Genomic DNA, 72,089 nt, shown 5'->3' on the forward strand with positions numbered 1-72,089 from the left:
GTCAACGAAGTATGCTAGTTTTTCTGTTGAGAGAAAATCATCTTTCTAATCATGTGAATAGATTTTTATTTGTTGATTCAGCCAAGACCATTTCCCTAGGGATAATAATTAGATGCATGTTTTACAACAATCCCATTTTCCAATGCAAATTCATAAATTCTTAATGATGAAAAATATGTTGCATTATCAAAGACAAGTGATGTAGGAACACCAATCCTGGTTATGACGTTCCAAATTAAAAAGTGAATGACTTCCTTGCCATTTACTTGTCTAAGAGGAACTTCCTCTTCTCACCGGGTAAAGTAATATGTAGCTCTGAGGATATATAAGTGTTGCTTCGATGAGTGTGGGAAAATCTCTCCAATAACATCAAGGCCCCACTGTTGGAATGGTTCTTCAACTGCTACTAGGAGCAGTGGGGCGACTGACCTCTGATCAAGACCAATACATTTTTGACAAGCTTAGCACTTGTGGACATAAGCATCACATAGTTGAAAAGAGTGGGCCAATAATAATTGGCCCTCGTAACTTTGTGTGTTGTAGTGGCCACCTTTCGGTCCATCATGTAAATCTTTGAGGACATTTTCCATATCTTGGGGCTCAAGGTACCTTAACATGACTCTGTTACAATGCTTCCAAAAAAACACTCCATGGACCAATTGATATGATAGAGCCTTTAAACAAATTTTCATTTTTTGTTTGTTCAGTAAGTGCGAGGGCAAGATGCCATTCTCCAAAAACTATGGTAGATCTGCGTACCAATGCGTTATGGACGTGAAATGTGGAACGTGATCAATATTGTACATTTCTATTTCCTACTTCCATCTTGAAAGATCTTTTTCAGAAGCATCCCTTGCTTCGACTGCTAGTTTGTATAGGGATTGACCCTTTACAGTATGAACTGGCTTGAACTCCAAATTGTATTCTTGAAGACATGTCACCTAATTGGCCCTTTTCTCATCTAACTCTTGTTGTACAAGAAGTGTTCTTACTGTTGGGTGAGGTATGAATATAGTTATATGTGCTTTAAGTAAATATTGCCTAAAATGATTCAAACATAGTTATCGATCAAACAAGAAAATTACTAACTACTTGATTTTTTGAGGTAGCAAAAAAATCACCCAATTTTAAAGAGTGGTTATTTAGAATACACATTTTTTTTGCAGCATATTTTTGACACTTTAAGTATCAAGGATGAACATTTTTTTAAATGTTAGTGATTTTCATCTTGGTAAAAAAAAAATAAAAAAAAATTAAAAACATGACAAAAAAAATAAAATATAAAAAATATAAAAATATAAAAAAACAAATTAACTGGTAAAAACTAAAAATTTAAACAAAAAATAAAATAAAAATTATCAAAAAATAAATTAAAAAAAATGAAAAAACACATAATTTAAGAAAAAGAATTTTAAAAGTTAACAAAAACATCAAAAACAATTTCTTTTTAAAGTTTAAAAAAAAAACAGAAATTAAAAATTAAAAAAACCACACAATTAAAAAAAAATTATATATATATATATATATATATATATATATATATATATATATATATATATATATATCATAAATTATAAATAATAAAAAAAGCTCTTTTGCCGAGCGACCTAGGTCAATTCTCGGAATCAAAGTAGGCCACCCATGGCACAATTTTTATGCCCTGGGCGGCCAAGGTCCATTATGGGAATCGAATTGCTGCTCAACCTTGGCCACCCATGATCATAGAGCCTCTGGCTTGGATGAGGTGGGGCTTTGCAGCACCACCCTGCTTAGCCCCGAGGCCTTGCGGCTCTTGGCAGCCATGGTCGGCACAACGCCGCCCCGCCCAGGTCCGAGGCCCCATGACCCTAGGTGGCAGGTCAATTCCCATAATCAACCTAGGCTTCTTGGGGAAAAAAAGTTATGTCATGGGCGGCCTACGTCAATTCCAGTAATCGACCTAGGCCGCTAAGGGAAAAAATATTTTAAACTTATTTTTTTATTTATAATTTTCTTATTTTTGTTATTTGTTATTTTTTTCCCAATTGTGTGGCTTTTAAATGTTTTTTTTTGTAACTTAAAAAAAAATTGTTGTTTCAATTTTATTTTTATTTAGTTAATTAAAAAAAAAAAAAACTTAAATTCTGTGTGTTTTTTTTTCACAAATTAATTTTTTTGTTTACATTTTTTGTTTTTGTTTGTTTGTTTTTTTTCGTTTTTATATATAATTTTTATATTTGATTTTTTTTGGGGTCATGTTTTATATATTTTTTTATGTTCTATTACTTGTCATTATTCTTTAAAAAGAAATTGTGTTTTGTTTTTGTTTGTTTTTTTCAATGTTTGAGTTTTTGTTTTCTTTTGTATTTTTCATTTTTATTTATTTATTATTTAAAAAAAATAGCAGGAACCGTGTCGATGCTTGACTAGCAACCTGATCTCATTATGTGTAATTTGTTAGCTGATTTTAAAGTTTTAGATATAATGAATCAAGATTTCCCTCACAATGTGTCAATTTACATGGTTGGTCTTTAAATTTTCATTACAATGGGTCGAGTTCACCTACACTGCGTGTGAATTTCATGGCTGATTTTTAATTTTTTGTTGCAATGTATGATGTTGTCTTGATTTTAAAATTTTTGTTGCAATGTGTGAAGTTGTCTCAGGATAAGATTTTAAAATCACTATAGATTTAGCATTTGAAAAAGAAATTACTCTTGATATCATGACTCTTTCATTCAATGTTCATTTTTCAAGTTTTTTTAATCATAAAATTTTTCCATAATGTCATGCTTGAAATATTTTGAAAACATAAGGTTTTTTGTAGTCATAATCTTTGATTTTAATTCCATGGTTGAGAAATTGTCAATATTTTAATGTTTTTCTAAGTCATGATATTTTATCTTTAATACTATGGTTGAAAACAATTATAAGTATTTTTTCTTTAGCACCATGACTGAAAATTGTTGGAATTTTATCTTTTTTCAAAAATGTGATATTTTATAATTTAATGTCATGCCTAAAAATCATTGGAATTTATGGTTTTTCAAAGACACGATATTTTATCTTTAATGTCATGCTTAAAAATAATTGGAACTTTAAAGTTTTTTAGAGTCATGGTATTTTATCTTTAACGTCATTATTTAAAAATGTTGAAATTTTTCCATGAAAAAAAGAAAGACGTTATTCCAGAATCAACACTTTTTATTTTTAGGGTGTCTTTAGCACAAAGAATTTGGTTTTTACTGTCATTTTTAAAACATGTTGAAAATTTACCAAAAATAAAAATAAAAATTATTATTCCAACATAAACACTTTTTGTTTTCAGCCTATTTTTTCAATTTTTTTGGGTTTTTTTGCTAGAGTTCTCATTTTGAGGTAATAGTTCTCATTTGATTAGTAACCTTGTTTTCGCTTCCTTGTATACTACATATCTTGTTTGTCAATGGCAAGGTAATTTAATTTTGGGCCTTTTAGCCTAGTGCTCATAAACGAAATAGGCTGCTCATTTCCTTCATTGCCCCTCTGAGTCAACACACCAATAATTGATAAATCTGAAGCAAATTTATAGAGCAGGAAATATTTTCCATAATCTGGACTGAATAGTGCAGGTGCATCGATGATAACCTGTTTGATCTGAGTGAAAGCCCCTTTCTCCCATTTTTCCCACCTGTATACTACATATTTCTTGATCATCTCCTGTATAAGCTTTACTATCTGAGCATAGTCAAAGACATTTTTTCTGAGGAAATTGATTTCCCTAAGAAAGACTGCATGGATTACTTGTTCACCAGAAATGGGATTTATGTGATAGCCTTGACCCTCTTGGGATCAATCTTGATTCCACTCTTTTCTATGATATGCCCTAGTAGAATCCCTTCGGACACACCAAAAATGCTCTTCTTCGGATTCAGGGAAATCCCACACCACTTGAATATTTGTTTTAGATGACATACATGATCCAGCCTTTTCTTTGAAAACACTGTAACATCATCTAAATAAACAACAATTCTTTGGCTTATAAGGCCACGAAAGGTGATGTCCATCTCTCTATGAAAAGTTGCATCGACATTGATTAATTCAAATAACGTTCCCCATTTATTCCATAATGTAGCCTTCAATCTATCTGGTTCCACTGCTAGCACTTGATTATAGCCTGAGAATCCATATAGTAGCGAAAAAATTTCAGACCCATATATTATCTGGAGTATCTGCTCCATGGATGGCACTATATAGTTATCTTTCTCAGAAGCTTGTTTAAGATTTCGAAAATCAACACATAAACATATTTCAACAGACTTATTTCTTATTGGGATCAAGTTGGAAATCCATGTGGAATGTCTAACTTTGAAAATGAATCAGGAATCCAACAACTTTCTGAATTCCTTCTAAAAGAGGGGTTTCAGTGTTGGATGGAATTCCATAGTTTCCACTGGAACAGTTTCACCCCTTCTTTTATAGGAATTACATGTTGGATTATAGGAGTGACATAAGTCTTCAAATCATCGTATGTCCATGTGAACACATCTCGATACCACTTGAATAGTTTAAAACACGCTTGTCATTCCTGCAGGGAACAAGAGGTATTCAAGTTCACATACTTCAGATCTTGTGGGGTTCCAAGGTTGACTTTTTCAGATGCAAGCTTTGAACTCTGAGTCTTTTTGTTATTAGGTCCTCTGAATTGGTTCAGCAAATCATATAATTTCTCCAAGGAAAACCACGCCTTTTGGCATAGTGTTTCCTTTCAATGCTTTGGTTGCTTCTTACAAAGCCTGCTCATGCTTATCCTCCTCCATGGCAGCATCTTTGAATACATCGAAATTTTCCATAAAGTGTAGTCTCTATTGGTTGTCATCGAAAATGCATAAATTAGTAACATTGTCAGGTATAGATTGTTTATATAAAATTTCAATAGAGAAACCATTTTTCAATGGCAACATGTTAGCAACAACATTTTCTAGTGTATCTATTGTTGTATTTCTAACTCTAGGAACAAAAATAATATTCAAATCTTTAAAATAATTTATCAAACACCATACCTCTTGTTCGTAGTTTTTGAGATGAGGTGAAACAAAATTTATAGTTTCTCATACCTGGCGAGTGACTACCTTTGAGTCATCAATTATCTTTAGGAACTCTACCTTCACGTCTATATATTTCTTCAATCCACGTACACGTGCTTCATATTATATGGTATTATCAATGCACTCGAACTCCAGACAAAATGAAAGTATGTGTTTCTTGTTATGTGGGTCTATAAGTACACAACCGGATCCAAAACCATCCTACATCTTAGAACCATCACAATAAAGGGTCCAAAAATTGTTAACTACTAAGTCGTTTCCTGTATTATTATTCCTACTAATACTTTGAATATTATGCTCATCTATATTACACAGTTCATTTGCACTAGCTGGAAAAGGAAGGAGTTCAAGCTATGTGTCTAGTCGGATAGGTGATGGTTATGCAAGGTAGCACCCAAGGTCAGTTTCTAAAAAGAAATTACTAAAAATTAGATTTGCAAAAGCAACAGACTCATTTTTCCCTTCAAAAGGTGTAACAATGTTTTTCAAGAAAGGATATTATTCCACTTGGATTTGGTTGTTCTTGCCCCTATATGAAAGCCATAAATGCGGCCAATCAGTGGAAAAATACCTATATAGTTTGCTTGACCAGTCTCTACTTAGCAATACACCGTAGGCTTCTGGTATGTCCACAATCACTATGTTTATGCATTGTCGAACTCAGTGATTGAATGATAAGTGAAAACGAACATTTTTTAGTTCATCAATAGCTTGAACAAGAGATTTTTCTAGCTAAATAATATGTGCATCAGTGTTATCCCATTTGGCATTGATTTTATTGGCAACAGATAATGTCATTATGTTTACAGATGCACCAGAATCAACTAAAAAATTGTGAACATTGTAATTGAAAATTTCAAACGTTAATAGAAACAAAGGGAAAAGATTATTAGCTTCTTATGTTAAAGCATTAACAATTGATTCCATGGGACTAGAATAATTACCAGAGACCTTGGGGGAATAAGAATCATTATCACTTGATGAGGACTGCGAAAGTGCTTCAACAAGAAGTTCTTGCTAGCTTGCTATCCTTGTAAGCTCAAAGATCAAAATATTTGTGTGAGATTTCTTCATATCTTCCACTATGTTATAGTCTAGTGTAACAAGTGTTCTTGAAGTGTCTAGAGGAGTGACTTTTTTTGACACATCCAGAGTGGTAATCTTGCTTTTACTATTGACAAAAGTGTTCTTTGTTGTGGCAGCATCTCCAGACTTGTTCTGAGCTTGGCTGGCAAGTGGTGTTTTTTTCTTAACAAATTTTCCTTCAACTTTTTCCTCGTTAGTTCTTGTTCAAGAACATGCCCTTAAATTATTAACTTATATCGGTTGTTTTGTTTCTGAGCCGAGGCCTCAGTTAGTGGTGGTTCTTCAACATTTTTCTTCTCAATATTGAAAACACAACTGAAATTATTTACAACGTGTCTGAAACTCGCACTTTCTTCAGTCGTAGTAGATTCTTCATTTTCTTCCATTTTCTCAGTTTACTCATATGAAGGTATTAAGTCAATGAAGTGCACAACCAGAGTGTTCATTCTACGATTCCACTATGGTCATGTCTTTTTCGAGTGGTATTCTTGACGAAAGAGCAATATTAGTCCATGCCCATGCTTTCAATATTTAACATGACATTCAAGCTATGTGCAAACTTAGTTGGCTAACTGCTACTATTTTCATTATTGCTAGCCCTTCTCAGGAAGATAAATTTTGGGGGCTTGTTGCTCACAGTGGTCTCGCTTGTCCTTTATTTTCATTCATCCAACTCATTGGATAGAGTCTTGATAGTTTGGTTTAAGCTTTCAAGATAAATAGATTTTTTATCCTTGGCCTCATTTGAAGATGCCTAAGACCTTCTTCCTGTCTCCCTGGGGTCTTTAGATGATTCATCATCAATGATGACTCCAATTGCACGCAAGTCCTTCTCAACAACAACAACTTCAAAAAAAAAAATCCGAAGTTTCTTTTGTCACTCTCTTTACAAATTGTGAAATACTTGTGGGCAAAGAAGAAGTGTAGTAATTGATTGTGATGGAGGCATGAGGTACTGTATATGGGGGAAATTGGTTCAATATCCGATTGAAACTTTCATTAAAGTCATTGACCTTTTCTTTCCTCCCCATATTCATATTCCCTAACTCCTTTAATAACATGGCTAGGGTTTTGTCATCAACGAACTTTTCCAGGAAAAACTTTTTAAACCCCCTCCAATTCTGAATTGAATTTGTAGGAATACTATGATACCAAGTAGCTTCTGTATCATCTAAGGTACAAGGAAAGTTCCTACATGCCACATCATTGTAATGTACCTCAAGCATCTACAAGTGTAGATAGAAGTTATCCAGATGTTCTTCCACTTTGATCGGCTTGTTAGGGTCAATTTTCATTTAAAAAAAATCGGGTGTCTTGGAATTGATGGGCCTCCAAATTAGACATAAATTAAAGCCCATTTGACCATACTTCAATGCATTAAACCTCTCTTTTTGCATTAGATAATGTATTTTTTATTTTTTATTTTATGGATAGTTGCATATGTGTGCCTAATATTATTTATTTTTGTAGAATATTGTGAGAATATTGGGCAGATTATGGAGATTTGGAGGAGGAGCTAATTTAGGGACCTACTCCCTACTACAGGAGGATCAATATTAGATAATAAATCAACAAGATATTATGAAATTATTGCATATATTATGGAGCTCCAATAATTAAGAAAATGTAGGAATGTGTTCCTGCCATTTAATATAGATTCCTAGTGTTGGGAACCAAATCCACTATTTCAGGGATTTTGGAGGGGAAATATTCCTCCTTTCATGCGGAATGCTTCCTAATAATTTTTTATAAGTACCAAGTCGAATTTGCCTCTAGGGGTTGGTTTCTCTTAGTCTTCTTGTGGAGAGAACTCGTATTTTTGCAGCTCCATTGTCATTTCTTGTAGGGATGTGATTATATCGCTGGAAATAATGAAGATTGGTGCCATGTTAAGCTTTTAAATATTGGTTTCCTTCATAGTAAACTAATTTTCCTTGGGCTTGGCCATCCAAGGAGCCTTAGAGCCCTTTTGTATCATTTACTTTTCTTCCACTCACTTCTTATTCACATGAATATCTTGTTCTTGTTTTTTTTCTATTTCTGCATTTAGTATTGATGATTTATTGGTGTAGGATTGGGTTAAACGGTTGAAGTTATTTTGTAGGATCAAAGACATCATTTCATCCTTGGAACAATTTTGGAAGGTCATAGTAATCATTGAGCTACTTGGATTAGTTTGCTTATTCCAAAATCTAAATTTTAGGAAGTCCCTTTGTGGCAAATAGTAGTAAATTTATGCTATTTTTTAGATTCAATCGAGTTGATTCCAGTTGAATTAGATCAAAAAAAAATTCTACTTAATAATAAAATTTACCCCATTGAATTTTCACTTGATTAGATTAGGCGTTTGATATATTTACTAGCTCACTAGTTCTCGAATTTCTAGATTTTAGAATAGTAACTTTCTGCGACTTTTTAGCATGGGTTAACAAGGGTATTTTTGAGTGATTCCACTTGGAATGGAGACCTAAGACATCTTATTCGATAAAAAAAAATTTCCTATCCAATTTGGGTTTGATTTTCTTGGTCATTCGGTGAATTATAACTTCTTGTAGCAACTTGTAGTTTCTTGTAGCACTCTTCCAGCATGTATACACTTGCCCAAATTTGCTCAAAACGATTGTTCCTTAGGTTTGAATCATGACCCCTAGTCTCTAAATCAATGGTTGAGGAGGAATAAACACCACTTAGTACTTTACTTTTTACCCATAAAAAGCATCTCAGTGATTTGGGTTAATGGACAAATTTATGAATTGGATAATACAATAAGGGTTTTCTTGATTGCCACATCCAAGGAACTTTGTCAATGGATCTAAAAATATTTGAAATTTAATGATTGATATTTAGTTCATGATAATTACTTTATGAAATTACAATAAAATTTTTTTCCTTGTATTTTATTTCCTACTGTTAGTTCCAGTTTTCGCAGCCTGTCACCACGGATCAACATGAGCTCTTACTATGTCTGGTTTTGTTATATCTTTTGCACATGATGTTCAGCACAAAACATGTCATAAGTGTTTCTATCAGAAGGATCTCGGAAAAATCTTTCCAATGGCATATCACACTCCCGTAACCAGTTCCTGGATTAGAAGAAATGAATGAGTGATTCTTGGTTATGCATGTTTTGAAGTCAGTTGCTGCACACAATGACAAGTTTAGTACAAAATCAGTTTCTGAAATAATGGTAAGTAATTTTTTAAAAGCGAAAGAGATTTTTTTTCATCACATACCAAGTAACAAAAACCTCCTTCAGTTTATGCACAGGTGCTACTATGTGGGAGATATATAGTGATATTTGGAGCTTATATTAAAACAAAGCAAAATTTTCATATTTTTTACTGTTTTAGTCATTTTAGTGCGGGACCATTTTACAGCAGATGGAACGTAATTTTGCAAAACCCAAGGAGGTTTTTGTTAAGAACGAGCTATATAATAAAAATCTCTTTCAGTTTATTCACAGGTGTCATTGATTGGGATGTGTGACTAGATCTTTACAGCTCATTTTCATAGAATTAAATTTTTAATGATTTTCTGTTTTAGAGATGATTTTGTGGAACAGATTGCGAGCTACTGGAAATTCATTTCTCAAATTTGAGAGAGGTTTTTCTTTATAAATAACTTATCTACAAAAACCTCTTTCAGTTTTGCAACAGGTGTTATGGTTTGTGAGATACGAGTTCATCTTCAACACCTATTTGCAGAAATTCGGCCCAAGTTTAATGTAACTAATTCTATTTTGAAGAAAATGGTTGAACTCAATCCCTTAGTACAAGGATGAGAAAATGTATATATTCTATGAATTTCATAGTGTAGGGGTTGGATTTTGATAAATAGTGGGACTCTTGGGAAGATCTTGGCACACTATTGTACATATTTTTCATATTTTGGCTAAGGAAAGATCAGAGGTTTTGCAGCACTTGTTGGGATTCTTGTGGCTTTCAGTTCTTGATGGTGTTATCTCTCAGTTTATTGTAAGTTTATTCATGTTTAATGTATGCCATTCCCTTCTTATGCTTCTGAAACTAAATGAATGAGTAAATGAGGTTGAATTCATTGTTTACAGTGCTCTTCCTTTAAATTTGTTTAGTTTTACATGTTTTCGCCAGTTTGGAGAGGATCCATGTTCTCCTTTGCCCTCTTCAGCTCCTTGTCATTCTGATCCATCCATACACCTGATCAAAGGCATCAAGACTATTGCCTACCTCGCCCCAACTCGAATTCTGCAAAGATCTGACCTCAATCCCCGGACCCAAAATTGTTCTTTCCCATTTCTCCAACAAAAACCCAAAAAATCTAAATCAAATTTTCCTATCAATTTACTAGCCTAAAATCAGTTCCCATTCTAGAGTCATCTCGCACCCTATTGCTCATTTTATCGAGATTGACTGGAGAGAGCCCTCTCCTGTCCTCGTAGGGCTAGCTACGAGGCTGAGCTTGGTTTGATGTTGCCTTGAGTTTTGCCTTCCTTAGCCTGAGGCAGATTTGAGTGCTAACATAGTGGCGACCATACTGGGGAAGAAAATGGTTTTCTTGTTAGTGTTATTTTTTTTACAAGCTACAGACGGAGTCTGAAGTCATGCCAGGTAGCCTTCGAAACGCTTTTGCTTTGCATTAGCAGAAGTAGATAAATGCTGCTTCAGTCAATCTCCGGTCTAGCTTGTAATCATGACATCTAACTTGTTAATTGCCCCAGTACATGTATCAAGTTGCAGATCTGATGCTGATAGTGGACAGCAGTCAGACACATATGAAGGCTGAAACATTCACCGGGCGGCTCCAACTCGATCCAGACATTCCAGTGCTCGCTGATCCATTTATGCAATGGTAGGGTATGTGGCAAACCCTACACTCTGTGAAGCTGTAAAAGAAGTAAGAAATCAGTTAGTAAATTTTGAAATTAATGAAGATTTTTTCAGTGCCTTGCTTCAATGTTTGAAATCTCCGAAGTTTCCTCTTGAAGCTAGAACTGGTGTCTGTGAGTTAATTGTTGAAAAACTTGAGAAGGAGATTCAGTATTTGAATGAGCAGATCCAGTCATATGATTTCTAAGACCCTAAAAAGTTCTTGGAAACTCTTCCTCCTTCAAAACAAGAAACAATAGAGCTGCCCGTAGATGTTTTCATTGACAGTTTGCAGTTGGAGGTCTATGTTGAGGAATTAGGGTAGCAAACAGAGTCTGGTTTCTTTGATCCTATTGCAACATACATGGAAATATTTTTCAGTTTGAATGATAGATCAAATTGTCTTTTACACAACCAGACTTGTTATGTGCATGTAGGGCTGCAAGCAATTGCATCTGTGATCTGGTTAAAGCACTCTCAAGCAGCATTCTTCTCAGATTTACTTGATTGGTTGATATGGAATTACAACATTACTTGATTTATCAATTTTGCAACAAAGTAGGTTAGATTTGTACATAAATAAGCTGCCCGAGGCAACATTTTAGTTTGTGGTATTTGTTTATGTACATGTTGCAGCATGTATATGTTTTTGGATTGGTACGAGTTGTTTTGGGTTTACAATTGTTTGACCATCCATGCCCAATGGAAGAGGCACTGTCTACTTTCCAGAGATCTGTAGTTCTTGGCACCTCCAAGGAGCTACCATCCCCATTGGAGCCGATGTTAGTTCCAGTCTTCGCAGCCTGTCACCAGGGATCAACATGAGCTCTTACTATGTCTGGTTTTGTTATATGTTTTGCACATGATGTTCAGCACAAAACATGTCACAAGTATTTCTATCAGAAGGATCTCGGAAAAATATTTCCAACGGCATATCACACTCCCATAACCGGTTCCTGGATTAGAAGAAATGAATGAGTGATTCCTGGTTATGCATGTTTTGAAGTCAGTTGCTACACACAATGACAAGTTTAGTACAAAATCAGTTTCTGAAATAATGGTAAGGAATTTTTTAAAAGTGAAAGAGGTTTTTTTCATCACATACCACATAAAAAAAACCTCCTTCAGTTTATGCACAGGTGCTACTATGTGGGAGATATATAGTGATATTTGGAGCTTATATTAAAACAAAGCAAAATTTTCATATTTTTTATTGTTTTAGTCATTTTAGTGCGGGACCATTTTACAGCAGATGGAAAGTATTTTTGCAAACCCCAAGCATGTTTTTGTTAAGAATGAGCCATATAACAAAAACCTCTTTCAGTTTATTCACAGGTGTCATGGATTGGGATGTGTGACTAGATCTTTACAACTCATTTTCACAGAATTAAATTTTGAATGATTTTATGTTTTAGAGATGATTTTGTGGAACAGATTGCGAGCTACTGGAAACGAATTTCTAAAATTGGAGAAAGTTTTTTCTCCAAAACTACCTTTTCTACAAAAACCTCTTTCAGTTTTGCAACAGGTGTTATGGTTTAGGAGATACAAGTTCATCTTCAACACCTATTTTCAGAAATTCGACCCAAGTTTAATGTAACTAATTCTATTTTGAAGAAAATGGTTGAACTCAATCCCTTAGTACAAGGATGAGAAAATGTATATATTCTATGAATTTCATAATGTAGGGGTTGGATTTTGGTAAATAGTGGGACTCTTGGGAAGATCTTGGCACACTATTGTACATATTTTTCTTATTTTGGCTAAGGAAAGATCAGAGGTTTTGTAGCACCTGTTGGGATTCTTGTGGCTTTCAGTTCTTGATGGTGTTATCTCTCAGTTTATTGTAAGTTTATTCATGTTTAATGTATGCCATTCCCTTCTTATGCTTCTGAAACTAAATGAATGAGTAAATGAGGTTGAATTCATTGTTTACAGTGCTCTTCCTTTAAATTTGTTTAGTTTTACATGTTTTCGCCAGTTTGGAGAGGATCCATGTTCTCCTTTGCCCTCTTCAGCTCCTTGTCATTCTGATCCATCCATACACCTGATCAAAGGCATCAAGACTATTGCCTACCTCGCCCCAACTCGAATTCTGCAAAGATCTGACCTCAATCCCCAGACCCAAAATTGTTCTTTCCCATTTCTCCAACAAAAACCCAAAAAATCTAAATCAAATTTTCCTATCAATTTACTAGCCTAAAATCAGTTCCCATTCTAGAGTCATCTCGCACCCTATTGCTCATTTTATCGAGATTGACTGGAGAGAGCCCTCTCCTGTCCTCATAGGGCTAGGCTGCTAGCTACGAGGCTGAGCTTGGTTTGATGTTTCCTTGAGTTTTGCCTTCCTCAACCTGAGGCAGATTTGAGCGCTAACACCTACAATAGGTTAAGGTTTCCATTTCAAGCATTTTTGGTACCTCTTAAGTTTGTATGAACCACAAGTTGATAATTAAAGTTGGTAGCCTTGGGAGTTGCAACTTTCTTATTGCAATACTGAGGCTCGTCACTTTTTGGTGGCATTTTCGGGGAGTTGTCAAAGTATGCATTGTTTTCTTCCCTAGTTGATTCATTTCTTTTTACTTTTTGCAAAAACAAAAAAAAATTATTAGGCATTTTTCATTTCAAGAACAAAAAATTGCATTGCATTAGCATTTTTATGCAAAAAAAAATTCCCTAACACTAACCCCCCCCCATTTGATCACATGGTGCAGTAAGAGCCACATCGCCATTCATTTTTGCGAGTAGAAGAAAAAGAGGTGAAAGATAAGGTAGAAGAAATGGATGGAGATGATGTCAATGAAGAAGATCCTCTTGGATTTACCATTCAAGACACTGATGTTAGTGTGAATACGGAGAAAATACCTCCATCATTTCTTCCAAATTTTCATGGTATAAGGCCAGAGGGTCTGTAAACCTTTCTCTTTGAATTTGAAATTGTTTTTAGATCTTATGGTTACTTATTAAACACTCAAAAATTGAGACTGCTTCCGGTAACATTGAAGGATAAAGATCTTAAATGGTTCATGAGTTTAGGGACTAATTCAATAAGATCATGGAATGATATGCAAAAGGTATTTTTATAAGAATATAAAGATCATGATCTTAAATAAGAAATATTTAGAATGAATAAAAAAAAAGATGAGAGCCTTGCAGATTTAATAGAGAGGTTCATGTACAATGTTAAGAGGGGAAAATTACATCATTTAGGATCTGACACACTAAAAACCCTCTTACTTAGAACAATTAGGGATGAGTGGATTGATATTATTGATCTCATGAGTAGAGGTGTTTTATACCATTATCAATTGAAGAAATTTATGAAACATGCAAAGTCATATCAAGAGGAAGGGAAAGAGTAAGTCAATCAACATCAAGATCGGTAAGTCAAGCTAAACTTGGAAATTTGCTTGATAACTTTAAAACAAAAATTATTAGCAATGTAAGTGAACAAGTAGAAATGTTAAGAATACAAAATGAACAAAATGAAGATGTTGATATTTGTGTTATCCATGCAGAATCACATGTTGTTAAATATTTCCCATAATTACCAAGGTTGAAGGAAGTTTAGCAAGAGGACAATGGAGCCAGTCACTCACTAAAGAAACTATGATATGTATCTCCAAGAGGACCATGGTAGCCTAGTCAACCTGGTATGATGCAAGACCCTATTTCACAATTTCAAGGTTATGCACATCCACCTCAAAGTAATTGGCACACACCCTTTCCTTGGTAACCTTGGACATCTCAACCCAAAACCAATCTTAGCAACAAGGCTGGCAAGGAAATTATGGGAGCCACCCAAAATATCCTCAATATCCTCCATACCCAACTCCATGTTATCCCTACCATCCACCTCCACCATAGCAACAACCCCAACCACATCCATCTCAAATGTCCACTCCCACTCAACTACTTGTATCACCATTTCCAAACCCACACAGGGAAGTAGCTCAACCCACTTATAATGCTGAAGTACAACACTTCCAAATATCTCCTCTTGATCTCAATGGTATTCATCTTAGCTAAGGAAGAGTATTGAAAAAATGAGATTCACTTGATGCCATTGAAGGAAAACATTCAGAAAATGAATATTCAAATAAGACCAAAGAATCATGGGCTGCACTTGATGAATAGAAGACATCAGAATCAAATATTGAGAAATTTCCCTCATGTTTATCATCAGATCCTCTATGTGTTCAAGAGAATAATCACCAAAAAGAAGAAGATCCGAATTTCATGGAAGAAGAAGACATCCAAGATGATCCAAATCAACAAGTGGACCAGAGGCATCAAAAATATATTGAAATATGGTTCTAGACAATTAGTAAGTTACAGCCACACATTCTTGTTCAACAATTCCTAATATCATCTCAATCATAGCATTTGGTCTTTGAAATTCAGGTACATGTGAAAGCGCATATTTCAAGCCTACACATCATTTTATCTGTCATCTTGATGTGCACATGGCACCATTGGAAGTATTCTTATACTTGAAACAAACTTTGTTTTTCAAGTAGAGTGGGATAGGAAAAGAAATTAAAAAACGAAAAATAGGAGGAAAAAATAAAATCTCGAGTGAAAACCTCCTTTGAGGCGCCTAAGATTGGCTCATTGATTGAAAACTTCCATGAGGCTGGGTTGGAAAATAGAGAAAAATAGAAAAAGAAATATCCTTGGTTAAAGCCTCCTTTGAGGTGGCTAGGCAGACCTACTAGTTGAAAACCTCATTGAGGCGGCTAGTAGGCCTAGTAGAAAAAAAAGGAAAAAATAAAAAATCTTTGCTCAATGTATCTCTCTCTCATGAATGTAGGTACTCTCCAAGCTTTGCAATAAAAAAAAACAAGTTACCAAAAGAAAAGTTGATCAAAAGCCTAGTCAAAGGAACTCAAACTTGGACTTTTTCCCCCTTGCTCAGATGCTCCAGAAGGACCAAGACCATGCCAATCCATCACCCTAATCTATTTCCACCATCCACTCATCATTCCCAATATTTTACCACTCATTTTCCTTGTTTTCCTAACATTCTACAGGAAGACGTTGTTTTTCTATAGGAAACAAAAATACATAAAGTAGAAAATTATTTTTGTCATATCTTGAAAACTATGCCATTGATTTGCCAAGATCTTTTAGGGAGAGATGCATATGGATGATAGTAACATGCTGAGGCAATTTCAGCAAATTCCAGTGCACATTTTTCACAAAATTTACCTCCATCACCTACCACCATTTTAAAATTTTCTTGATATTCGTGCATCCATTTGCAAATTTGTTTCATGTGGAGATGCATATGGATGTTGATAACATGCTTAAGAAATTTCAGTAAATTCTAGTGCATAGTTTTCTAGAAATCAATCTCTATCACCTACAACCATTTTTTTTCTCAAAATTAGTGCATCCATTGGCCAAGATTTTTTTATGGGGAAGTTCATAAGGATGATGGAAACATGTTTAGACAATTTCAGGTCAATCCATTATACCATTTGGGAGATATGGGAAAAACATGTATGTTATAGGAAACTGCTACAAGATGTCCTGAGGTGCTATAGGAAGTTGGATGAGGGGTTTTGGAGGAAAAGAATGGTGAGATGAAGTGTTGAAAGGGTGTATGACAATTGTAAAAAGTGTGGGGAAGGTGAACATCACCCATGGCCAAGCCCAATACTCCAAGAAGGCCGGATTTGACTAAGATAGCTTGCTCACGGAAACTAAAAGACAAAGGTTTATATTATGGGATGACATCCATCAACTCCACCAATAACATATTGGGCACTGGAAAGAAACTTGCTCACAACAACCTTATCAATCAAAGAATCATCAATCTATGAAGACTTTTTCAAAGTCGAAAAAGGGAAATTATCACTTCTAGAGGACCATGGATCGATCATCAACTTAGTAGCAACATGCATGCCTCTCCAACAACCATCAGGTAGGTACAGGTATGAAATATTTTTTACTTCTTCTCCGGAGCATATTATAGTTAGAATTTTTTTTTCAATGCATGGGAGGTGAGGTTTTATAAGCTAAGGATGTCATCAGTCTCAACCACCCTCAACTAGTTAATTGCAACTAACTCCCTCACTCATGCAATGTGGAAAAGACAAATTAGGAAGGTTGATGATTATGAGGAATGGGAACAATAGTTAAAAGATGAAATTTGTGCAAAGACCAAGTCACAAAATCACTCCAAGCCTTCCATACAATTTATATCCACTATCTATCCATCATTCATCCATCCCATTCATAATAAAAAAGTAATATTTTTCAAGAACAAACCCTACTCTCTCTCTCACCTTGAAAATTTCTTGAAAAAACACACAGAGCACATCCTCTCCATTTTCACAAACCTACACTACTCCCTATGAGCCCTAGAATCATCCTCCAAACCCTCTACATCATTTCTCATCACTCCCATACATTTATAAGATGTTGAAGGAGAAGGAAGGACCACTACAGTGAGAAAACCTCCTCCTATAGCAGTCTATGCAACCATTACAACAAGCCATAATCCTATTTTCTTCCCTTTTCCATCAAGTAAAGGGGGTTATACTAGCTCATGAGGCACTCTACCACTCCAAGCAGGACCCTTGACGAGCAACAATAGCACCTTCGGTAGCAAGAGAGGACATGCACACATATCAACAACAAAAGTCAAATACCATTAAAGGAAGAGAAGAAATATACAAGAACAAGAAAAACAAAAAATCCCGAGGAGCACTAGGAGAAATGGGTGTAGGATTTAATGGAATGGAAGAAAATTTTGACACCTGTGAGAAGGCCAACCACTAGAGAAACCATAACTAAGCAGCTCAAGGCACAAACTTCTTTGCTATAGGAGAAAAGGGAGTTGCTACAGGAAAAAAAGAGCTGCTACAGGAAAAACTGGGCTGCTAGAGGAGACAATCAACTTGCTACAAGATTGTCCCAAAAGAAAAATTGGGCCCTATATTGAGGATTATTGGCCACAAAACCCTATAACTTTGAAGGTGTATTCAAATAAGGGGTAAGTACTTGATCTATCACCTCTTGAAAACAAAAATTCTTTGAATCTTTACAAAACTCCTCCACTAAACATCCTGTAGCAGAAGCATAAAAAAATTAAATTGTGGAGTTTTCGTGTAAGGATGAGCATTATGATGGGAGAATAAACATTTTTTGAGATTTGCATACCATTCTTCCCCTCACTCATCAACAAGAAACACTCATCCTCTTGCCATAAGCTGAAATGATGAGTGTTATGAAATTGACAATTGGCAGCAGCGTTCCCTTACACAAACCTTGAGAAGACATGGACAAATGTTGTTTACAAGGATAGAGAAGATTTTTTGGGCTTAAAGAGACAGCCAGGGATGGATCTGCAGAAGAAGAATAGGGTGGAAAAGAAAATGAAAATGTTGAAACATAATATTAAGTGCCCAAGAAAAAATCAGAATAAAAGGATAAAAGGAGAATAAGAAGAAAATTGAAGAGATAACCTCCCTCCAATCCAAAAGAAAGAAGCCCCAAGCCTCTTAGAAGAAGCCAAGGACCAAGGGAGCCATGAGTGAACTAATAAAATAAGAGCGCTGATGCAGGAAGGAAGAAAATTTCTATACGAAAGTGTTGAACAACTATAGAACAAATTAGGGAGGCCACTAGGGCCATGAATGAGGCACAATGAGGTCACTAAGTTGCTCAGAGGATGAGCAACACTTTCAGCAGGGGGTATGATGGGCCTAAAAATTAGACATAAATTAAGGCCCATCTGACCATCATTCAACACATTAAACCTCTCTTTTTTCATTAGATAACGTATTTTAAATTTAATATGTTCATTAGGAATGTTTATGGATAATTGCGTATTTGTGCCTAATATTATTTATTTTTGTAGAATATTGTGAGAATATTGGGCAGATTATGGAGATTTGGAGGAGGAGATAATTTAGGGACCTACTCCATGTTAGGTTCCTATACCAGTAGGAGTCATAATTTTGAATGACTAAGGTTAAGCCTTGTAATATTGTACATACCTTTGCTTTCTACAAATGTTTTCCATATTAAAAAAATTAAAAAATGTAAAGAGGGTATGTCCTAAAAGAAAAATCAAAGGACAAAAAGAATAAGATAAGGTAAAAAAAAATGAAAATATATGAACCCCAAAAACTAAGAGAGACCATGAAAGTGTGCAAGTCTAAATGCCACTACTATTTAATTTTATGCATAATAATGATTGTGTGCAGCTTGTTATTCATACCACAATCCATGGTAAACAAACTGTTTAATATTGGTTATTCCATGCTTTGACTTTTATGTTTATAATTAGAGAATAAAATCTGACCAAATAGTTTAATCTTGGCTGATCATAGTTAGGTAGAGAAATAAAAGGAGCTCATAAGCTTAATATGAGCCCTTGGATGATATAAGGTTAGAAATAGAGAGTTTGTTTTATAAAATAAAAGAGAATATAAGGGTTTGCTAGCCTAAATGCACCCAAAGAAATGAAGAAAACATGTTAGGGTAAGAAATGGGTAAGTAGAAGAAAGGTTGTTGGACTACAAAGTTGATTGGATCAAAACACATGCATCATGCTTAGACACATATTTCAATATGTATGATCGACTATGGAAGCAAAATAAAAGGGTTACAATTTAATGTGATTAACTCCCCCTCATTCGTTTTCCCCTTTACTTACTAATTTCATATCCACAAGTATGTTCTAGCTCTTCAAATCCTTCAAGTCAAAAAGGCTCAGAGCATTTCTCTGACTTTTGGTGGGACCGGACCCTCGGCTTAATAACTTATGGACATCAAGTGCTAGAATCCCCTTCATAAAATCCATTCCCCCTTCATTACCCCAATAAAACCCCTTTTCCTAAGGTTAAACACCATTTGCCTAGGAAAAGTGAAAACCCCCATGTAAATCCTATTTCTCCCAAACCCACAAAAAACACTTTATCCTAAGTATAAAGCATATGTGCAAATGTTACACTTTACCTTTTTACTTAGGGAAATATCCGCTCCGCCCATTATATTTCATATTAATTATTAACTTTATTATATAATTCCCGATAAAAACATTTTCCCGTATATTAGTTAAATCCCTATGTAAATACCCCCAACCCTTAGTTTTAATGAAAACTATATGTTTACCCCTTATCTCGACAAACAAACAAATCCCCTCATTAACCTTAAATAATCCCGATCTGTTGTGATTAAGGTCTTAGGCCCCCTAAAAAACTCCGTACATTTCATCCGTGCTATTTCACCAACCGACCACCGTCCGATCATTTGTGCCTGAATCTGACAATGCACAACCATATCGGGCTCACCCGACACCCGACCTTTACCCAAAGAGTTAAACCTCCATTAAGCCCCGCCCGATTGTTTTAAACCTATGATTAATTCTTAAATAAACCCATACCACCGAAGTTTAAAGCCTTCCCCCCCTCCAAGCCCAAGCTTTTATCACCCACGTGCTTCCCTCGCCCGATTGCCATCTGATCAACATCCCCCTCATCCAATAGTCCACAGCCATATCGGGCATGCTCGATTGCCAATCATTACCCACCCGATAAAGTGGTTTTCCCCGACCCCCCGAAGGCTACATGTCAAGCGTTAGAGTATATCAGGTGACCCCCCCTAAATACTACCTTTGCCTCATAAGATGTGCGAAGACCTCCAATACCGCCTCCTCGCTAACACAATAAACCACCCACTATTCATAAATATAAATTTCCACGCCAAATTCAAAAAGTTGCCCATTAAACCTCATAAGCATGAAAACCCTCGTTTTCAAGCTTTTCACCCTGTTTCACAGTTAAAACCATTAAACCCGCCGGCGCCACCCTAAACCTATGCAACACAATTCGACCTTCAATTACCTTCAAAACACTGCCACAACTCCTTCCCCAAAAATCCCTGTGCATAAGAGCCATAAGTTGCCTTTCCTGCCGACCTGTGTTTTCTTAATAATTGTTGAATTGTGCAAGTAATGGGAAGAATACCAGAGCTTGGAAAAATAGTTCTAATACTATTTGCATAACTTGTTTACTCCAAGACTCGACAGGAAACCTATTCAAAAACCTGTATTGAGAAGAAAAAGGCAATTATATAAGGAACAGAGAAGAAAACATTCACACAAAGCATTAACTGTCAAAACAGAGGAACCAGATAGAGTATGCAATTAGAAGACAAACAGATAAAACATACAGAAACTTGACTAATATCCACTACCAGATGTTGATACACATAAAAGATAAATAATTTACTGTTGAAACACACAGTAAAAGTTTAAAATGTACAGTATAAGGTAAAAACACAGCAAAGGATAAAGACAGGTCATCAAAGTCAAAGAGTATCAGTAACAGAGAGTATCAGATGAAAGCTTGAAGTAAATGAAGCCTCCAGTGTGAAAGTCCAAACGGAAAAGAGCATAAAGAACTAAAATCAAACCATAAAGGCCAGCAATACCAAAATAAATGGGACAACATGAAAGCAGTTCAATAGCTATCTCTATCTTCCTGCAAGAAGATATTTGTATTTCCTAGATTAAATCTCAAGTTAGTTTGAGATATTTTGTAATAAAACTTTAGTATAAATACTTCACAATTCGAAGTATGTAGTGTGGATTCTTAGACATTTCTATAGACTTCTTGATCAAAAGATTGTAAAGCCATTGGAGCATTGACTGAGCTAGCAAGCTGGATTGATGAATAAAGACCAGATATTTCAAAGGATTCATGTGTTGAGCGAAGTGCAAACAAGTATTTTCTCACGTTGTTGTTATCTTTCTTAAAGTTTTTCCATAATGTATATCTGAATCTGAATGCCATAACTGGAGTATTATCTCAGAATTTGTTTAATTACACTTTGTTTTAACAGTTAGGCAAATACATGTTTTCTACTGATATCTAAGTTAAGGAATTCTTAATTTCTCCTTAGTTTAGGTTGTCTCTTTATAATCTATAGCAAAGGATTCTTAATTGCCCTTTGTTTCCGATTACCCTCTATTCCTCGTTTAAATCCTGGTCTGAGAATTCTTAATTTCTCTCTCACCCTGGTTCAAACCATTTCACCCTTCTGGCCCTAAGACCTGCACTCTACTCTGCTATCTTGCCCTTTGAATATTACCTTTATTGAGTTGATCTAGTTTTGTTGCCCTTCTGATTGACTCCATAGCACAATGGTCTAGAGACATCATACTATCCATCTATTTAAAGAATCCCACCACCCAATCTTCAATATAAATCAAAAACCCCCTGAACTTTAAGAACTAGTATAAAAATCCCAGCAAAGAAAGCTAAATCATATAGAGAAAGCCCTCTCTAAGCTTAGGTTGGCTAGAGCCTATGCCCAAAAGTTGGTTTTTGGTTAGCTCGATCATTTTCTTTCTTCTAATAACTTATAGGGAAAATTCTGAGTGATAACATAGTGGTGACTCCGTTGGAGAAGCAACAACTCCTCAGTCCTAATAAATCTTTAGGAAAATTCTAATTCTATATTTTGAGCCTCTTAAAGTCATTTGTTAGAAGTTATTTTGAAAAAAATCACAAAAACAATTAAAATTTTTGAAATTTTGGCTTATAGGAAGACTCATTTTACTAGGGCCAATCCAGATGCAAACCCTTCCCTAGTAGTTGATAATCCCAACATGATTTCAAGAAAATCTAAAAAAGAACAAAGTTAGTTAGTCAAATACCATTAGTTAAAGCTAATTCATGTCCTAAAGCGTGGTTATTTTTAGAAGAATTTCCCTTTGATGCGCTATTTGATCTTTCATTATTTAGAACAAAGTCTAAAAGTGCAATTGATGAAACTATTCTAGATCCTTATTTTATTGCAGACCTTGAAGTTCAACAGGCCAACAAATCAATTGATGAGTACATTTTGAAATCTCCACAATCATCCATTAAAACTACCACTACCCCTGAGTTTTCTAAACAATTGTCCACTACTTTGAATTCACCATTATTCCCTTCAACTCCAACAGAATACCTTTTGAACTCCATTCACCATGTATACCTTCACTCCCTCACCAACCTATCATTACTCATTCATCACCTACTAGTCCTGGTTCTTCATCCACTACTACATTATTTCCAAGTATCTCAACCCCACATCTTAGCCCCTCCCAACCTATAGCAATGGCAAACAGATATGCTCCTCTTGTTTTACCTGCTCAACTTCATGTTATACCTACAAATTATCAAAGTAAGATTTTATTGTTTGATGCTACTGGTCAGTACACTGCCCAGTAGCATGTAAACAAGATGTCTGACTTTTTTGAACTACATGAAATAGATGAAGCCAATGTCCAGATGAGACTCTTTGCCCAAACTTTGACTGGTGATGTCAAGAAGTGGTTTAAAGCCTTTCCTTCCAACCACATAGCAAACCTAGCAAACTTCCAAAGGTTGTTTATTGATAGGTGGGAAAAGAAAAATAATCCCTTACAAATCCTTTCAGAATATGAGAATATTAGAAGAGGACCTAATGAAGCTGTTTAAGCTTACTGCACTAGATTCAATAACATATATAATGCAATCCTAGTTAACCTTATACCCCCACCTGACTTAGTGTTAATAAAGTTCCCTGATGGTTTTGACACAGATATGACATACCAACTTAGGGAAAGAAACCCCCAAACATTAGAAGAAATGAAAAGTGTAGATGTTAGTGTAGAAGCTAATTTGTTAGCTAAAAGGGCTAGAGTTAGAAATGAAAGGAGAGGAACTGCAAAGGATGAAAATTCACCAACTGACATTAAAATAGATAACTTAGCAAAAAGTATGGAAAGAATAATGGATAGAATAGGAAACATGGAAACGAATCCCCAATGGGATAAACAACAAGAACCTCCAATTAGAAACCCAAATTTCAGGAACAACCAAAACATTGGGAAAAATGGGCCAGATCAGAACATAAGGCCTCCTTTTTAAGAAAATTATGCATAGACATTCCATCCAGAAGATCCAGAGCAAGATACACAAATTAACCTAATGGGAATAAATGATGAGGACATTGTTTTTCTAACCCAAGATGAGCAGGAATTGTATATGCTGCAGCAATTACAGGTACAGTCTGGGGAATCATTTGATTATAAACAAGGATATGACTCTACCATATTCGAAGTTCATAAATAGTATAATCTAAGAAGCAAAAATAATGCTGATGTCCCTGACCAAACTAAGAAAAAAACACAAAATCAACCCAAGAAAATAAAAGAAGCCCCTATTTCAAAGATCCTCCAAATTCTCCCTAGGTAGAACCCAAATCCTTCTAGCCCCACAATTGTAGATATAACCTCTAATCAACCTTCTGCTGATCAACCATCCACTTCAATTCCACCTAAGGAACCAGTGGACAAAGCTCAAAACATCAGATTTGAAAATCCACATAAGGAGATCCCCAATAAAGAAAAAGAAGACAAGCCTACTCAAATCCCTGCTGCGAAAACTCAAAACCTTCAAATAGAAAAAGTCTCTTTGCCATTCAATTTGGGAACAGAGATATCAAAGCTAAAGATTTCAGTTCCTTTAATAGAACTAATCAAGAATGAACCTTATAAATCACAGATAAACCAGACCTTAAACATTGCAGAAAATGAGGATTCAGTTAACTTGTTTGATGACCAACCAGAACTCATATTTGGTCCAAATGTTAATCGAAAACCATTATAAGGAGGAGTTAAACCTTTTTAAATTAGCCTTAGAACCCATGACAAAATTCTACACAATGCAATGTTGGATTTTGGGGCCTCCCACAATTTAATGCCCAAATCAGTAATGGAGAAATTAAACCTAGACATTAGAAGACCTTACAAATACTTATTCTCATTTGACTCCAGTCAGGTAAAGTGTCTAGGATTGATTAAAGACCTGTGTGTTACTTTAGTCCAATATCCTACCAAAAGCATCCTTATGGACATTGTAGTTGCTGACATCCCACCAAAGTATGCCATGCTGTTATCCAGATCATGGGGAGCCAAACTTCAAGTATCTTTACAACTAGATATGTCATATGAAACAATCTCTATTTTTGGACAACCTAAGAAACTATACCGAGAAACCTTAATGAAATATATGGTAAGTAGCCAGGATCGGCCTCAAAACTTTCCCATCTACTCCATACACTCAGATATCGATTCTTTTATCTTATATAATGCTAATCAAACACAAGAAAAAAATTTAGACAGTACTAATACAGAACCAAAAGAAATTGCAGTTTCTACACAAAATGAAAGTAATAATACTACATAACTCTTCAATGAACAAGAAGGTTAGATTGCTATGAATGATGAAAATTTTGTTGCACCAGATAGTGAAAATTATGATCATGAGATATTATGGCATTTAGAATTTGATGGATCAGTCAATAGGTTAGGAGTAGGAGCAAGAGTGTGGATATACAATTTGGAGAACAATTACTTAGAAGGCCATGCATATAGATTGAATTTTAAGTGTACCAATAATATAGCTGAGTATGAAGCATTAATTTTAGGTCTGAAGTTAGTTAGGAATCTAGGAGCTAAAAACGTTTCTGTCATGGGAGACTCTGAACTAATTGTAAAACAGATTGATGTTATATATATGACTAAGGACCCTAGATTAATTTGTTATAGGGACACTATTGTAGAAATACTTAACACATTCCTAGAAACAAGGCTTGCAGTAATCCCTAGAAAACATAACATGAAGACCCATAGTTTAGCAATGTTTGCTAGCACCTGCAAATTATCCTTTCAACCTAACTATTAGTACACTGCTGAAGTTAGGCACAGACCTGCAATTCTAGATAATTTGAAGAATTGGCAAATATTTTCTAATGATAAATAGATAAATAACTTTTTACTTTCAAAAGAAGAGTTTGTAAATAACAATATAGATACTGATACATCAATAGATCTTGACACTAAGAATAAGATAGAAATAAATGAGATAGAAGGTGATGAAATAGATAGACTTAACCCAACTAAATTTACCAAATCAAATGTAGATAACTTAGAGCAAATTGAGATTGATGAAGTAATCAGTGAAGAAACCGGAGTAATTAATCTCAAGGAGAACTTCTTACCAAAGGGATTAACCCCTCTAGAAGATTTATTTGATTCAAATGATGTTCCTAGGAGATATAAAATGGAACCTTTAAGGTCTGATATAGAGGAATATAATATAGGCACTGATGAAAATCATAAACTGATCAAACTTTCAAAATCATTACCTCCAATTGAAAAAGTTAAATATAATGAGTTGTTGAAATAATTTCGGGATGTCTTTGCTTGGATTTATGAGGACCTTAAATCCTATGACACCAACATCATATAGCACACAATTCCTATTAAAGAAAATCAAAAGAATTTCAAACAAAAACTTAGAAGGATTAATCCTATCTTATTACCTGCAATTGAAAAAGAAATTCAGAGGATGTATGATGCCAAAATAATTGCACCAATCAGATTTTCTGATTGGGTCTCAAACTTGGTGCCAACTAGAAAGAAAACTGGTGAGATTAGACTCTGTGTGGATCTCAGAAACCTCAACAAAGTGTCACTAAAAGACAATTACCCTCTCCCCAAAATGGACCACATTTTACAGAGAGTAGTTGGATCAACCAAAATCTCATTGTTGGATGGGTTTTCTGGTTACAATCAAATCTTGGTTCATCCAGATGACCAACCTAAAACTGCTTTTACTACTCCTTGGGGCACATTTATGTATGTGAAAATGCCTTTTGGGCTAATGAATGCAGGAGCCACTTTCCAGAGGGCTATGGATATAGCATTTGCAAAAGAAATTCATGATTTCCTTGTGATATATCTAGATGATATTACTGTATTTTCAAAATCTGACAATCAACATTTGGATCATCTAAGGCAAGTTTTTATTAAATTCAAGAAGTTTGGAATTTCCTTGAACCCCAAAAAGTCCTTTTTTGGGTTAGAATAAGGAAAGTTGTTAGGTTACATAATTTCAAAAGATGGTATAAGAATAGACCCTGCAAGAATAGAAACCATCTTGCAAATAAGACACCCTAGGAACATTAGAGAGTTACAAGCTTTCTTATGAAAAATTAATTTTCTTAGAAGATTTATATCTAATCTAGTAGAGTTAATTAGATCACTAAACAACATGCTGAAAAGAGACTCCACCATAAAATGGGCTATTGACACTTAAAAATTCTTTGAAGACATCAAACTAGCCTTAACTAAAACACCTATATTAATCAGTCCTAAATTTGACAGAGATTTCATCTTGCTTTCCTTTGCTTCTGAGCACACAATAGCTGATGTTCTATTGCAAAAAAATGACTAGGGCTATGAACAACCCATTGTTGTCTTTAGCAAAGCCCTAAGATATTCCCCCTTGAAATATAACATAATGGAAAAATAGGGCTTGGCTTTAGTCAAAGCCATTAAATATTTTAGGGTATACATCTTATATTTTCATATAGTAGCCTACGTTCCTAATTCAGTAGTCAAAGAAATCTTAACTCAGGATGGTCCTAATGGAAAGAGGGGAAGTGGATTACTACTATTTTAGAGTATGATATAGAAATCAAACCTACTTAGTTAATCAAGGGCCAAGGTTTAGCCAAGCTCATGGCTGAATCAAACGGTCAGGCCTTGGATATAAACTTTATTGCAGCAATAGATAATGAAGAGGAGATGGTGACTCCACTAATTAGCCAGGCCTTTCTTGAATCACCTTGGTATGTTGATATTATTTATGTTTTATTGAATTTACAAGCTCCTCCTGAATTATCTAGGACTAAAAGCAGGTTTTTGAAGATGAAATCCTTAAGATTTTGTATATTAGACAATGTTTTGTTTTGGAGAGATCATGAAGGTATTCTTCTCAATTGCTTATTAAAAGAAGAATCTGACAAAGTTTTGGAAGAATTTCATGTAGGTGACTGTGGAGGACACCTTTACTAGAAGACCACTACAGATAAAATCCTTAGAGCTGGTTTCTACTGGCCTACCTTGTTTGCTAATGTCAAAAAATATGTGACCTCCTGTCACAAATGCCAAATTTTTGAGGGGAATAAAAAGCTCTTACCTTTACCCCTCAAGCCAATCTCTGTTGAAATACCTTTTCAACAATGGGGTTTAGACTTCATTGGTGAAATTCACCCACCCTCCTCTGCCCAACACAAATGGATCCTCATAGCCACAGACTACTTCACAAAATGGATAGAGGCCATACCTTCAAGGCAAGCCACATATACTGTTATCATAACCTTCCTTGAAACCAATATTCTATCAAGATTTGGATGTCCAACTAAGCTCATTACTGATAATGCAACAACCTTTAAATCTAAAAGAATGATATATTTCTGCAATAAATACCATATCACCCTTGGCCATTCCACAACATATTACCCTCAAGGTAATGGATTGGCAGAATCCTCAAACAAAAGCCTAGTAAACATCATCAAGAAGTTACTAGAGGACAATAAGAAAAATTGGAATAAAAATCTAGTCAATTCCTTATGGGCGGACAGATTGACTACTAAGAAATCAATTGGTACTTCTCCCTATCAACTAGTTTATGGGATGGAAGTTGTCTTTCCATCCTCTTTGGGAGTACCAGTAATGAAGATACTTCAAGAATTGCAAGTTGAACCAAATAGTATCCAAAGAAGAATCAACCAAACTATTCATCTACAACAAACTAGAGAAGAGGTCTATGTCAGGTCTCAAGTTGTGCAGGAAAATATTAAAAAGATTTTTGATAAGAGAACCAAGGCTGAAGATTTCTACATTGGTGACAAAGTACGCAAGTTGGATTCAAGGAGGGAAGACAAAGGCAATCATGGGAAATTTGATTTCCTATGGAAAGGTCCCTATCTCATTTATGCTTATAGAGGAAATAATGCTTTCTTCTTGAGAGAAATTGATGGTACAGATGCGGAACGTGGCCTGGTGAATGGTTGAATACTGAAACATTACTTTGAACCAAGTTACTTATTTTCATTTCCCATTTGTACATATTCTATTTCCAAAAGTCTAGTTTGGATTGGATAGTGATCTTTGAAGTTGAAGCCTAGAGAGAAGGCCCTAAGCTTTAAAAGATTCACTATCATAAGTATCAATAATGCAGATTCACAGAGGGACACTTTGCAAGGTAACATCAACAACAATTCAAAGGCTACTGATCTTTAGAGTTCTTGACATTTCACAAGGAAATGCCATCCCCAAGTGGAGCCACTATTAGGTTCCTATACCAATAGGAGTCATAATTTTGAATGACTAAGGTTAAGCCTTGTAGTATTGTACATACCTTTGCTTTCTGCCAATGTTTTCCATGTTAAAAAAATTAAAATATTTTACAAAAGATTCTTCGATGAAGATCACATGAAACATCATTTGTCGACGCGTTTCGAACCAACCAGTGTGGTTCATCGTCAGGACAAGTTGAAGAAACAGATCCAGCTAAGCAAGTTAAATAGACAGAGCAGAGCCTCCACCGGCTAAAGAGACCAACAACTACTTTTGACTAGGTACCTAGGTCAAAACCCTTTTTAATAATTAAAGGGAAAAAATTACCCTAGGGGAACCAAAAAATATAATTTAATGATAATAGTTAGTTAAAAATATTAAAAATAATTAAAATATTAATTCATGATACTAGTTAGTTAAAATAAATAGTTAAAAATTATATTTAAGGAAAATAATTTTACTATGGGGACCAATCCCTTAAACCAAATTAAATAAATTAATTTAAAGATAATAGTTTGTTAAAAATATTAATAATCCAAAAATAAATAATTAAAAATTATATTTAAGGAAAATACCCTAGGGGGACCAAAAATAAATTAATAGAAGTAATTTAATCATAATATTTATCTAAAATATTAATAAATAATAGAAATTCTAGTTAAAATAATTCATAAAAATCATTTAATGATAATAAAAATATTAATAAATAATTGAAATGTTAGTTAAAAATAATATATAAATAATAAGTTAATTTTTTTTTATTTTTTATTTTTTATTTTTATTTTTATTAATTGAAATGTTAGTTAAAAATAATATATAAATAATAAGTTAATTTTTTTTTATTTTTTATTTTTATTTTTCATTTTTTTTTAATTTTATAAAAATAATAACTAATTAAAATTGGTAATAAAGGTAATATTATAGGGTTAAGTTATATTAGAGAAATTAAAATGGTAAGTTAAATTAGAGAAAGTAAAACAAGATTATTCTTATGAAAAAAATAAAATAAAGATAAAAATAAAAATAAAAATAAAAAATAAAGATAAAAATAAAATAAAAATGAAAAAAAAAAGGGGACGACTAGGATGAGAGAGTTGGGACCCAACACCAACTGATCTTCCAGCCATCATCTCTATTGAGATTATTCGGCCTCTTTTCAATCTCAAGCGCCTCCCTAAATTTCCGATGATGGAAGTGCGAAACCTTAGCAATAACACTAGCTTCCTCAATACAAACATGATGATTGGTTTTCTCAGCATGCTCAGCTAAAGCGGAAGACTTAGTTCACATATGCCTAAGGTCTGCTGCATGCTCACTAATCCTTTGATTAATGGAGCGACCAGTTTCCCCAATGTAGGGGTCCCACAGGAACAGGGGATCAAGTATACCCCTTTCATATCTTTAGGGTCGATAGGATCCTTCGCAGATCGGAGGGACATGTGAATGGTGTTCAGGGACCTGAAGGTCACAGGGACACTATGCGTCCTGAGAATCCTACCAATCTTATCAGTGGTCCCCTGAACATACGGCAGATGGACACCTGGAACTCGCTCCTTTGGAGCTTGCTGGGACAACGAATTCTTGGAAGCTTTAAGGAAAGCCCTCTGACCCATGAATCTACTATAGCCATTCTCAACAAAGACATCAAGGAGATGGGATTTTTCTTTCTCAAAACTCTTCTTATCCGAGATCCTTAGAGCCCAAGTAGCAAGGGTATTGAGAACACCCATCTTTTGAGCCGGGAAATGATGGGAACTGGCATGAAGATACTGTTCAGTATGCGTTTTCTTCCGAAAAACTTGGTGGCCGAGGGAACCATCACTGTTCCTAGAAATAAGAATATCGAGGAACGGAAGGCAACCATCGACCTCCTGCTCCATAGTGAACTTAATGGCAGAGGATTGATTATTGAGATGATTAAAGAAGAGATCTAATTCTTTTTGGACGTGAGACCAGATAACATTGTTGTCGTCCACAAATCTTCTCCAAAGGTTTGGCAAGAGCCGGGAAGAGTTTAGATCCTTGGACTCGAAATCTTCCATGAAACGATTAGCAACGACAGGGGAAAGGGGTGATCCCATGGCAACCCCGCAGGTTTGCTCGAAGAACTCTCCCTCAAAACAGAAAAACGTAGAAGTGAGATAGATCTCAACTAACTTAGCAGTGTCAGGATCTGTTAGGCGGTTGATTACCTCCATGGCCTCACTAATAGGGATGCAAGTGAAGAGGGAAACAACATCAAAACTAACAAGAATGTCCCCAGGGTCCAGCTTGATGTCCTTGAGCTCCCTAACATAGGAAGCAGAGTCTTTTACGAAGGACTCCGTACGACCAACCAAGGGCTTAAGCTTTAACGCCAGGAACTTAGCAAGAAGGTAGGTAGGACCACTAATGGTGTTGACAATGGGCCTCAAGGGAGCCCCATCCTTGTGAATCTTGGGGAGACCATAGATCCTAGGCGTGATAGGGTTGCTTTCAATGAGTTTATGGTGGAGGGAACTCATTGAGCTAATGGATTTAATGGCAAGTGCCACATTCTTAGCAACCTTCTTTAATGGATTCTTAGGAAGCTTTTTGTAGCTACCACTGTTATGAAGATGATCCAACATCTTACTGCGGTAATCAGCCCTGTTAAGAATGACGGCAGCACCACCCTTGTCAGCCTTTAAAACAATGATATCCTTGTTCTCGTTTAAGGATTTGAGAGCGGCAGATTCTTCCTTGCTAAGGTTGCTCTTAGGGGGCTTAGCCTTTCTTAAGACAACCGCACAATCTTGCCTAATGGTGTCTTTGACCCTATCAGGTAAATCCCTGATCCCAAACTCAATGTCACAAATGATATCATCTACAGGGATTTTCTTCGGAGCTAAGGCAAAATTTAAACCTTTGCCTAAAACTTTAAAAACAGAAGGGGGAAAGGAGAAACTGGAAAGATTTAAAACCCTATTATTAAAACGAGAAGAAAGACCTTGATTATAAACGTCATTCCTGCTATTCTTCCTACTAGAAAAATTATCATTAAAAAATGAGTACTTGTTACTCGAATTCTTATTGTTTTTCTTATTAAGGAATATATTATTATTATATTTATTATTATAATGATTATGATTATTGTTAATATTATTAATATTATTACTATTATTAAAGTTACTATTATTATTCGAATCAATATTACTATTAATACTATTATTATTACTATAGATAATATCCTTATTATTCTTATTAATAATAATATAGTTCCCCTAGGGTAATTTTTTCCCTCTAATTATTAAAAAGGGTTTTGACCTAAGTACCTAGTCAAAAGTAGTTGTTGGTCTCTTTAGCCGGTGGAGGCTCTGCTCTGTCCATTTAACTTGCTTAGCTGGATCTGTTTCTTCAACTTGTCCTGACGATGAACCACACTGGTTGGTTCGAAACGCGTCGACAAATGATGTTTCATGCGATCTTCGCCGAAGAATCTTTTGTAAACTTGATATGGATCACAGAAGCCTAAACTCTACTATTACGGAAAAGCCATCGCAACCAAGGTCCATCATTTTGAGCGGGCACGCTTGCAGGTTTCAAGGTTGAAGACAAATCTAGCTTTTCTTAAAAGATGCAGAGACTCCTCTACCATCCCTGTCTTTGCCAGGATTAATCATCGCCTTAACACTCCCCAAAACCATCAGGTTTTCCTTAAGGCGAGTTTGGCGTTAGTAAGGGCTGAAATCAGTAGGGTCAGGAAATCTCTGGATTTGCTTTCTCGGTTTCTTTTGGGTTTACATCTGGATCTTGGGAACTTGTTTTCATCTTCCCTTTGGGCCAGAATAGATGCCTGTTCTGCTCTGAAGTCCCTTCGGTTAGAAGAGATTCGGCAGCAGCATCAAGCTTCTAAGTTTCAGAGGCTTGTTGATAACTCTGCAGTTCGGGATAGATCTAGGGGAGCAGCTTCTCAGAGCCGTATTTCTCCTGGTCAAATCTCTGCGCTTAAATATTGGTTATCTGACAGCTCTGTTGATGACAGAGCTGCCCTTTCCTGCAAATTGGGGTTTGGCTCCCAGAAAAGCGTTCTTCCTGATTGCGGCGTTGAGGGAAATCACTCTGGCGATTATGGGTGCTCTCCTTCTGGCGCCAATCACCCAGATCGCTCTTCCTCTCCAGGCGTGGGTCAGGTATCGCTTGGTGGCTGCATGGCTGGGGGTAACTCTCCTCCGATTCCTTCTTCCTTGCCTGCACTGAGGGTTTCTGATCCAGTGGTTTCTTCTGCGCTGTCTCCTTGTGGTATCTCCGTTTCCTCGCTGCGTGGAAGGTACTCGGAGTCTGGTGGGTTGATTGGGTTCAGCAAGGGCTCAGATCCAGCGCCTGAGGGTTCGCTGTCTCTCGGCTCTGAACGCTCCCTGGTTCATAACTTAACTGCAGAGCCCGGATTCGGTTTAACTGGCAGCGTGGGTTCAGATCCGTTGCCCCCTGATTCTGATCGCCCTTCGGTGCGTGGCAGAGAGCCCTTTGTCGTTTCAGCTGGCCGTTCGTTCAGCCGGTTTTCCACGTCGTCAGAACCTAGAGCAGCTGTGGCACGCCGGTCAGAGGTGGTCGTTGAAGGCTCGACCCCCCTCCCTCATCCTGTGGTTTCTTGTCGTCCTTCTTCAGGCAGATTGGTCAGCTTGGTGTCACCGGTGGTTTGCAGCTCCCTGATGCAGAGCTTGTCCACAGAACCGGAGATCGATTTGGCCGTTGGGTTCAGGGAAGGCTCGACCCCCTCTCCCCGTCCGCTGGACCGTGACAGTCACGCTTCAAGGGGTGCGCTGTCCTCTTTTGGTTCTGATAAAATGCGTATTGATGGTAATATCCTTAGGAATAGTGATAATAAGTATTCGAATTATAACTACGTTAATAAAAACTATAATATTATTAATAACGATGAGAATAATGAGGTTAACTATGGTAATAATAATAGTATTAACAGGAATTTGGATTCGTATAATAACTTTCTAAAGAATAATAATATTAGTAATATTTATAATGATAATATTAATAATATTAATATTTATAATAAGAATAATAAGGATATTATCTATAGTAATAATAATAGTATTAATAGTAATATTGATTCGAATAATAATAGTAACTTTAATAATAGTAATAATATTAATAATATTAACAATAATCATAATCATTATAATAATAAATATAATAATAATAGATTCCTTAATAATAAAAACAATAAGAATTCGAATAACAAGTACTCATTTTTTAATGATAATTTTTCTAGTAGGAAGAATATCAGGAATGACGTTTATAATCAAGGTCTTTCTTCTCGTTTTAATAATAGGGTTTTAAATCTTTCCAGTTTCTCCTTTCCCCCTTCTGTTTTTAAAGTTTTAGGCAAAGGTTTAAATTTTGCCTTAGCTCCGAAGAAAATCCCTGTAGATGATATCATTTGTGACATTGAGTTTGGGATCAGGGATTTACCTGATAGGGTCAAAGACACCATTAGGCAAGATTGTGTGGTTGTCTTAAGAAAGGCTAAGCCCCCTAAGAGAAACCTTAGCAAGGAAGAATCTGCCGCTCTCAAATCCTTAAATGAGAACAAGGATATCATTGTTTTAAAGGATGACAAGGGTGGTGTTGCCATCATTCTTAACAGGGCTGATTACCGCAGTAAGATGTTGGATCATCTTCATAACAGTGGTAGCTACAAAAATCTTCCTAAGAATCCATTAAAGAAGGTTGCTAAGAATGTGGCGCTTGTCATTAAATCCATTAGCTCAATGAGTTCCCTCCACCATAAACTCATTGAAAGCAACCCTATCACGCCTAGGATCTATGGTCTCCCCAAGATTCACAAGGATGGGGCTCCCTTGAGGCCCATTGTCAACACCATTGGTGGTCCTACCTACCTTCTTGCTACGTTCCTGGCGTTAAAGCTTAAGCCCTTGGTTGGTCGTACGGAGTCCTTCGTAAAAGACTCTTCTTCCTACGTTAGGGAGCTCAAGGACATCAAGTTGGACCCTGGGGACATTCTTGTTAGTTTTGATGTTGTTTCCCTCTTCACTTGCATCCCTATTAGTGAGGCCATGGAGGTAATCAACCACCTAACAGATCCTGACAATGCTAAGTTAGTTGAGATTTGTCTCACTTCTACGTTTTTCTGTTTTGAGGGAGAGTTCTTCGAGCAAACCTGCGCGGTTGCCATGGGCTCACCCCTTTCCCCTGTCGTTGCTAATCTTTTCATGGAAGATTTCGAGTCCAAGGCTCTAAACTCTTCCGGGCTCTTGCCAAAACTTTGGAGAAGATTTGTGGACGACAGCAATGTTATCTGGTCTCACGGCCAAAAAGAATTAGATCTCTTCTTTAATCATCTCAATAATCAATCCTCTGCCATTAAGTTCACTATGGAGCAGGAGGTCGATGGTTGCCTTCCGTTCCTCGATATTATTATTTCTAGGAACAGTGATGGTTCCCTCGTCCACCAAGTTTTTCGGAAGAAAACGAATACTGAACAGTGTCTTCATGCTAGTTCCCATCATTTCCCAGCTCAAAAGATGGGTGTTATCAATACCCTTGCTACTCGGGCTCTAAGGATCTCGGATAAGAAGAGTTTTGAGAAAGAAAAATCCCATCTCCTTGATGTCTTTGTTGAGAATGGCTATAGTAGATTCATGGATCAGAGGGCTTTCGTTAAAGCTTCCAAGAATTCGTTGTCCCAGCAAGCTCCAAAGGAGCGAGTTCCAGGTGTCCATCTGTCGTATGTTCAGGGGACCACTGATAAGATTGGTAGGATTCTCAGGACGCATAGTGTCCCTGTGACCTTCAGGCCCCTGAACACCATTCGCATGTCCCTCCGATCTGCGAAGGATCCTATCGACCCTAAAGATATGAAAGGGGTATACTTGATCCCCTGTTCCTGTGGGACCCCCTACATTGGGGAAACTGGTCGCTCCATTAATCAAAGGATTAGTGAGCATGCAGCAGACCTTAGGCATAGGCGAACTAAGTCTTCCGCTTTAGCTGAGCATGCTGAGAAAACCAATCATCATGTTTGTATTGAGGAAGCTAGTGTTATTGCTAAGGTTTCGCACTTCCATCATCGGAAATTTAGGGAGGCGCTTGAGATTGAAAAGAGGCCGAATAATCTCAATAGAGATGATGGCTGGAAGATCAGTCGGTGTTGGGTCCCAGCTCTCTCATCCTAGTCATCCTTTTTTTTTTTTTCATTTTTATTTTATTTTTATCTTTATTTTTTATTTTTTATTTTTTTATTTTTATCTTTATTTTATTTTTTTATTTTTTATTTTTTTTCATAAGAATAATCCTGTTTTAATTTCTCTAATTTAACTTACCATTTTAATTTCTCTAATTTAACTTAACCCTATAATATTACCTTTATTACCAATTTTAATTAGTTATTATTTTTATAAAATAAAATAAAATAAATAAATTAAAAAAAAAATAAAAATTAACTTATTATTTATATATTATTTTTAACTAACATTTCAATTATTTATTAATATTTTTATTATCATTAAATGATTTTTATGAATTATTTTAACTAGCATTTCTATTATTTTTTAATATTTTAGCTAAATATTATGATTAAATTAGTTCTATTAATTTATTTTTGGTCCCCCTAGGGTATTTTCCTTAAATATAATTTTTAATTATTTATTTTTGGATTATTAATATTTTAACAAAATATTATCTTTAAATTAATTTATTTAATTTGGTTTAAGGGATTGGTCCCCCTAGTAAAATTCTTTTCCTTAAATATAATTTTTGACTATTTATTTTAACTAACTAGTATCATGAATTAATATTTTAATTATTTTTAATATTTTTAACTAACTATTATCATTAAATTATATTTTTTGGTTCCCCTAGGGTAATTTTTTCCCTTTAATTATTAAAAAGGGTTTTGACCTAGGTACCTAGTCAAAAGTAGCTATTGGTCTCTTTAGCCGGTGGAGGCTCTGCTCTGTCTATTTAACTTGCTTAGCTGGATCTGTTTCTTCAACTTGTCCTGACGATGAACCACACTGGTTGGTTCAAAACGCGTCGACAAATGATGTTTCATGTGATCTTCACCGAAGAATCTTTTGTAAACTTGATATGGATCACAAAAGCCTAAACTCTACTAAAATTAAAATATGTAAAGAGGGTATGTCCTAAAAGAAAAATGAAAGGACAAAAAGAATAAGAGAAGGTAAAAAAAAAATGAAAATATATGAACCCCAAAAACAAAGAGAGACCATGAAAGTGTGCAAATCTAAATGCCACTACTATTTACTTTTATGCATAAAAATGATTGTGTGCAGCTTGTTATTCATGCCACAATCCATGATAATCAAATTGTTTAATCTTGGTTATTCCATGCTTTGAATTTTATGTTTATAGTTAGAGAATAAAATCTGACCAAATAGTTTAATCTTGGCGGATCATAGTTAGGTAGAGAAATAAAAGGATCCCATAAGCTTAATCTGAGCCCTTGGATGATATAAGGTTAGAAATAGATAGTTTTTTTATAAAATAAAAGATAAGATAAGGGTTTACTAGCCTAAATGCACCCAAAGAAATGAAGAAAACATGTAAGCGTAAGAAATGGGTAAGTAGAAGAAAGTTTGCTGGACTACAAAGTTGATTGGATCAAAACACATGCATCATGCTTAGACACATATTTCAATATGTATGATCAACTATGGAAGCAAAAGAAAAGGTTTACAAGTTAATGTGATTAACTCCCCCTCATTCATTTTCCCCTTTACTTACTAATTTCCTATCCACAAGTATGTTCTAGCTCTTCAAATCCTTCAAGTCAAAAAGGCTTAGAGCATTTCTCTGAATTTTGGTGGGACTGGACCCTCGACTTAATGACTTATGGACAACTAGTGCTAGAATTCCCTTCATAAAATCCATTCCCTCTTCATTACCCCAATAAAACCCCTTTTCCTAAGGTTAAACACCATTTTCCCAGGAACCCACAAAAAACACTTTATCTTAATATAAAGCATATGTGCAAATGTTACACTTTACCTTTTTACTTAGGGAAATATCCGCTCCACCCATTATATTTCATATTAATTATTAACTTTAATATATAATTCCCGATAAAAACCTTTTCCCGTATATTAGTTAAATCCCTATGTAAATACCCCCAACCTTAGTTTTAATGAAAACTATACATTTACCCCTTATCCCGACAAACAAACAAATCCCATCATTAACCTTAAATAATCCTGATCCATAGTGATTAAGGTCCTAGTCCCCCCCCTAAAAAACTCTGTACATTTCATTCGTGTTATTTCACCACTCGACCACCATCCAATCATTTGTGCCTGAATCCGACGATGCGCAGCCATATCGGGCTCGCTCGATGTTTGAACTTTACCCAAAGAGTTAAACCTCCATTAAGCCCCGCCTGATTGTTTTAAACCTGTGATTAATTCTTCAATAAACCCATACTGCCGAAGTTTAACACCTACCCCCTCCCCCCCTTTAAGCCAAAGATTTTATCACCTGCGTGCTTCCCTCGTCCGATAAACATCCCCCTCATCCAATGGTCCACATCCATATCAGTCGCTCCTAATGTCCAATCATTACCCGCCCGATAAAGTAGTTTTCCCCGACCCCCCGAAGGCTATGTGTCAAGTGTTGGAGTATATCAGGTGACCCCTCCTAAATACTGCCTTTGCCTCATAAGCGGTGCGATGACCTCCAATACTACCTCCCCGCCAACCTGATAAACTGCCCTCTATTCATAAATATGAATTTCTGTGCCAAATTCAAAAAGTTTCTCTTTAAACCTTATAACCATGAAAACCCTCGTTTTCATGCTTTTTTCCCCGTTTCACAGTAAAAACCATTAAACCCTCCGGCACCACCTTGAACCTCTGCAACACAATTCGACCTCCGATTACATTCAAAACACTGCCACACTCCTTCCCGAGACATCCTTGTGCATAAGAGCCATCGGTTTCCTTTCCTGCCAACCTGTGTTTTCGTAATAATTGTTGAATTGTGTAGGTAATGGGCAAAATACCAGAGCTTGGATAAATAGTTCTGATACTAGTCACAGAACTTGTTTACTACAATATTCAACAGGAAACCTATTCAAAAACCTGTATTGAGAAGAAAAAGGCAATTATACAAGGAATAGAGAAGAAAACATTCACACAAAGCATTGACTTTCAAAACAGAGGAACCAGATAGAGTATGCAGTTAGAAGACAAATAGATAAAACATACAGAAACTTGACCAATATCCATTACCAGATGTTGATACACATAAAAACTAAATAATTTACTATTGAAACACACAGTAAAAGGTTAAAATGTACAGTAAAAGGTAAAAACACAGCAAAGGATAAAGACAGGTCATCAAAGTCAAAGAGTATCAGTAACAAAGAGTATCAGATGAAAGCTTGAAGTAAATGAAGCCTCCAGCGTAAAAGTGAAAACAGAAAAGAGCATAAAGAACTAAAATCAAACCATAAAGTCTAGCAATACCACAGTAAATGGGACAACATGAAAGTAGTTCAATAGCTGTCTCTACCTTCTTGTAAGAAGATATTTGTATTTCCTAGATTAAATCTCAAGTTAGTTTGATATATTTTATAATAAAACTTTAGTATAAATACTTCACAATTCGAAGTAAGTAGTGTGGATTCTTAGACATTTCTATAGACTTCTTTATCAAAAGAATGTAAAGCCATTGGAGCATTGACTAAGCTACCAAGCTAGATTGATGAATAAAGACTATATATTTCAAAGGATTCATGTGTTGAGCGAAGTGCAGACAAGTATTTTCTCATGTTGTTGTTATCTTTCTTAAAGTTTTTCCATAATGTATATCTGAATCTAAATGCCATAACTGGAGTATTATCTCATAATTTGTTTAATTACACTCTGTTTTAACAATTAGGCAAATACATGTTTTCTACTGATACCTAAGTTAAGGAATTCTTAATTTCTCCTTAGTTTAGGTTGTCTCTTTTTAATCTATAGCAAAGGATTCTTAATTTCCCTTTGTTTCCGATTACACCATGTTCCTCGTTTAAATCCCAGTCTAAGAATTCTTAATTTCTCTCTCACCCTGGTTCAAACCATTTCACCCCTCTGGCCCTAACACCTGCACTCTACTCTACTATCTTGCCCTTTGAACATTCCCTTTAGTGAGTTGATCTAGTTCTCTTGCCCTTCTGATTGACTCCATAGCCCAATGGTCTAGAGACATCATACTATCCATCTATTTAAAGAATCCCACCACCCAATCTTCAATACAAATAAAAAATGCCTTGAACATTAAGAACTAGCCTAAAAATCCCAGCAAACAAAGTTAAATCATATAGAGAGAGCCCTCTCTGAGCTTAGGTTGGCTAGAGGCTATGCCCAAAAGTTGGTTTGTGGTTACCTCGGTCATTTTCTTTCTTCTATTAACTTCTAGAGAAAATTCTGAGTGATAACACTCCCTACTATAGGAGGATCAATATTGGATAATAAATCAACAAGATATTTTGAAATTTTACATAGATTGTGGAGCTCCAATGATTGAGAAAATGTAGGAATGTGTTCCCTATCATTTAATGCAAATTCCTAGTGTTGGTAACCAAATCCACTATTTAAGGGATTTTGGAGGGGAAAGCTTCCTCCTTCCATGGGGAATTCTTCCTCATCATTTTGTATAAGTAACAATTCGAATTTTCCTCTAGGGGTTGTTTTTTCTTAGTCTTCTTGTGGAGAGAACTCGTATTTTTGCAGTTCCACTGTCATTTCTTGCAGGTATGTAATTATATCGATGGAAATAATGAATATTGGTGCCATGTTCGACTTATAAATCTTGGTTTCCTTTATAGGACTCTGAATTTCCTTAGGATTTTCCATCCCAGGAGCCTCAGAGCCCTTTTATATCATTCACGTTTCTTCCTTTCACTTCTTATTCACATGCACTCTTGTTCTTGTTTTTTTTTATTTCTACATTTAGTATTGATGATTTCTTGTTGTAGGATTGGGTTAAATTATTGAAGTAAGTTATTTTGTAGGCTCATAAGCATCATTTTGTCCTTGGAATAACTTTGGAAATTCATAGTAATCATTGAGTTACTTGGATTAATTTTCTTATTCCAAAATCTAAATTTCTAGAAGTCTCTTTATGGCAAATAGTAGTAAATTTCTGTTATTTTTTAGAACATGCTAATGAGCTGAAATCATGTTGATTACACTTGCTTAAGTCACAAAAAATTCTAGTTAGTAAAAAAAATCACCCCATTGCATTTTCACTTGATTAGGTTAAGTGCTTGATAGATTTACTAGCTAACTAGTTCTCGAATTTATAGATTTTAGACTAGTAATTTTCTGCTATTTTTTAGCATGGGTTAGCAGGGGTATTTTTTAGTGATTCCACTTGGAATGGAGACCTAAGACATCCTAGTCAGTAAAAAAATTTGTCCCATCCAATTTGGATTTAATTTTCTTGGTTATTCTGTGAATTATAACTTCCTGTAGCATCTTGTAGCATCTTGTAGTTTCCTTTACCACTCTTCCAGCATGTATATACTTACCCATATTTTCTCAAAAAGTTTTGTTTTTGTCCCTTAGGGTTGACTCATGACCCCTAGGCTCTAAATAAATGGTTTAGGAGGAATAAACACCACTTAGGACTTTCCTTTTTACCTATGAAAAACATCTCAGCGATTTGGGTTAATGGATAAATTTATGAATTGGATAATATACAATAATGATTTTTTTGATTGCCACATCCAAGAAACTCTGTCAATGAATCTAAAATTATTTGAAATGTAATGATTGATATTTAGGTGATGATATTTAATTTATGCAATTAGAATAGGTTTTTGTTCCTTGTATTTTCTTTCCTACAATAGGTTAAGGTTTCCATTTCAAGCATTTCCATTTCTACAATTAGTTTAGGATTTGATTTCATTACATTCACTCCATTACATCATGACAACAAAGGAAGGACACATTGTATGTTGCACATATAGTTCCAGTACGTCTTAAGTTTGTAAAAACCCTGGGTTGATAATTAAATTTGGTAGCCTTGGGATTTGAAGTATTGTTGTTGAAATACTGAGGCTCGTCAGGCATCTTATGTGAAATACCCTAAAGAGTGAGTGGGCCCTGCATTGGGATGGGGTTTGTGGGGTTAAATTTTGCCAATTTTGTAATTCATTTTTGTAAAGATGTAAAGTATCCACGATTTGTAGAAGTGGAGCATGAAGATAGTAAGATTCAAAGAGGATTTATTCCCTTAGGTGGTTAGGTGATAGGAAGGTTTTGAGACCCGCCCATGGTCCGCAGACCATGGTATTGTAAAAGAAAAGGATATAAATAGAAGAGTCATAGCATGTCTAGAAGGTAACTAATGGATAGAAATCATTGTATGGGAAATTAAGCTAATGCAGAAAAGGTTTGTTTCATGTACTTAGGTGAAGGGGAAGGCTCCTGCAGCTGAGTGCGCGGAGACCTTGGTAAGTCTGTAGGCTTAGTGTGTGGGCCCCTGCAGCTGAGTGCGTAGGGAAAAAGAGTCTGTACTTGAAATATTACATTTAATAAAGATTGTTTTGATCCAGTACTTGTGCATCTGTGTATTTATTCTTGCTTCTGTAGTTTTCTATATTTTTGCTATGTATTACAATTTAAATGAATGCATGCTTATCATGTACACGAAAGTGGTAGATCAGTACAATTTATACATTTTATGAATGTTGCATGACCTTCATGAAGTTATAGATGTTATTTAAGTGAATTATTTTAATTATCTATTTTGGAACGGTTAGGGTTCACGAAGACAAAACTAAACCCTAAGAACCACAGGATCCTATCACATGGACCTTTGGATGTAGAAACGTAGTTTTATCATCCCCCAATACTGCTTCGGGTAAGACTGAACCTTGTGCTACGGAGGTTGTTGCTGAAAGTGCCAGTAGTTTAGGGTTTTGTTGGTTGGTGTCATTAACTTTGAACCTGGGTCAGACCCCATAAAGCCAACAAATGGTTCCGTTGCCAGGACCAGGATCTTGCTAAGGGATGTATGATACGTGGTTCCCCACTAAGAAAGAGATTGAAAAGTGGATCGATCGAAAGTTACATGCATTTGCAGATCAAGAGAACATAAATGCGCACTTATCAAAGGAAGAGTGGCTGAATAGGTACCTATTAATAGACGAACATGAAATATTCTTCTGCTCTTTCCCTTGTGAATTTCACAAGTGGCTGTCCAAATTGGCGGATAGCCAGGGTATGTGGAAGCTTGATACCCTATTGTGTGGACCTGAGAACTGGTAAAGTGCTTGGAGGCTTCAGAAAAGTAACATCGCGCAGCCTTCGACCACTGGATCGATCGTATTCTGGGAGGATTTATCACTGAATTCATGATCGATACATCCACCAACTACAGTGAAGTAGAGTGCAAGTTCTTCAAAGGACCAAGAGATAAATACCTGAAATCTCTAAAGACTTGGATTAAGATGCTATTGTGCGAAAAGTGGGTTATTCCTTTAAATTGATGTTTGGGTATATGCAAAGTGGCAGAGAATTCACAAGGAATGAAGAATCAAGTTCTGAATATAGTTTGTTGTTAGGATCTTCTTATAGTGATGACGAGGATAATATTTTGAGAACACTGCGAAGCACGCTACAGCTCATAAGTTAGGGTATCGTAAGGATACCTCATCCCTCCATGCCACCTCCACCTCCAACTCCACCTCACACGCCTACACATCCACCTCCACCTTCACCTCCATCATTTAATATGGTGAATACAATTAAGATGTATGTGTTTAAGGGTGTGGGAACTGAAGACCCCGCAAAATTTTGGTTTGTCGTAGATGCTTTATGAACGACACAGTATATCAATGATGAAAATATGAAGAAAGCATAACTGGTCACAATGATGTAGGATAGGGAACTGAGTTGGTACATCTAATTCTGCAAAGATAAGCCCAACATGACTATTCTTAAAACCTAGCAAGTGTTGAATAGTGAGTTTAAGAAGCCCAAATATTAGGCCCAGTCTGTAACAGAGCTCAAGGAGACTCAACAGAGGGTAAACGAGTCTGTGTGGGACTTTAATCAAAGATTAAAATGTCTGATTCAGCAGGCTAATATGACCATTATAGATACTTAGCATAGAGACTAGTACATTACTTTTCTCTCGCTGCATCTAAGATTGCCCTTGTTGCAGCAAAAAATAGGAACTCAAGCCAAAGTAGTGGAGATTGCCATGAGATTAGAAGCTTCACTAGTACAAGATATGAATATAGGGGTACAATAGATTCAATCACTGCTGGCAAGCCTACACATGGAATTTCAGAGCCTGAAGAAGGGAAAGGAAGTCCAGCCCGAGGTGTGTGCAGAAGTTTGGTGCCTGAAGTGTAAAGGCCAAGGTTGCAACAAGGACCATTGTCCTGTTTATTAGAACTACCTCATTGGGGGAGGTCCTATTCCTCTAAAACTAGAAAACATTGTTGGACCGAGCACGAGAGTAGCCTTATGGTGCGCTATCTTTCAGATAGCTAGGAAGCACGCAACTGATAATTATCATCTCCTCCAAAATTTTGTGCAGACACCACAGCAGGTATTTTTTACTTTTCGTAAGTCAACCGTGCATGATGAGTGCAATTGTCGAAGATATAAACTAATGATAGAGTGAACCCTACATATAGAATATAGACGGAAAATCGGCCTCAGGATCAAGGTGCAGGTGCAACGCGTAAGGATTGCAGGGCCAAGGAAGAGGACGAGGAGGAGGGACTAGAAGGGGTCCTAGACAAATCATTTGTTATAATTATGGAGAATCAGGTCATTTTTTGTGTGACTGTCAAAATCCAATGCATCCGTCCTGTTAGTATTGTTGAAAAGTGTGCAACAAGAAATGCTTGTTGAGAATGCAACAAGATGATGGAGCTTAGTGAAAAGAGTCGCCTTCACTAAGTGGGCCCGCAGGCTATTTTTGGCGCAAGTCTATTTTTAGACATATGGATCATGTCTATGGATTGCAGGTTGCTGTTTATGGATGATTGGTCAAGTTGGGAAAAATAGATGGACTTCTATTTTTGATGAAAGTGTGAGTGATCATAGTGTGAGTGATCAAAGTCTATTTTTAGACTGGCCGTAAAATATTATTATCTCACAATAATATTTGGACTATAAACTTAATCTTATTCTCTTGGAGCACTTCAGGATGAGCTACGGATGTGGTACATGCATATCCCAGAAGGAAATACGTGGTTACCTATGGGATGACTAATATTTGCATGCAGGACTTCAGTTAGAACTCAAGTGAGTTGAGTTTAGTGGACTGGAGGTGCAGTTGATGGAGTTGTGTTCAGTTTAACTTTGTTAAACTGGTTGTATTTAGTCTAACTGATCAATAGACTAAAGATGAGTTGGGTGAATTAGTTATTAATTAATTCACAAGTTATTAACTCATAATACAACTAATGAATACATCAGTTAACTCAGTTGCATGTCAGTGCATGTTCAGTTCAACAGGGACAGGTGGTAGAGAATCAGATTGCTATCAGTTGTGACTATAGTTGTGCACCAGATCTTGCACAATCAAGGGATTGAGTATGCCAATGAGTTTGCCCACGTATTTGCCCACATTTTAGCTTATGCTCACGTCCACAAAGAGTGAGTGACTATTTTGCAGGTGAAAAAACGAGTTTGGGAAGCCATTCTCATAAGTTCTTGAGCAGGTATTGAGCTGTGGAGGCAGGCAAGCAGCGGGGGAGATTTGGAGATCAGATCTGAGCTGTATTGTGTGTAACAGGTGGAGCTGGTACTGGATTGCTTGTGATAAGCATTGTACTTTGTAATGTTACATGATTCAATCAATATAATATACAGATAGTGTGGGGTTTTTAGCGAGATGCTTTCCCCGGGATACATACTGTGTTAATGAGTTTGATTGATGCTGCTATGTGTGCATGTGAATGTTTCTGCTTCTGTAAATTGATGATCAACATAGAGGAGATTATGTATTATACATGTTCCGCTTATAATTGTATGATCAGGATAATCTCTGTTGAATATGTGTTAAATTATTCAAAATTTCTACATGGTATCAGAGCTGCTTGATTTGTAGAAGATATTTTTACAGGATATCAAGTGAGGATTGATCATCAGATCTATTATTCAGAAAGTGTTTACATTTTATTTCTTCAGGCAGAGTCTGTAATCGGGCCAGGTAGCCTCTGGATTCATCCTTCTTTTGGAAGGTGAGATATCCGGTGAATGCCCATACAGTCGATCTCTGTACAAGAAATACTTTGTTCTCACGAATTCTAGATCAGAAGCAGTTGAGTTTTGAGCTGGTGGAATTCGAATTTAATTCCAAAGCAAGAGATAAAACTCAGAAACATTCAGTGTGAGAATGGAGATAGTATGCCCTAGTATCTCACGAAGTTCACCCAATGCCGGGATGAGCTGGGAAGTGTGGGGGTGACTGTCGGATGAGGATGGTGAGTCTAGCACTCCTTGACCTTCCTAAGAGTTGGCATAGCTACCAGGACTCGGTGAATGGAAGGGAGAAACTGCCAGGATGGGAGAGACTTTGGTCGGATCTTGTGCAGGAGGAGATTAGACGGAGCACCAGAGACGGTTCTTCATCCATGCAGGATGAGGAGAACTGTGCCTTAGCGAGTAAGGCGAAGAAGGGGAAGGAGAAGGTTTCTCTTTCCGAATCTAGTTCTTCCAGTGATGGGAAGAAGGTTGACAAGTCGAAGGTGAGATGCTTTCGTTGTCATGAGATTGGTTCACGGGTCAGGAACCTGTATGCTCTTGAGGTTCAAGATGCATGCAAAGCCTTGAGCAGCGAGGCAACTGATGGAGACTTGGTGGTTGAGAGGGAGTGTATATTACCTCTCAACATGCAGAGCCAGAAGAAGTCTCAAACGATTGTGGAGGAGCCACGATTGGTGCAGCAGCTTCAGGAGATTGTGGAGGAGCCACAACAGGGGAAGCTGAGAGGAGATCGAGTAGAGACATCTATTCATCCAGAGACCTCCAGTAGGGGGAAACTTCAAGCCAGGTGGGCTGAGGTATCGCATGTAGCCATACCTCCAGGTAGGAGGTGGGGTGATGTGGATTGATCATCCCAAGGAGGAGGGGCAGGATCCTTGAGGTACCCAACCTCTTGGATGAGACCTTGCTATGGGAGCCCCGATGTGTAGTAGCAGGAACTGACTGATTGGGTAGAGACAGATGCGGATGGAGCGGCAGAGAGAGCGACAATGCAAGGAATCCCAGGACAGCGCATAGCTAGCAGGCTGCAACAATGCGAGAGGCACAAGTGTTTTGCACAGTGCTAGGTGGCATAGAGAAGTGTGCAATGGTGCGAGATGCATGGAGATGTTGCAGTAGCACAGATGTCAGAGAGGGAGCACTTGTCAGCAGCAGGTAGAGCTTCAGCATCAGAGGGTGTTTCTATCCCAACAGGGAGGTCAGTTGGGAGGTGCAGTGCGGATGCAATGCTGGGAGATAGAACCAGCAGCAGCACGGATGCAGTCAGAGATCAAAGTGACAGAGGCTAGAGTAGTCAGATACTGAAGAGCACAGAGATGCAGAGTTTCAGTCGACAGAGGCAATAGCAGTCAGAGACTTTGATGACAGAGCAAGTGGACCGGCCAGATGTGTTGCATGGAGAACATTCCAGAGTTACAGGATCGGGTTTGAGAGGAAGCCTTTCTTGTTGAGAGGGAGTGTTGAAAAGTGTGCAACAAGAAATGCTTGTTGAGAATGCAACAAGATGATGGAGCTTAGTGAAAAGAGTCGCCTTCACTAAGTGGGCCCGCAGGCTATTTTTGGCGCAAGTCTATTTTTAGACTATGTCTATTTTTAGACATATGGATCATGTCTATGGATTGCAGGTTGCTGTTTATGGATGATTGGTCAAGTTGGGAAAAATAGATGGACTTCTATTTTTGATGAAAGTGTGAGTGATCAAAGTCTATTTTTAGACTGGCCGTCAAAAATAGAAGAGTCAAATATTATTATCTCACAATAATATTTGGACTATAAACTTAATCTTATTCTCTTGGAGAACTTCAGGATGAGCTACGGATGTGGTACATGCATATCCCAGAAGGAAATATGTGGTTACCTATGGGATGACTAATATTTGCATGCAGGACTTCAGTTAGAACTCAAGTCAGTTGAGTTTAGTGGACTGGAGGTGCAGTTGATGGAGTTGTGTTCAGTTTAACTTTGTTAAACTGGTTGTATTTAGTCTAACTGATCAATAGACAAAGGATGAGTTGGGTGAATTAGTTATTAATTAATTCACAAGTTATTAACTCATAATACAACTAATGAATACATCAGTTAACTCAGTTGCATGTCAGTGCATGTTCAGTTCAACAGGGACAGGTGGTAGAGAATCAGATTGCTATCAGTTGTGACTATAGTTGTGCACCAGATCTTGCACAATCAAGGGATTGAGTATGCCAATGAGTTTGCCCACGTATTTGCCCACATTTTAGCTTATGCTCACGTCCACAAAGAGTGAGTGACTATTTTGCAGGTGAAAAAACGAGTTTGGGAAGTCATTCTCATAAGTTCTTGAGCAGGTATTGAGCTGTGGAGGCAGGCAAGCAGCGGGGGAGATTTGGAGATCAGATCTGAGCTGTATTGTGTGTAACAGGTGGAGCTGGTACTGGATTGATTGTGATAAGCATTGTACTTTGTAATGTTACATGATTCAATCAATATAATATACAGATAGTGTGGGGTTTTTAGCGAGATGCTTTCCCCGGGATACATACTGTGTTAATGAGTTTGATTGATGCTTCTATGTGTGCCTGTGAATGTTTCTGCTTCTGTAAATTGATGATCAACGTAGAGGAGATTATGTATTATACATGTTCCGCTTATAATTGTATGATCAGGATAATCTCTGTTGAATATGTGTTAAATTATTCAAAATTTCTACAAGTATTGCAGATAGTTTGATCATGTTATATAAGATTGATCGGTACTAATAGCTAAGATGTAGGAGAAGAAGACACAAACACCTACACAGAATATTCAGATGATGAGAGAGGAACCTCGTGAGGAAGAACCTAGGATTACTATAGTAATGTGGAGTGGTATTTCAACTGGAGAAGATAAAGGAAAGCAGCCAGAAACTGAAGGATGGGTATGCAAGGCTACTGAGAAGGAAGTTAGATTCGATCTAAGCTAGGCTAAGGAAACCTTTATGGAAGCCAAAAAGAGCTTTTCTGAGACCTCTACCTCAGGAAGTCAGGAGAAGTCTGGCAGAAACAACGAAGCACATGACGTAGGTCCTTCACTATTAGCTACCTTTTTGAAGACTTGTATGAAGATGTTATGGGATAGAAAGGTGGTAGAAGGGCTCCAAGAGTTAATTGATAACTGTACAAGTAAGGTTAATACTCCTCCAAAATAATGAAATGTATGAAAAGTGGGAAAAAGAAAGAAACGAACAAGTCGCGAAATGAGGCTAACTGTGAATATTGGAGAATATGAAATGGACCAGGTAATTCTCAATCTAGGATTTGATGCGAATGTGCTACCAAAACAAACTTGGGAAGGAATTGGGAGACCTACGTTGTAGTGGTCTCCTATCCAGCTTCGCATGGAAAATCATCAAAAAATCATTCCTATGGGGCACCTGTATGGGGTTACAATGGATATTGAAGGAGCGAGTGCCTTGTCTGATTTTGAGGTAATCAAGATAGTGGATGACAGTAATCCTTACCCTTCTCTATTGGGAATTTATTAGGCCTTCGACATGGATGCAGTCATTAATCTTAAGAAACACAAGATGACATTTGAGAGGAAAGAACTCTGAGTAATTGTTCCCTTAGATCCAACTGAAGGCGCGCGATACACAAACCAGTCTGCGATTATGAAGAAGAGGATGATCTGGATCAGATATATAAAATCACTACGCGTGATGAGGACTAGATTAATCCTACCACAAATGGAAAAATTACATGGGATAGAGATAGCTCTTGCACCTCAGATTTTGATGAAGAGCTTGAGCATTAGCAGAATAGATACATGAAGTCTCCTCATTGCGCTACAATATGTTGACCAAATCGCATAATTTCTTATCCACGGAGGTACAAAATCTACCTCACTGTGATGTTTTAGATAAAGTTAAGATGTTTTCAGATAATTTCAAAATGGAGGTTCCAAAAGGACATCGGTTTCAGGCACTAGATCTGGTGCTACGTGCTATGCCTACACACTGGTGAAGTACGCATAAGGAAAACTTCGTTTATTGGAAATAATATAGGGGAATGATGAAGCTGAGGTTCGAGTATGCCAAAACTTGTATGATGGAAAAATACACTAGAAAAGATGATCCGTGAGCATTTAATGCGATGAACTAAAGTGTGGGGAGAAAATCCTCAGCCTGAATGGGTGCACATGTTTTTTCATAATTTGGATACCATTCCGATGAATTGGTACCTAGAAACAGAGCTACGCCATGGAAAACCCAAGTGGGATATCCTCAAGGAAAGTTTCATGTTAACCTTTATCTTTGACGACGTATTTGAATGTATTGATGAAGTGCTTCAAGAAATTAAGGCTGCAATCTTTAGAATGCAAGACGACCTGGTGGAATGGGTTCAACCAGATTGGAATACGTAGTTGTGCCACGTGCTGGAATGATATAATGTGACTACAGAAGAAGAAGAAGAAGATCCTAGAAATATCAACATTCCAAAGTCTGAGGGACATTGCAAAGTTGAAGGACCCAAAGTAGCAATTCCTAACATCACAGAACCCTTGAAGACTAGATAGGTAAAAATTGGATCATACGCGCAGCTGAAGTTTGTGAAAATATGCGACTATTGGGATGAGGATACAGTTGATAAGGTCGCAGAACTCCTACGCAAATACCAGGAGTTGTTTCCCACCAAGTTCTCAGATCTGGAGGGTATAGTAAGGGACCTGGGTGTGATGAATAGTACTTTTAAGCCAGACGTGAAGCCTGTAAAACAACGAACCTACCATTTGAATCCCAAATATAAGGAAAAGGTGTGCAAGGAGTTGGACAAAATGCTGGAGGTTGGGATCATTGAGCCTATAGAGGAATCAAACTAGGTAAGTCATATGGTAGTCTAGGAGAAGAAGAAATAGGATGAAATCTAGATATGCATGGATCTGAGGAAGCTCAATGATGCGTATGTCCATGAACCATTTCCAACACCATTTACAGATGAAGTCCTGGAGAATGTTGGAGGGAAGGAAGCCTATTCATTCACTAATTGGTTCTCGAGGTACCATCAGATCAATATAGTGCAGAGGATTGCAGCAAGACCACCTTCACGATGGAATGGGGATGTTTTCAATATACGGTAATGCCATTTCGATTAAAGAATTCACCTATGATCTTCTCAAGAGTAATAATTGCAGATTTTAAGGAATTCATCCACAAGTTCTTAGAAGCTTACTTTGATGATTGGACTATATTTGGGTTGGTAAAGTGCCACATTGCAAGTCTGTGCCTTATGTTAGACACCTATTACAGGGATCAGATCGCCCTGAATTTGAAAAAATGTATCTTCTGTGTTCCTTATGAAATATTGCTAGGTCATGTGGTTTGAAAGTAGGGATTGATGGTAGACCCTGCAAATATAGTTGTTATTTTCAATTTGGAGGCCCCAAAAAAAAATAAAACAGTGGCGCGCGACACTGGGGCATACGGGGTATTATAGAAAGTTTATCAAGGCATATGTTCAAATCACTGCACCAATGGAAAAATTGTTGAAGAAAGACGTGACATTTTGCTGGGATGAAGAGTGTTAGAATAGTTTAGATATTTTGAAGAACAAAATGGTCACCGTACCCATTCTCATATTCTTGGATTCGAAAAAGGAGTTTCATGTTCATGTGGACACTTCTTGTCTTATGCTAGGTGCGGTGTTGATCCAAATAGGTGAGGGTGATATTGATTATCCTATAGAATTTGTGAGTAGGAAGTTGTCTAAGGCGGAGAAGAACTACTCGACTATAGAGCGGAAAGGACTGGCTATGGTGTACGTGTTACAAAAATTCTGACATTATCTATGAGGCACACACTTCAAGATGTATACAAACCATTCTACTCTAAAATACCTAGTAAATAAGCCTGTGCTGGGGGGGAAAGATGTACAGATGGATGTTGCTCTTTCAAGAGTACGATTTTGAGGTAAATGTGAAGCCCGAATGATTGAATTTTTGTCCTAATCATCTCTCCCAGATTAATACTGGTGATGAGCCTACTAGTTTGGAAGAAGGGTTTCCTGATGCACAACTCTTTTTTGTTCGGGTCGCAAACGATCACTTTGATGATATAATCCAGTTTTCAACAACTGGCACAACCCCAGATGGATATTATTGGAATTTACAGGGTAATTTCCTCAGACATAACACCAAAGGACAACACTCACAAACAAATCACAGATCAATACACCAGTATTCTTGACGTGGTTAAAACAAACAGTCCACAGCCTGAGCCAACACAGCCACTTCAGGAAATTTATTAATAAAAGATGAAAATTTACATAAGCTTCTCTCATGAACAGTTACCCTACAAATGACCCTTCACGATCTTTAAATAGAGATCATGGACCAATCGGGTGTTAAGCCACAGATCAAGCGTTGATAATACCGAGGAGAGAATGAACTGATCGTGACTGTTGGATTGTAAGTTACAAAAGTACATAGTAAAGAAACACACTTTACCTAACTCTACACTAGACCAAGTTATGCTTAACTATTTCCTATGTGTCAGAATATCCTAACATACCCCTTAAGAACAACTTGAGATAGGATTGAAGGATGTACAAATATGACACATTAGGAGAAGGAAAGAGGCATTAGAGCCTATCCTCCCTTAGTGACTACTTCTTGAACTCCAACCATAAATCGAAGTTTAGTAAACTTCACCTCTTTGAGAGCCTTTGTAAAGATGTCTTCAACATGATCATCTGTTGAACAATATTTCACTTCAAGAACATGGTCATGGATGAGCTTTCTGATGAAGTGCATGTGCAATTCAATGTGTTTGTTGCACTAATGTTGGATTGGATCTTTTCATAGTTTAATGGCACTTTGATTATCACACCAAGTGTAGTCGGATGTTGCTGCTGAAAGCCAAACTTTGACAGGATCTAACGAAGCCACAAGGCTTCCTTACTAGCTTCTGCGGCACCACGATACTCTGCTTCAACTGAAGAAAGAGAAATGGCATTTTGTTTCTTGCAAGCCCATGTACTAGGTCCTAAACCAAGAGTGAACACATAACCTGCAGTAGACTTCCGATCATCAGGGTCACCAGCCCAATCGGAATTAGTGAAACCAACCAATAGAGGATATTCTTTTGCACTGTAATGAATCCAAAACTCAACTATACCTCAAACATAATGAAGTATTCTTTTAGTTGCTTTCTAAAGACTTTCATGTGGGTTTTTCATAAACCGAGCAATAAGGCCAACAACAAAGGAAAGGTCAGGACGAGTATGGGTCAGATACAAAAGTTTTCCTACAAGTTGACGGTATAAGGTAGCATCAACTTTAGGGGAAGTACAAGTGACTAAATGTTTAGCTCTAGAATGAAAAGGAGAAGGGGCTGGCTTATAGTCTTCCCTGTGAAAATGGTCTAGAAGATCACAGGCATACTTGGACTGGGAAAGGGAAATAACTTCCTTGGATTGCAACACTTGAATACCAAGAAAATAATGCAAGTGTCCTAAGTCTATCATTTCAAATTTCTTTTTAAGGTTGGACTTCACATGGTTTATAAGGTTGGGATCACTACCAGTAAGGATGAGATCATCAACATAAAGAACAAGAATTATAAGAGACTTGCCCACTTTCTTGGTGTAGACAGTATTGTCAAAATGACACCCAGAAAAGTCAGTTTCTAAAAGAAAGCTATCCATTTTGGCATACCAAGCCCGAGTGGCTTTCTTGAGACCATAAAGGGATTTATTAAGTTGACATACAAGGATGGAGTCTATTTGTATAAGTCTAGTAGGTTGTTCCATATAGATTTCTTCATGCAAGTCCCCATGCAAGAAGGCAAATTTAATATCCATCTGATGGACTTCCTATAAGAGGCAGCAAAGGAAAGAACAAGGCAGATAGAGTTCATTTTGGCAACAGAGGAGAAGGTTTCAGTATAGTCAATGCCTTCAACTTGTGAAAAACCATTAGCAACAAGATGAGATTTATGTTTATCAACTTTTCCATCTAGCCCATACTTGGTTCTGTAAACCCATTTGCATCAAACAAGTTTTCATCCCTTTGGAAGAGGGACAAGGTCCCATGTATCATTTTCCAATAATGAACGATATTCTTCATTCATAGCTGCGTCCCAATCTGGATGGCCTGAAGCATCTGCAAAGGTGTTAAGATCATAATTCGCTGAAGCTTGAGCCAGTAAATAAGAGGCTCTATCGAACTAAGAACGTGTACGTCGCTGATCTGTAGGATCACCGGCAAGAGCACCTGCTACATCCCTAGTAGCATGGACCCATTTTGGAAGTGGGGAGCTGAAGGAGGATCTTGAGATGGTGGGGGAGGATTTTCATCCTCGTTGTCATCATCTAAAGAAGAAATATTTTTAGAAGTAGAAGGGATAGAGAGAGGTGGCACATATTTTGAACTACGCTTGTAGGCTGATATATTTTTAACAAACTTTACATCTCTTCTAATGATAAAATTTTTGGACTTAAGTGGAATAAGTCTATATCCTTTGACATCTTCAGAATATCTAACAAAAATACATTTTTCACTTCTAGGTTCTAAAGCTTTATGTTTCTCATCTGGAATATGGGCCCATGCTTCACTTCCAAAAACATGAAAGTGACTTACATCTGGTTTAATTGAGCTCCATGCTTCTTTTGGAGTGATATTCTTTAAAACCTCAGTAGGAGTGTGATTTACTATGTAATTTGCATAGTTAATTGCTTCTACCCAAAAATTAAGAATAAGTCCTTTAGATTGAAGCATATAATTAGCCATTTCATTTAAGGTGCGATTCTTCCTTTCAGCTACACCATTTTGTTGTGGAGTATATGGAATAGTATGTTGCATTTGAATTCCATTCTCAGTGAAAAAATTGATGAATTTTTTGTTAACATATTCTCTGCCATTATCAGATCTTAGCTTAAGAATTTGATGTCCAAATTGTTTTTCAACAAAGGCCTTAAAAGCCAAGAACATGTTAAATACTTCACTCTTGAGGTTCAAGAAGTATATCCAAGTTCTTATGGAGAAATCGTCAATGAAAGTTAAGAAATACTTGTAGCCAGAGAATGAAACAACTGGAAGTGGACCACATAAATCACTATGCACAAGTTGTAAAGGGGTTGAGGTGTGCCAAGAGGCACGTTTTTCAAAACTATCCCGATGATGTTTTCTGAGTACACATCCAGAACAAACACCATCTCTGCAAGATACCATTGGAAGACCTATCACCATATTTTCTTTACATAGATTCTAAAGGTAGCGATAGTTTAAGTGACCAAATCGCTCATGCCAAAGTTTGCTCACTTCATCATTATGAGCAACAAATACCAAGGGAAGATTTGATGACCCAAAGTTGTTAAAATTATACAACCTTGTAGAATCATCAGCAATGCCAGTAGCTAAAATGAGCAGGAAGTCAAGGAGAGAATGTTTAAGGTGTCAGAATCAGGGAGAGCTGGAAGTCACACCCAATATATGGGATAACAGTGCGGGAGTTGAAATGAAGGAGTACAGATTTGGAAGGAAAATATTTGAGTCAAGGAGGTAGTGTTAGAGTTGGAGGTGTTCAATTCTTCATCTTAGAAAAGATAAAGGTTCTTGGAGTTTGGTTGGATGGTGGGGTCAAGGCTCATTTGAGCCTACCTTGCCATATGGTGGATATTTTTAAAAATGATCCAAGTACAATTCAAGGCAAGGCCCAGGATCTCTCAGGTCCTTAATTACAACATCGTGATGTGAAAATTCAATGATTTTACCTTCACCTGAATGAGTTATTTGATAATACAAATAGAAGGTTGCAGAATAAGGTTGTAACACATAATAGATCATTAAATTGACCATTGTCTAGATGAACAGTTCCAATCCCTACAAAACTAAGAGATCTATCATCACCAACATATATATTTTTGGTGTTACAATCATTTAAAGAAGAAAACATGGCTTTGTTTTTGGCCATGTGATCAGAAGCTCCAAAATCAATGAGCCACTCATGAGAATGAGAAGAAGAAGATACATTTAGTGCATAACCAGACCGAGATGCTTGACAACCACATGCAAAAAGTTCTATTCCTGAAGATGAAGTTGAAGTTAAAGAGTGCTCCAAATGGATATTATGCTTGTTCATTGCTGCTTCCAAGGCTTCCATCTTCTTAAAGCATTTGGATTCTAAGTGGCCATATCGATTACAAAAGTGGCAAGGTCTATCAGTATTCTTCCCTTTGTTTTTATTTGCCTTATCATTTTGTTGAAATTATTTTTCATTTTGAGAATGAAATTGCTTAGGACCCTTGTTTGGTTTAGGACCATTCTTTTTAGGATACTGATTCTTATGATTCTTTGAATTTGGTTGCTGCTAGGTGGCTAAGGATTTCTTAGAAGAGTTTCCAAGATTAAGAAGACCAAGATATAAGAGATTTTCTTGTTCTCTTATTAAAGAATCACAAAACGCATCAAAAGAGGTGGACTTGTAGTCTTGTCCTTGAGAAATAAAGGCTTCTCAGGTAGAATGGAAGGTGGAAAAAAACACAAATTAGCCTGGTCCCAACTTAGTAAGAATGGAATAGATAAGGCTACTATCTTCTTTCTTAACCTTAACACCTTCAAAGAGAAGTCTAAGGGTCTTGAACTTGGACAAAAAATATTCAATGGAAGAAAAATTATTGGGGTCCAATGTAAGAAACTCATTTTGAAGTTGATGGGTTCTAATTTCATTTTTAATTCCAAAAACTTTAGTGAGTTGTTTCATTACTTCATTAGGAGTATCAAGTTCTGCGATATGGAATCTAAGGTCTGGAGAAATAGACATCCCTATCAACCCACGTGCTTGATCTTGCCTATTTCCCATTTGGCTGCCTTATCTTTATCTTGAGGTTTGGTTTCTTGGCCTGAGGCTATTCTGTAAAGACCTTTACTTCTAAGTAAATCCACAATGTAGGACCACCATTGGAAGTAGTTGGTGCTGTAAAAAATAACTTGGCATGGACTTTCTATTTTAGTAGAAACTGAAGCTGTAGATGCTAAAACTAAGTGTTCCAATGGAAAAATCTTGAAAAATTAGGCTGATTAAAAAAAATGGCTCTGAAAATGGCTTCCGGATGAAGAAGTTATGGCGTTTTGAAGAAAAGTTGTTAAAGATGCTGACGAAATGCGTGAATGTGTGGAAATGAATGATAATGTTATATTTAAAACAAAATACCCCCCTTTCCAAACTTAATCTAATTAGCTCACTTTAAAAAAAAAAAAATTATGTGACTCACTTTTATAAATAAGTGAAAGTCACTTTTACAATGGTACTTTATGAGCTACCCACTAAATTGTAACTTAAATAAAAGATAAAGAGACTTTAGAATTATAAGTGACTCACTTTTTATAATGGGTGAGAACACTTTTACATAAAGTAACTTTAAAACATAAGTTACATGTGCTTTTTGAAAAAGTAACTCAACAAAAAGAAAGACTTGAACTCAAGGCCTCTATTCTCATAAAATAACTTTGGACCAGGTGAGCATTTTTTAAAAGAAGGGTTTGGTTTTTTTATTTTTATTTTTTTTTTAAGTCACTGGAGCTTTGAGGTACATGCTTACTTGAAAAAACTATTTTTTTCCTACAAAAAAATAACCACAAAACCCAACATGGACATACAAAAAAAAAAAAACACATACAAATTGAAGTTAGCTTTAGCAGGAAACTAAATATTTTCCTCAATGTTTCTGGTTTTCCGAGATCACACTAAGGCGTGGTAGAAAAGAGCATACGCTTGATAAAAAAACTTCCTTTCTGTTTTTTATTTGCCCAGATCACACAGAGTTGCGGGGCAAAGAGCATAAGCAAAAATGAAAGGTATTGATCCGGTAATAAAAAACAGAGACCTAAATAAACCGAAATAAATAGAGAGATGAATAGTTAAAATTGCAAATAAAGACTGTATACCTCTAGATCTTTAAAATGACGTAGCTAGGGCTACAGGAAACTTTTTCATGTGAAACGAAAGGGGTTCCTCAATAGAACAGATGCTCCTAACACAATATAGAAGTCCTCTCAGCTCGAAAGCAATCAGAAACAGTAGATCTAGGAAACGACAGTCAGATGCAGTTGTACTAGCTTCAGATTTGGATCATCAACGGGTGTAGCCCTCAAATAGCTCTGATACCATATAGGAATTTACAAGGTAATTTCCTCAGATAGAACACCAAAGGACACCACTCACAAATAGATCACAGATCAATACACTAGTATTCTTGATGTGGTTAAAACCCTCAAAGAGGGAAACAGTCCACGACCTGAGCCAACACGGCCACTTCAGGCAATTTATTAATAAAAGAATGAAAATTTACATAAGCTTCTCTCATGAACAGTTACCCTACAAATGACCCTCCATTCTCTTTAAATAGAGATCATGGACCAATCGGGTGTTAAGCCATGGATCAAGTGTTGGTAATACCGAGGAGAGAATGAACCGTCAGATCACATCATGTTTAGAACATATCATGACTGTCGGATTTTAAGTTGCAAAAGTACATAGTAAAGAAACAAAGTTTACCTAACTATACACTAGACCAAGTTATACTTAACTATTTCCTATGTGTCGAAATATCCTAACAGATATTCTACGTGGCAGAAGGAGTTGGTGGTTCATGCAACCAATTTTTTGGTGATTGCAAGATACCTATATAAAATGGGTTGCGATGAGATATTTCACTGATATGTCCCAAAGTTCAAACGACCAAGCATCCTCGCAGAAGCACATGGAGGAGTAGCAGGAGGCCACTGTGTAGGAAAAGTGGCCGCATAGAAGATCTTGCATGCAGGACTTTGGTGGCCAACGGTACATAAGGATGCAAAAGTGTATCATAGGGCATGTGATTCTTTCCAAAGGATGGGGAAACCATCACAGAGCAATGAATTACCCTTAAATCCCTAGATAACTTTGCAGGTATTTGATAAATGGGTGATTGATTTTATGGGTCCGATCTAGCCACCATGGGAAAATACTGGAGCGTGATATATTATTACAGCCACTGAATACTTGATGCAATGGGAGGAAGCATAGCCAGTAAAGGACTATGGGGTGGCTACCACTCCAATGTTTATCTTTGAGAATATCCTGTCTCGATTTGGCTATCCTAAGATATTAATGAGCGATAGGGACACGCACTTCTTAAATAGAACGATTGTTGCGATGCTTGAAGATTCTAGGTCTATCATCGGAAAAGTACACCCTATCATCCTCAAGCTAATGGTATGGTTGAAGACTTCAACAACATTCTAGAGAGAGCTCTAATGAAGGTTTACAACGTGAAGTGAAACAATTGGGATGTGCGCATACTAGCAGTCTTGTGGGCATATAGAACTACTTGTAAAAATCTGACAGGCCAAATGCCTTTCGGGTTGGTCTATGGGCAGGAGATTGTGATGCCCATGGAATATGTTGTGTCGAGTTTTCGTATTGCAGCATTGACCGATATGGCTGATTGTGAGACTATGGAGGAGCGCCTCGCGTAGCTAATGGAATTGAAGGAGGGTTAGTTTTTAGCAGGATTTCACCAACAGGTGCAAAAGGAGTGTGAGAAGGCATAGCACAATCGAAATATAAATCATCACACCTTCCAGGTTAATGATTTGGTCATATTACATGACAACAAATTTACAAAATTTCCTGGAAAATTTCAAATGCATTGGCTTGGGCCCTATGTGGTAAAGGAAACTATAGATGGTGGCACAGTTTAGCTTGTGAAGCTGAATGGAGAATTATTTCCAAGTAAAGCTAATAACCTTCGATTGAAGTTGTGCAAGGGTGATCCCGCCCTTGTGCAATGAATATATGGTGGCGGGATATTCTTACTACTCCAGGAAGCTGCAAGGAATTATAGGACTATAAACTACACTGCCCAAAAATTGGAAAGATGAACTAAGAGGGTTGCATAATGGAAGAAAGTAGGGCATCGAGGGGAGTTGCACCAAGGTAGCTATGTCACAGAGGTTGGTACCATGCAGCCTAGTCAAAAGTAGTCATTGGATGCACTGTAGATGATTGGATGGAAAAATTATGTTCGAAGGAGTGGGGAGGGCGCATTTATGGAGCAAATATTTGGAAACCTGCAGCCCAATATGCATTAATGATAGAAATTTGGAGGGAACATTGGATTCGAATTCGAATTCACCTATAAATATGGCATGTGGCCCCACATTAGAACACCTTTCATCCTGATAATTGGTTCTAAGTTGCTTTTCCTTGTGTTGCGCCAAGAGCTTAATTATATGTCCGAATGAGATTGGGAATAACTCTTCCCAAGACTAGGATTGGCTAACGTCCCTGAAGATTTATGTAAGGAATTTATAGAAAACATGACTGCAACTCCCCCTGCAGCCAAAGGTGTGCCCTCTGAAGCCGTAGCCTCCACTGAAGCACCACCCTCTCTTCCTACGAGAGTTCTGACTACAGTGCCTAGGTCTCCTAGACCTAAGCCCTCTACAGCTGATAAAAAGAAAAAATATCCATAGCAAGTTCCGGTGAGGAAATCACCACGAAAAATTCCCACAGAAATCTGCTAGAAGGGAAAAATGGACAAAGAGAAGCAGCCACATGAGGCCCTTGATTTAGATGAAGAAGAACTTCACAGAGGCATCAAGGAGATAGATACCGAAGAGGGTGAGCCTATGACTCAGCCCCTGAATTACATCTGACCACACAAGGGCACATCCAAGGTGCCTAAAGACCCGAACAATTCCAAATTCATGATCTCTACAAAATTGTGGCTAGAGAAGGTGGTATTTGAGTGCACAACGTTGGGCTACATTCCATCGCTCAAGCTGGAGGATTGGAACTTGCGAGATCACGAAAAGTTCCCTCAACTTGTGCCAAACAAATATTTGGAAAAGTATCTTATGAGGAAATTGGGGTTGCGTGCTTAGAACCTATGAAGTGGGTTGCGGGAGTTGAGAAAATGGACCTTTTGAACATGCTTTGGGTGTCACAGTTCAGTTGTACAAAAATTAAAATTGTATTTGTTAGACAATTACTCACCGTGGTACATCATGGGTGTCTCTACCTAGAAGAACCCATCCCTATCACTAATATGTTGATCCACCATATCACCTTGCTACCCTATCAAGGTGTGGATCCAGCAAAATAATTTGGAGGGAAAAAAAAGAGAATAAACTTGCAGATGAGATGAAGAGCGAGTTTGGGTTGGTTAAGAAGTTGTGCGGATATTCCATCTGCTCCTTTTCAAATCCTGTGGTGCAGTTCGCCGCACAGATTGTGGCATGAAAGATCATGTGGAAGTGTCACACGAACGAGGTTTTGGTGCCAGTTATCTTTTTGGTTACATAATGTGCCACAGGATTCCAATACAACTGGGCTCAATACCTGTTCAAGGAGTTCTTGGAAAATTGTCACGAGGCCTAGGATGAGGGCACAACATTTCATTATGTGTGGTTGTTACTATTGATCGTATTAGTAGCATGGAGGATGATGGAGGATAGTCAGTTTCCTCCGCAAGACCTAACCTTCTGGAGGCAACGAAGTTCACTTCACTCTGGGCAACAAAATACGTAGCGCGAGTCATAGAGGCCAAGATGTTTTGGGCACTAGTGGAAATGGATCTACGCATAGTAATCAGCCAAAGGCCAAGGTTGTCACATACCTTATACGATCAACTTGCGCCCTACGCAGAGTTCTATATAGACTTCCATAATGTATCTATTCGCGTGCATAGGGATCCAAAGAAGATATGGCATAAGTTGCCTTATCTTGTTGGTGAGGCAGATGTAGGTTTTAACCCCGTACATCAATTACCTGCATACGAATTCTTAAACACAGAAAATAAACAATGCAAGAGCATAACACATAAAACACATATAGACAAAGATTTTCCCCTAGATCCCAAAACTGGGACTACCAACTTGATTTTTCATTATGTTCCTTTCAATGTTATAATACATATTTATACATGCTGAAGCATCCAATACCATGTAACGAAAACCGTCGCATCCAATACCATGGACCGAAAACCATAGGTAGGTTCGCCCAACCTAATATAGGGTCCAAAAAAAAAAAAACCTGGGCGCTGTCGCCCCCCCTGTGACCCCCCCACTGCGCAATTGGCGCAACGAAGGGGGAGCTCTGCTCCCCCTCTAACCCCCCAGTTCACTACGTAGGTTAGTCGTGGAAAGAATACAACACAACCCAACATTCTCCCACTTGTTGTTTTCTTTCTACAGGGGGTCACAGGAGAGCTTAGTCATTTTTCCAGCCCTGAAATGCCCATTGTTTCTCTACACTAGGAGAAATTCTCAAAATTCATAGATTTTGTCAATGCATCTACAATATTCTTCAAAGTGTCCACCTTTACCAGCAACACCTTTTTGTCTTCTATCATATCCCTCACAAAGTGATACTAAACATCAATGTGATTTGTTTTTGAATGATAAGCAGGGTTCTTTGCCAAGAAAACTGCACTTTGACTGTCACAGTCTATCCTTATAGCTCCCTGTACTAACCCCATACTTGAACACAATCTCTACAACAAAACTACTTCCTTGCTTGCATGAGTGGCTGCTATGTATTCTGCCTTTGTAGTTGATAGTGCCACTACATATTGTTTCTTACTCATCCAACTGGCTGCACCTCCAAATAGGTTAAACACATACCCACTTGTAGATCTTATCTGATCTAGATCTCCAACCCAATCTGCATCAACAAAGCCATGAATATCCGACACCCTATCCAATCTTGGTCTTCCTTGGTAGCACAAACCATAATCACTAGTGCCACGCAAATACCTGAAAACTCGCTTCACTGTTGTCCAGTTCCCTGGTTTTGTTATAAACCTACTTAATATTCCCACTGTGTGTGCAATGTCTGGTCTAGTACAGACCATTGCATACATCAGGCTACTGACTACACTTGGATATGGAACACGGGACACATCTTCTTCCTCTTCATGTGTCTTGGGACACTGTTCAATAGATAACTTTAAACCTACAGGAATAGGAACCTTCACCAGTTTACTATCCTACATATTAAACCTCTGCAGTATTGTCTTCACATACCTCCTCTGGTTTAACCAGAGCTTCCTCTTTTCCCGATCTCTTTTAATTTCCATGCCCAAAATATAGTTTGCAGCACCAAGATATTTCATGTCGAATTTGGAGGACAATTGGGTCTTCAAATCTTGGATGATTTCTTTGTCATTTCCAACCAACAACATATCATCCACATACAAGACCAGATAAATAACATGGTCACCAATTAATTTAAAATACACACAGTGATATGCTTTGCTTCTGGTGAAGCCAAGTCCCCGTATAAATGTATCAAATTTCTAATACCACATCCTTGGTGACTGTTTTAATCCATATAGAGACTTCTTTAACTTGCATACCTGTTCTTTCTTACCTTCCATCGCAAAGTCTTCAGGTTGCTTCATGTAGATTTCCTCTTCCAAATTCCTGTGAAGAAATGCTATCTTCACATCCATCTGTTCTACCTCAAAATCAAAAGCAGCAGCAACATATAAAAGTAATCTAATAGAAGTTACCTTGGCAACAGGAGAAAAAATATCACCAAAATCAATTCCCGGCACTTGGGAATAACCTTTTGCTACCAATCGAGCTTTGTATTTCTCCACCTTCCCTTCTGCATTTGTCTTCTTCTTGAACACCCATTTGTTGCCAATGGGTTTCCTTCCAGCCGGAAACTCTACCAGATCCCAAACCTCATTTTTGTGCAAAGATGCCATTTCATCAACCATGGCCTCTTTCCACAGTTTTCCATCCTCTGAATCTAATGCTTCCTTCACAATTCCGGGATCATCGTCAGTAATAGATAAAGAAAAATTTGAACAGAAAGTAGATGGAATATACCTTTCTGGTTGCCTTCTTTCTCGAACTGATCTTCTCACACTCGGAGTTTGCGGCCCTTCATCTTCTGATTCCTCCTCTGCTGTAGAGTCTGATTCTTCCTCCTTAATCTCAAACTATATCTTCTCAGGTTCCTTTGGTTGGACTTCATGTTTAATAACATCTTTTACCTCTCTGAACACCACATCTCAGCTGTACACAACCTTCCATGTGACTGGGTTCCAAAGCTTATAACCCTTTAAACCATCCTTATACCCAATAAAGATGCACTTTTCATATTTACTATCCAACTTGATTCGTTTCTCCTTCGGAACATGTACATATGCATCACATCCAAATACCCTCAGATGTGAAAGAGAGGGTTTCTTACCAGTCCATATCTCTTGTGGAGTCGTATCCTCCAACGCTGATGAAGGTGACCTGTTGACCAGGTAACATGCAGTATCCACTGCCTCTACCCAAAATTCCTGTCCTAACCCGTCACCACTAAGCATGCTTCTTGCCCTTTCCATCAATGTCTTGTTTATTATTTCTACAACTCCATTTTGCTGAGGTGTATATGGAGTAGTCTTTTGCCATGCTATACCACACTTCTTACAGAATTCTTCAAATTCCTTACTACAAAAATCTCCACTGTTATCTATCCTTAGCACCTTTATCCTCTTCTCTGTCTGTTTTTCCACCAAAGCCTTAAATTCTTTAAACCTGCCAAATACTTTAGATTTCTTGTTAAGGAAATATATCCATGTATTCCTTGAGAAGTCATCTATAAATGATACATAGTACACATAATTACCCAGTGATGGAACCTTCACAGGTCCAAACACATCATTGTGCACAAGATATAATAGTTGTTTTGCCCTCTTACCACCAGAGGGGAAACTCACCTGATTCTGCTTCCCATATACACAATTTTCACAGAAATCAAAATCTAGAGAGCTATTACTCATACCTTCTACCATACCTTTACCATGAAGTATTCGAAGGCCCTTCTCTCCAATATGTCCAATCCTTTGATGCCACAGCATGGTCTTCTCTCCAGAGACCACTAGATTTTCTGCTCCACTTTCAGGAACCACAGAACTATTGCACCCATCAACAACAGTGCTACCTTGCAGCTTGTATAGAGTTCCAGTCCGAACTCCCGGCATTAATACCAGTGCTCCTAAACCATTTTGCAGGTATCCTTATCGAACAATGTTTTTACACCTGCATCATCCAACTTGCTTACAGAAATTAAATTTCTGGCTAATGCAGGAATGGAAGTGTTCTAATCCTTCCACCTTGCAACTTCAACTTTACTTTTCCGCGACCAACGATTCTAGCCTTCCTATCATCCCCTAAGAAGACATCACCACCATCATATTTATCATACCCGCAGAACCACTCTTTATGGGGAGTGAAGTGAAAGGATGCACATGAGTCAATCAACCATGCCTCATGATCTACATGTGTACTTGAAGAAGCCAAGTACACATCCCCACCTTCATCTAAGGTGGTTTTCGCCTCTACAGAAGGGGCATCATCAGATCCCTTTCCTTTGTTAAGAGCTTTAGATTTACATTCCCTTTTGTAGTGCCCTTACTTTTCACATTTCCATCACACCACCTTTACAGGTTTTCTTGGAGATTTAGATCTCCCTATAGATTTAGATCTCCCACTCGATGACTTATTTTTGTTTCTGTTCTAGGACCGTCCTTATATAGACAAGGCATCACCATTCTGGCTCTCCATATTTTTTCATCTCATCTCCTCTGTCAGCAAGGATGAAACTATTTCATCAAACTACAAGGCAGTTGCATTGCTACCTATTGCAATAATCAGACTATCCCACGAATCTGGTAGAGAACACAACAAATTGATGCACTTATCTTCATCTGAAATTTTAATATCAACAGATGCTAACTGACTTACCACAGTATTAAATGCATTCAAATGTTGTATCACCGAGTCTCCATCTTTCATCCTCAGGTTATACAGCTTTTCCGTAGGAATAGTTTATTCACCAGAGACTTAGATTGGTACAAAGTCCTTAACTTGTCCCACAAAGCCTTCGTCGTAGCTTCCCCTAATACATTTAGCAATACTGAATCTGAGACACATAATCGTATTGTGCTCTTTGCCTTTTGATCCAACTTCTTCCATTCTTCATCGGTCACTCCCATTGGTTTAGTACCCAGATCTACCGTGAACCACTGATCTTTATCCACCAACAGATCCTCCATCTTAAGTTTCCACAACTCAAAACTCTGACCATTAAACTTCTCAATCTCTATCTTTCCACTGCTCGCCATATTCTTTCACCACCAGAATCGATATCGCAGATCTCCCATTGTCTACCACAGGTCCGAGTGAAACCCCTCAGCAACAAAGGCATCCCCTTGAAGCCAAAACAACTCTGATACCAAATGTAGGTTTTAACCCCGTATATAAATTACCTACATATGAATTCTTAAACACAGAAAATAAACAATGCAAGAGCATGACACATAAAACACATATACACAGAGATTTCCCCTGGATACAAAAACTAGGACTACCAGCTTGACTTTTCATTATTTTCCTTTCAATGTTATAAAACATATTTATACATGCCGAAGCATTCAATACCATGGACCGAAAACCATCGCATCCAATACCATGGACAGAAAACCATAGGTAGGTTCGCCCAACCTAATATAGGGTCCAAAAAAAAATTCCCGTGGTGCTGCCCCAGACCCTGTAGAGGGGGGCTACCCGCCTCCCCTCTAACCCCCTGGTTCACTACGTAGGTTAGTCATGGAAATAATATAACACAACCCAACAGCAGATGTCCAAGAAATTTTCAGTAAATGGCTAGGGGAGTGGCTTTACCCATCATATCCAAGCACGGAAATGAGAAAGGAAGAAGAAAGTACCACCATGCAGACGTCAATAGTAGAAAAATAGAAGGAGGCCCAACAGGCTGCATCTCGAGAGGAAGTTGCGTAGCAGAATGAAGCTGCTGACAAGGAAGTTGTTGCTAAGTCATTTACTGGCAAAGTGCGGGCGACCCAGGAAACTATGATACAAGTTGAGGAGTCTGAATCTCATCACACCCAGGATCAGGAAGAGTCAGATGTCGAAGGAGGCAGGGGCGTGGAGTAGGGAACCCCCTTTGTGGTCAACAAGAGATCGAAGCAGACAACCTCGGGGTCGCGAAAGAAGTAGAAGTTCATGAGATTTTCCCAGGTGGATCAATTATTCCTCACTGAGGACGACTTGAATGGAATCGACAACAGAGTTATGGACCCAGTTTGAGAAACAGTAGCAGCAGGCACTGGGAAATGTGTAGAAGGATTTGCATGATTTGCATATCCAGACAGGCCGATTGCAAGCAAGCGTAGGTCAAGCCAGTGGGATTCAAGAGAGCCTGCATCAAGCGAGCGTGAATGTACTGGACATAGATCAGACTTTGGATATCCAAGTAATTCAGTTGCCAAACGGGGCCCTGCGCACCCACTCAGAAGAAGCTAATGCTCATCTTTCATAGAACAAGGATATTGTGACTGACCTCAAGGAAAAACAACAACAATTTGATGAGATCAGGTCCATTGTGCGCACATTGGCTCCAGTACAGCAATTCAAGCAATTGCAGGAAGGGAAGCATATATAGACTGAAATTGAAGAGATGCGCCGGAAAGAGGCCATTCTCAGGACCGAACACAGCCTTGGATAGAGGAAGCCCTCCAACGCACTATGTTAGTGAAAAACAAGTTAAAGGGCATACAACATATGTAAAGGATAATGGGCCTCGCAGTGGAAGGCCCCATTATAGATGAGTTAGTCGAGGAAGTGCAGCGTGCAGTTATGCAGGGAACAACTGATCTGCAGGTTCTGAAGTTGGAGTTCCGCGAACTCCCAACCAAGATTGAAGCGCCAGTTGAGTGACTCGAGGACGAGTCACCAAATTTTGTTGGGGGCCTGTTAGGATGGGGTCCCTGGGGTTAAATTTTGTCAATTTTGTATTTCCTTTAATTGTAAAGATATAAAGTCTCTACGATTTGTGGAACCAGAGCACGAAGATAGTAACAGTCAAAGGGGATTTTGTCCCTTAGGTGTTAGGTGATATGAAAGTTTTGAAACCTTCCCATGGTTCGTGGACCATGGTATTGTAAAAGCAAAGGATATAAATAGAAGAGTCATAGCGAATATATAAGGTAAGTAATGGATAGAAATCATTGTATGGTCAAGTAAGCTAAGGAAAGAAAGGCTTTTTTCATGTAGTTAGGTGAAGGGGAAGGCTCCTGTAGCTGAGTGCGCGAAGATCTTGGTAAGTCCACAGGTTGAGTGCACGGGTCGCTGCAGCTGAGTACGTGGGGAAAAAGAGTCTTTACTTGAACAATTACATTTAATAAAGACTTTTTTGATCTAGTACTTGTGCATCTTTGTATTTATTCTTACTTCTGTAGTTTTCTATATTTTTTCTCTATATTACAATTTAAATAAATGAATGCTTATCGTGTATGTGAAAGTGGTAGATCAATACAATTTATACATGTTATGAATGTTGCATGACCTTCACAAAGTTATAGATATTGTTTAAGTGAATTACTGTAATTATCTATTTTGGAAGGGTTAGGATTCGAGAAGACAAAACTAAACCCTAGGAACCGCAGGAACCTATCACACAAACCTTTGGATGCATAATAGTGCTTATGTCATCCCCCAATATTGTTTCGGGTGAGACTACAGCCTGCGCTACACAGGTTCTTTCCAAAAGGGACATTAGTTTAGGGTTTTTTTGGATGGTACAATTAACTTTGAACCTGGGTCAGGCACCATCAAGCCAACAACCTCAGTCATTCAATCTAGACCTTGGTCTACCATGTTTTCATCTCTGTACTCCTCCTCTATTTCAGAATCTGATGAATCTTCTCTAAGACTTCCTAACCCATGAAAAGTCTTGTCTGAGAGCACAACGATGTCCCCATCCCCCTCGTTAATAGATGCAGGTTTCTCTAGTTTTTCCGTGTTAGCAACAAATTCTGCAAACTCTTTGAGGGTAGTGAAAACCAAATATTCCACTGTATAAACCACTATCCCGGTAGGAGTTTTTTCCTTCTTCTTGAGAAAATAATTAAGATTATGTGCTCCATGAATTAATCCAATAACCTTCACAAAATGAGAGATTATAGGCTGAATTTCCTAGATGTGCTCGTAAGAAACTTCAAAACATTTTTAGGGTCGGGTTGAGAACATCCACCTACTTTAGGAATATGATTCATAGAGGTGATGGGGAGGTTATCGCCTTGTCCAGAGGAAGTATTATGTGGGTGGGTGGAGTTATCATCCATAAAAATTTAGCGACCCTCCATCTAGCACCAAAAATGTTGACAACGATGGACCTACCAACATTGAAGGGGGTCTCCCCAATATGTGATCCTAATTATAGCTCACACCATTTGGAATATGATTCTCATCTAGAATATGACCTGGATGCCATATATTTAAAGATCTGCCTTGGCTTTATCTGTTAGCAAGAGAGAGAGAGAGAGAATTACATATTTGCCTTCGAAAAGAAAGCAAGTGTGCCTAGTGAATGTTCAATTGCAAGTGCATCAAGGGTCTTCTAGTGCAGAGGGGAGAAAAGTGATCCTCTAAGAGAGAGGTAATAGTACCACCCTAATAAAGTCAGACATAAACCATAATTTCTTGTCTAAAATCTAGCAAAATACTCCACAAAGATGCAATGATCATTATAATCATTACAACACATTCTCAATAAGATGAGCACTAAAATAACTGAAATGGTTCAATTACCTTAGTACTGGTGAAAGAAAACATGAATCATAAGCATTCAAAAAATATTAATACAAACATCATAATCCATGTGTGAAATGTGTTGGCCATCAGGCTTCAAATATTAAGTAAAAGTCCCAAGATGAATGAATACAACAAACATCACTTTCTCCAATAGTGGAGCATTAGAGCCACTACTTGCTCTCGAAAAGTACTAACTTATCTCTCCTATACCTTATGGGAGAAGCCAAGGCTAAAATTCCTTTACATGAGAAATGAAGATCTATTTATAACTTGAGGAGTGACCTTTCATATCCCCATGGATCTTGACTTTCCAACTTCTATTGACCTTGATATTTCTACAACCTTTGAAGTTCCAAATGACTTCTGGAATTACATATCACTTTTGGTATTACATGTTCTTTGGACTTCCATGACTCTTGGACATTTAATTGTTCTTACTTTACAACGATTACAATATTACATCTTCACTTCTACATCATCATATGATGAAACTAGACATGTCACTATCTTGAGTGACTAGGATTAACAACGACCGATGACATGGATCTGCTATAGTGGTGACATAGCTTCCATTGTGTTTGTTCTTTGTTCATCTTCTTGATCATAGTGCCTTCACCCACCAAAGGGTCTTCAATATTGGAGTCTTTAGGGTGCTTCGACCATCAATTTTTAGTGGTGTTATTGGTTCTTTTAGTGCTTCCTTTGTTTATCTTCTTTACATGATCTTCCTTTTGTATGCTTTCCATGAGGTCCCTAGAATACTTGTTTCTACAATAACTTATGACGAGAAACTATAAATTTGAAAATATCCTACTCTAGCATGTTTTATGTATATTTTCTTGTTTATGCCTTGTTGGTGTGTTTAAAGCAATCAAAGAAGCATTAGGGTTCAAGGGTGCACTTTGAAAGGTTGTGTAGGTTTTAACCCCGTACAGAAATTACCTCCATACGAATTCTAAAACACAGAAAATAAACAATGCAAGAGCATAACACATAAAACACATATACATAGAGATTTTCCCGTGGATCCCAAAACTGGGACTACCAGCTTGATTTTTCATTATGTTCCTTTCAATGTTACAATACATATTTATACATGCCGAAGCATCCAATACCATGGACTGAAAACCATCGCGTCCAAAACCATGGACCAAAAACCATCGCGTCCAAAACCATGTGCAAAAAACATGCACAAAACCATAGGTAGGTCCGCCCAACCTAACATAGGGTTCAAAACCAAAATTTTACAGGCTCTGCCCCAAACCCCACAGAGTGGGGTTACCTATACCCCTCAAACCCCCTGTAACTCCCCTCACTACGCAATCGGCAAAACGAAGGGGGGGCTCCACCCCCCCTCTAACCCCCCGGTTAACTACATGGGCTAGTCATGGAAAGAATATAACACAACGTAACATTATCCCACTTGTTGTTTTATTTCCATAAGGGGCCACAAGAAATCTTAGTCATTTATCCAGCCCTACAATGCCCATTGTTTCTCTACACCAAGAGAACTTCTCAAAGCTCACATATTTTGTCAATGCATCTGCAGTATTCTTCAAAGTGTCCACCTTTACCATCAACACCTTTTTGTCTTCTATTAGATCCCTCACAAAGTGATACTGAACATCAATGTGCTTTGTCTTTGAATGATATGAAGGGTTCTTTACCAAGAAAATTGCACTTTGGCTGTCACAATCTATCCTTATAGCTCCCTATACTAAGCCCATACTTGAACACAATCTCTACAACCAAACTGCTTCCTTACTTGCATGAGTAGTTGCCATGCATTCTGCCTCTACAGTTGATAGTGCCACTACAGATTGTTTCTTACTCATCCAACTGTCTACACCTCCAAATAGGATAAACACATACCAACTTGTAGATTTTCTTTGATCCAGATGTCCAGCCCAGTCTGCATCAACAAATCCATGAATATCCAACACTATGTCCAATTCTGGTCTTCCTTGATAGCACAAACCATAATCACTGGTGCCATGCAAATACCTGAAAATCCGCTTCACTATTGTCCAGTGCTCCTTCCCTGGTT

The sequence above is a fragment of the Pinus tabuliformis genome, chromosome 3_2 (assembly GCF_031772625.1).
Source record: "Pinus tabuliformis cultivar Carrire ecotype Pingquan chromosome 3_2, CPIR1, whole genome shotgun sequence".
Taxonomy (NCBI): domain Eukaryota; kingdom Viridiplantae; phylum Streptophyta; class Pinopsida; order Pinales; family Pinaceae; genus Pinus; species Pinus tabuliformis.